The sequence below is a fragment of the Triticum aestivum genome, chromosome 3A (genome assembly GCF_018294505.1).
Source record: "Triticum aestivum cultivar Chinese Spring chromosome 3A, IWGSC CS RefSeq v2.1, whole genome shotgun sequence".
In the NCBI taxonomy this organism is placed as follows: domain Eukaryota; kingdom Viridiplantae; phylum Streptophyta; class Magnoliopsida; order Poales; family Poaceae; genus Triticum; species Triticum aestivum.
In genome coordinates this window covers 436,168,286-436,240,374 of record NC_057800.1, presented here as the reverse complement: position 1 = coordinate 436,240,374, position 72,089 = coordinate 436,168,286, and the positions used below count along the sequence as shown (strand labels likewise).

Genomic DNA, 72,089 nt, shown 5'->3' with positions numbered 1-72,089 from the left:
TTCGCCTTTCCCTCTCAATTTGGAACTGCTGTCGCACGCTCTTCCTCTCCCTCCTCCATTTTCCTTCAGCCCTTCACTCTTTCTTCTGCCATTGTTCGATCGTCTTCTCCATGGAGGGAACAGGCCGGAAACGACCCCGTTATTCTTGCCCCGATCTGAAAGATGATGTGGTGGAGGTACTCATTGATCGGTGCGACGTCATCACCTCGGCTAGCATGGCAGGTTCGTTCAAGCCCATTCTCGACTCAACTAATAACATCATTACAAAGAACCCAAGAGTCAAGGAGCGGTATGATCTCCCCTATCTTCTTCGCCGTGACCCTGATGACTGGCGCCGGCACGACGGAGGCCTCGCCCTGTGCCAGTTGATGCCGCTTGATAATGATACGTATGATGTTAACATGCCATCGCTTGAGGGCACTGGCTTGGGTGGGCGCAAATGGAGATTGGGTTGTTTACATTGGGTCCAACTGTGAGTGGGAACTTGTGAATGTGTACACTTGTGACCGGGTTCCACTTCCAAAAATCTCAGCAGACTGCCCAGAGGTTGAGCACACCGGTATTGTACGCACGTTCAAATACGATCGTGGTGACTGTCTTCTATGGAAGATAGCAATTTGTCGAGTTCCCAACCGCTCTTGGAATTACAACAACTATCAAGTTGTTGCTATCTTCGACAAGCTTGTTGCCGTCCTTCGGGGTTCGACTCGATGGATATTGCTCAAAAATCAGTTTCTGTACACGGATGAGTACTGTGATGCAATTCAATAGGAGGGCCTTGTGTTTGCTGCCACCACTCATGGCACTGTTTTTGCATGGGATCCTCGTAGTTTCGATATGTTTGTCTTCCACCGCAATTATAATTGTTTCATCCACATGCATGCGGGTTAGCAAGTTTCCCTTTACTAATTAACCTTCTTCTTGTGTTTCCAAGGTCCTGTGAACATCCCACCACCTATACTTGAAAATTTTTATAACCAAGGGGGAGATGACGATGGTGATGATCACGAGCATGAGGATGAGCAGCGCCCATATACTCTGTGGCGCCTGGAAACTAATTCCGATGGATCACCTCTTCTTGTGTGTATACAGCCCACTGATGATGTTACTGCTAAGGAAGCAGGTGTAGTCTCCCATGGTTGCACTCTCCGGACCTATTCCAACACCCGTTGCATGGTATTCGGGATGGATACTAGTGTGCTAGCGCCAACTCCTTCTCCCTGGTACAGAATTGATAGTCTTGGAGAAAACTAGCTCTTCCTTGGACAAAACTATTCGATGATGGTGAAAGGCGATCCAACTGCTGTTGACACAACGTTAACAGTACCATTTATGAGAAGCAACTGTGTCTATACCTCGGACATTTGGGTGGTTCCCTACCCTGGTACTGATATAGTAGGTCGATTCAGCCTGGATGATCAGTCTTGCGTTGGTTTCCAGATCGACAATCGATGGCCCGTCCCAGAGAATCACTTGTGGTTCAAAGCAAGCGTTTCCAATGCCGAGGAATGGTTGAGTTGAAGTTCATTTCATTTCTTGTTATTTGTTGTGTGGTGAAAACTTTAGTATTTATAATGTATCCTCGTTGTCGATGTGGGTTGATGACCTGTTGTATGTAATAAAATGATATGCCTGTGATAAACTTACTAAATTTATGAATGGCTTTCGAGTCGCTTCTCTGAGTGAGTGGTGCGATGAGGCAAAAAAATATTTTCTGAATACATTATTGTACGTGCATTGCAATAGGTTATCGGATGAGGCCAATCAACAATAGTAGTACACTATTTGTACTAGCTTCACATGCTTCACGTGTCGGGCGGGTGTCTTTACTGTAGCCATATGTTAATGTGTTCACTGTACGTAACCAGCACCTCGAATCCTCGATACTAGTACTATATAGTAGGAGTAAGTAGTAGGAGTAGTAGGGTGGCATGGGCCAGAACAAGCATTCACGTCCAGGAGTACGGCACACGCCACCACCACGACATCCATCTGACACCATATTATTTCTTGGAGTCCGTGCTAGAGCAATCTCTTCAACCTCGTCGTTTCTCTAACTTCAGCCATCGCGCGGCGGGCGAGGTGGGGGTTTGCCGATAGTCGGTTTCCTTAACTACGGTCCCACTTGTAAGGCCAACTCCAACGCACAACCCCAAACGTACCTCTATTTTGCACGAACTCCAACGATAATTTTGACTAGAAAAGCAAGACCAAAGAAAACAAGAACCACAAGAATACATTTTACTACTCCTGTAAGTTGGATTAATGCCTTCTCGATGCATTCATTGTTGATCTGCGGAGGCTCGATCTTGCGTGCTTCTTTCTTCTTCGAGTGTAAAGAAGTAGACGTTGCTTCCTCGCATCTAGTCTCATGTCTAGCCTCTATTCTAGTAGGAGTATCAACAAGTGCACTAATCTCATATCTAGCCTCTATGCTAGCTAAAAGTGATAGAACATCTACTAAATTGAGCTCTATCAATATATGGATGTACTCTTCTTCCCAATACAAAAACTTGCATCCATTCTACTCCCTCCGTTGCACAATACATGCCTTCTATTTGTCAAAATATATATGTATCTAGACATGTTTTAGTATATAGGGACATCCATTTTTGGACAAATGGAAGTCAAGTATTTTGGAACGGAGGGAGTACACAATAAAAATTTTAAGTTAGCACAACTAGTCTAATCCGAGAGCACAACCGAAGATTTGGTCGGGTTCTTCCTCCTTTTGCCGACACGTGGGACATCCAGCATCCAGGTCGTGTCATGAAAGAAAATAGAGTGGTAGTTGAAGCCACGAGATGTGCATCTTGGGTTAAACTATAAATAGAATCTTACTACTCTTGAGTAACTCCAAAAGTGGCCACCGAAGATCTTTATTGGATTTGTTTTCATCACCAGCACGTCGAGGTGAAAGATGTGCAGGTTCAGTGGGTCCTCTTGCGTTTTCACTGACATGTGGGGCTGCATGTGAGCAAACAAACGATGGGCTCCGCGCATCCGCTGGCTCGCTGAGAAGAGAAATAGAGGAGGGATGATCACGGACTGCAGGAAATTTGTTCTACGTACCTCGATATAGGCTCGATATAGTGGGGTGGCATGGGCCATAACTAGCATTCACGTCTAGCAGTACGACACACGCCACCCACACGAGTCCCATCCGACACCAATTTTCTTGGAGTCTGTGCTATAGCCATCTCTTCTCCCTCCTATTTTCTCAGCCATCGCGCGGTGGGCGAGGTGGGGGTTTGCCGATAGTCGGTTTGCTCAACTGCGGTCCCACTTGTAAGTGAAAATGCAACACCGCACGCATTCCCGCTTGAGCGGTGTGCCGGACCAACCGTGTGGGGGTGCGACGCGAACACGGCAGGCTTTTCCTTTTGAACTCGTAACTTGTAAATTTTGGTTCTGCTCCATGGCGCGACCGATAGATAGAAAATAACGATTTTGCCTAGAGTAATGAGAAGTTTGGTTTTGGTGCTGTTCATGCATGGAGTACATACGAAAATTATGAAGTTGATGCGAAAGGTAAGATAATTACTGTAGTATCATATACTACTACATGGATTTGACGAAAAAATAAAAATACATACGGATCCATCAACGACATCCTCACGCCCTAGTGCGCCGGGTCACCAACCGACGTGTGAGGAGCAGCGGCGTTGGCGGCGAGCTCAACGTGCTTCTGAACAGTGTCGTCCAAGGTTGCCATGCGGTCCAAGAAGGCCAGCATCCTATTGTCCTCCTCTTGCATGTAGTAGTCCTTGTGGACGATTTGCGCGTAGACGTGGGTGATTATGTCGATGGTGTCTTGCTGCGCCAGGCGCTGCATGGCGAGCGCGACCTTGAGGTGGACATTCTCCGGCGTGACGACGGGCAGTCGCAGGGCCACCAGTGCGTCGAAGAGGTTGTCACCATAGTGGCCATTGAGGGTGGCGGGCATCGCAGAGCCTGGGCGCGTCAGCTGGAGGCTTACGTCAAAGTCGTCCGCAAGCTTCTTGACGATAGTGAACTTGTCAAGGAAACCGACGAGCACCTCGTCGAACAAGGAGACGAAGCTGACGTCCAAGCGGCCCCTCGCCCTGGCGGCCTCAAGCAATACTACCTGGAGACGTTCCTCGGTGCCGGGCCGCAGGCCAGCATCGTGGACCATCTGGCACAGCCGGCTGATGCTCGCGCTCATCGCCTCCATGGGTCTAGCTTAGCTTCTAGTCAACTGATCTTGCGATTCGAGTGATCACTCTTGCCCTTGGTTAGTGTGCGTAGGTGCGTAGGATTTCGTACTACTCCTCGGCCCTCTACTGCACCTGCCTTTGGCTGTATGATAGGTGGGCCAGCCACCCCCTGGGCCCACGTGTCATTCACCCAAAGGCAGTTGCCGTAAGTCAATGAAGTTGTGTCCCCCTCCATGCCGGTGCAGTATAGTCATCTCACCAGACCTCTAGTTGGGGCCAAACAAGAGAAGTTTGATGTTTACTAGTTTATTGGTCCCCTTTGCATTTTGCACCAAGTTTTGACCTTTGATTTAACTAATAAAATGTCAATGCATGTAAACAAAAATGTTGTGTAAGTCACCTTACGAAAACCAAATAATCCCAAAATACTTAGGCAAGGTGCATTAACTCCCTCCTTGTTTCTTATTTCGTGACATATCAACGAATGAGAGATGTGGATCATGCATGCTTTCAATGACTTGAGACTACCAAACATGACATGCAATGTTTAGCTCATTGCATGTAATCCTATTAGTACTCTAGTTAGCAAAAAAACATTAAGTTCTCTCGCCGATAGGAATAAAACACCATGTATTTATTTACAGAGGGAGTAGTACATTTTTTGTGACATGCATTACTAGATATTGCTAGTCAAATACTAAAATCCAGATGGACGTGGTAGTACTCCTAAATCCAGAAGGTGGTGCTACTAGTACTAGTAGTAGTACTACCAATGTAGTAGTAGGAGTACTAGCATTGTACTACCCGTTGGTCAAATTATTACGTGCTGCTCCTCACAGTGAAGTGACAAGACCCTGTGCCGGAGATCACACCTGAGTATAGGCGCCGTGTTCGGCATACCATAGTCAGCCTCACCGTCTGCAGTCACTATCATCATGGCTGTAGAGCTAGCCTGCTTACAACTAGCCCTGTTCGACATAATTTCCCGTGCGTAGATGCCCGTGCATTGCACGGAACACCAAGATTGGGGGTGGACGGCTCCGGCAGCGGCCATCGCGCCAGATTTTTCCACGGCCTTCTAGATGTGGTGGGGAGGAGATAAGGCTGATTGTGAGAGACAAGGAGTTGTTTCTAAATAGGGAACAAGTGCGGGCATCTTTTTGCAAAAATGGAGAAGCTTGGTTTGTATGCGTCAGATCTAGATCCGACGGCTATTGGTGAAAGATGGGAGGCACAACATCATCACCAACTCAGGACCTGTTTGATTCGCAGGATTTTGAAAACGCAGGAATAGGACACGGCAATATTACAAGTTTCAAACTGATATTACAAATGTTAGGAGTAATGCTGCACCTATGAAGAGGGAATTACTAGGAAGTTTACGTAAGAACTTTCATTACTTTAGGTGGATGCAGCATTATCGTACAAACTAAAATCCACCGCCCTGACAAGTCACTAATGGGCAAATAAGTTTTCGAGTCTCTGGCCACTTGATGTTTCAAAAACAAATTCAGCTTTTGTGGAGACTTTGTCATTTAGGCTTAGATGCTTGCGGTGATTAGCACGCCATTCATTGTTGCGCCAGAGAACGCCAAACCTCATTACCTTGAGCACACTTGCCTCCAGAACAAAGAACCTGGCCAATTTAATCTCAGATGTGCTGCCTCGATAGTCGATCAAATCAATTTCTATAAGATGGAGATCAAGGCATTCGATGAGATTGTTATAGTGCAGCACATTTTTCACTTTCGGGTCTTTTTTATCTGCAAAAGAAGAGAACATATTAGAGCAGCTGGCTGCATAAGATTGCCGTGTCATCAAGAGGTATCAATATCATTCGCTCATACAATAGGGTTGGCTGGCTAGTGATATTTTTTCACTCTCTCTCTCTCTCTCTCTCTCTCTCTCTCTCTCTCTCTCTTTCTGTTTCCTCTCATTTAACTAGGAGCACTTGAAGAGCTTGGGCATTTGTTGCCTTCCACTATGTGGCCGATGCCATATTTCGCAAAAGTATGCCACATAATACGCATCGATGTCAAATCAAAAGATTTTGGCACTGCTCTCGCGATGTGAGAGAGTTGGCACCGCTGTGCACACAGACCCACATGTATAAACAAATCAATCAAACCAACTACACCGGCCTCTCACTCTCCCAAACAAGTGTTTTTTATTGCCTCAGTCCTCTCTCTCTCTCCCACGCAGTGTTTTTTCATTGCGTGAGTTAATTTGGCACCGGAGCAAAGTAGGTGATCCAGATTGGGGCACCAGGTGAGCAATGGAGGGGCATCGATGCCAAATGCATCACAAGTGAATTTGGCACATGTTTTGGCCTACATAGCCCACTTTTGTACTCCCTCCATCCCAAAATTCTTGTCTTAAATTTGTCTAAATACGGATGTATCTAGTTACATTTTAGTGTTAGATACATCCGTATCTAAACAAATGTAAGACAAGAATTTTGGGACGGAGGGAATACTACCTCGTATTTAGTATAAAATTTTGACCATAGATTTACCTAAGAAAATGCCAATGCATGTCACTAAAAATTATACCATTTGAAATTATGTTCAAATACGAATCCAACAATATACTTCCTCTGTAAACTAATATAAGAGCGTTTAGATCACTAAAGTAGTGATCTAAACGTTCTTATATTAGTTTATAGAGGGAGTAGTTCTTAGTGACATGCATTAACATTTTGTGAGTTAAATCTATGGTCAAATTTTGATACTACAAAATTGGAAGAGTAAACCAGGACGGAGGTAGTACTTGCTCTTAGGGTAACCATAGAGTTACTGGAGTAGTCTAAGTTACTTTCCACTATGACTAGCCTAGGCTACTATAGTAGTACAGCATAAAAACGATGCAGGTGATCACGTGAGAAAAAATACTAAAAACATTTCTTTTGGTGCAGTGCGTAGATGCAGTTTTGAACACTACACATGTCATCGTAATTTGGGAAAATTACGAAAAAATTGAGCTACTTTGTGATTACCGTTTACTTATAGGAAAGAAGTTTCACCTCGATGAGTAGCTTCTCCATGCACAGAAAGCATGTAAGGAATCCAACAACTTGATCCAGATTGGGGCCGATAGATTTTAGTGCTAAGATCTTCACTGTGCGCATGGACTGGGTCAAGCTTGTGGGAATCATTTTCTGGAAGACGGTCGTAAATACATCAAGAAGAAATTAAAAAATGTGAATTTCAAGAAGACGGAGAAAAATATGAGTGATGTACCTGAACGATTACGGATCCAATAAAGAGTTCGGAGAATTTGGCAGACGAGTACACCAACGCTGTCAATTTCAGCGTGTCAATGACCCTGATTTTTGTTGGACCTTCTAGATCCGATACAAGCAATCTCTCAAGGAAAGGCGCATTCTCAATGACCATAACGTGGAACAACTCGAGTGATCTCTTCTCAATTGATGTCTTGTTGCGGGGCCAGCAAGACACATAAATCCATCAGAGATTCGTCGAGGCGATGTGGAGGCTAATGAACCCGTGGATCTGCTCAAGACGAAGGTACTCGAGCACAGTACAGCTGTGGAGCAGGTGCTCCATAGCCTTCTTCGAGATGACAACGTCGAAGAGGTCGAGCTGCTTGAGTTGAGGGAGAAGAAGGGCGGGCGCGGCAATAATCTGGGGAAGATAGCAGGAGTTGAAGCTGGCGCGGCGCAGCGTTGGCGTGAGGCGGAGCGCGAACGGTGGCAGAGAGTGACATTGTCCAGCTTCAAAGCTGAGCTCCTCGAGCTGATCTAGGGCAGGGGATAAGAACCACTCGTCAAACTTGGGTTGGACCTTGCAGTTGGTACTGAACATGCGGATGTCAAGGCGTCTGGCTGGCCCAGGGTGAAATGAAAGGATCTTGGAGACTGCGGCCATGTGTTTGCAATCCCCGTCGCAGAGGCAGCTGTCGACGGTGAGGTTGAGGGGGACGCAGCGCCGGAGGGGGCGCCACTGCCGGGAGAGCAGGGCGGTCCACACGGCAGATTTTGTGGGGAGGAGGCCGATGATGACGAACAGCATGTTGTCGGGGAGGCTGCTGATGAAGTCCAGGCTCGCCGGATGCGGTTTTGGCTCGAGCCGCCTCCGCTCGTTGGCTGCCTCGCCGTCCATCTCAACCGGCTGCAACGCCAGTGTACACGTGTGCTGGTGTGTGTTGTGTGTTGGGTGTGCGCTAGTGCGTCCTTCGCGCGCAAGAAGTTTGTCCTCAATGCGCCCTCAATTTACTAGCGTGCGGGGTGCTACCCCGAGTGGTTTCAACTTTGTTTAATTCACCGCGTGTCAGATGGGCCTCTAGTTTACTTATTTTCACCCACTGCCACATGGGCCAACACACGAAGATACAGAACACGAGCTGACAAGGCAGCATGTGAATTGGTTGACCGGTCAACTAAACAATTTACGAAGCTATACGCTGACACAGTGAGCGTATAATCCGTTGGTATAGAGAGTTCGAGTGAGAGGGGAGGCCCGTGAGAGATAGCAGAGAGAGAGAAAGAGCTACCCCCTCCATTCGATAATGTAGTTCCAACATTTTTTAAGTCAAACTTTTGAAACTTTGACCAAGTTTATAAAGAAATTACTTATATCTACAATACCAAAGATAAATGATAGTATGAAGTAAGTACATGTTGTGATGAATCTAATGATTGTTCCAGATGTAAATGTTTTTCTCCACACATACCTGGTCAAACTTTTCTGAGGTTTGACTTTTCAAAACATCCATATGCTTATGGACGTGACAGAGTCCCTAACTAGAGAGAGAGAGAGAGAGTGAGTGAAAAAAAGTGTGTGTTCATGTGTGAAAGAGACATGGACAGCACACGATAAAAGTAGAGAAAAAGCGTGTGTGTCTTATGCAAACATATCACACATGCATTTTCGACAACGGAGGCAAGGTGAGGAGATAGTGTGTGGTTGTTTGGAACCGAGAGAGCAAGACCCCTAGCACATGGCCAAGAGGGGTCTGACAAACAAGGGAGAGAGGTCGAGAGAGACGTACGGAGAAAATGCAGACATGGGGAGGAGAGAGTGTATGTTTGTCATAGAGAGATCCCCTGGAGATCGTGATGGGACTACATGGGTGGGAGATCGAGTGACAAGGTGTGTGCGCGATAGAAGATGCCCCAAGAGATATCGAGATAGACGTATGGATGGAAGGAGACAATACGTGTGTTCCTGATGGCTAGTAAGAGATAATCATACTTAGGAGGGGAGGAGTGCTTGCGCCTATGACGGAGTGAGGGATTATGGTACTCAGGGGGGTGCGTGTCACATGGAGAGAGAACAAGGGCGGAGAGTGTTGGATTGGTCTATATGTATAGCGCGAGCAAGACATGTGTATGTGTGAACCAGGGAGATATAAGGCCAGTTTGGCTTGCATCCGGAGCATCTTTTGCCTGGCCTGGGGTTATGGCTGGATTTCATGCACGCTTGTTTGGTTGCTACCCTATGAAAAAGAAAGCCCGCCTGGCCTAGGTTCCCTTGCACTTTAATTAGCCTGGCTGAACTCCAAACACTGCAAGTAGCCTGGCCCAGGCGACCGATTTCGAACGCCTGGCCGTGCCTGGTCGTGTGGCCACGAGGCTAACAGCAACGTGGATGGATATTAGCATTAAATAATTGATGCATGGATTGATTGATGGGACGTTGATGCTTTGCCTGGCCCAGGCATGAACCAAACACTTCAGCACCACACAAGCCTGGCCAGGCAGAAATATTTTACATCTCACGTCCACACCAGGCAGTACCGTCCATCAAGGCATGAGGGTCAGGTCACGAACCAAACTGACCAATAAAGTTTGAGAGAGATTGAGGAGCCCCGATAAGGCTGAGTGGTGCGTCAGATCGCTGAGAGGGGGAAAGAGATATTCCATCCGCTCGATAACGCAGTGCATGTAAAAAAATTAGAAGTCAAACTTTGGAAACTTTGATCAGGTTTACGCAGATGTTATTTATATCTACAATACCAAAGATACATCATACAAAACTACATCTCATGGTGAATCTAATGGTATATGTTTGCCGTACTAGATGTAATTCTTTTCCTCCACGTACATGGTCAAACTTTGTGATGTTTGACTTTTCAATAAATCTATATGCTATGGACCGAGGAGAGTGCCTCAGTCGAGACAGATCAAGTGCGTGTGAAGGAGAATGAGTAAGTGTGCAAAAAGAGTATGTGTGTGGAAGAGAAAGTGACAACAAACGATAAATTAGAGAGAGTGTGTGTTTTTCGTTTCTTATGCGAACATATCACGCATGCATCTCCGAGATGGAAAAGAGAGGCAAGGAGATACACGAAGATAGCCAGTGTGTGATTGTTTGCAACGGAGAGAGACACCCCTGTAGCACATGTCCAATAGAGGTCTGGCCAACAAGGAACAAAGGTCAAGGGGGACACATGGATGGCATGGACACATGGGGAGGGAGAGAGGGTGTGTTTGTGATAGAGAGATCCTGTTGAGACCGTGAGGGGACTATATGGGTGGGAGATCGAGGGAGTGTGTGCGCGATAGAAAGATGCCCCGAGAGAAATCGAGATAGACCATGCACATGTTTGTGATGGAGACTAAGATTAGCTTGTCATATACATATAGGGGGACTGCGTGTGCCTACAATTGAGTGAGACACCATCATACTTGGCTAGCTGGGCATGAGATTATGTGTGTGCGCGTGTGAGATAGAGAGAGAACGAGGGGGAGAGATAGAGTTTTAGATGGGCCTATCGAGTGTGAGTGAGATATGCATGTGTATGTGTGACCCAGGTGGATGGAGAGTTTGAGAGAGGGGGGGAAGAGCTCCGAGACGACATAGTGGTGCATGAGAGAGTTACGGGCAAAGAGCCAAGGAATTTGTGTGCGTACGATGAGTGCACCCAAGATATCTAGCTTGTACTAGTTAGAGTATCATACATAGTATGCGAGAGAGACCTATAGATGGTGTATATATGCATGCGAACTAGAAAGACCCCCCACACAGACACACAAAGAGAGAGATAGAGAGATGGAGAGAAAGGGAGAGGGACCAACAAGCTTTTTGTGTCGGATGCGTGTGACAGAATTGAAGATTGTTGGCGAGAGAGAGAGAGAGACAGAGAACGGGAGTCCGGGAGAGGGGGAGGTCGCGTTTTATGCATCAAAGACTGATATAAACCATGTTTCGATATAAACTTGCATTCAAATATTTAAATTGGAGAACATGTTGTCTGCAATCCACACATGAACGGATATATGCGTATATCAAACAAGTTCATTAATTTGACTTTCAACATGTTCATGGAGTACTATAATATTGTACAACATGCTACTCGATTGAGGTGTTCAATTTTGGATTTAGTTCACTATTTTGACCTACTGAACGAGCTATTTCATTGAATCAAGATATTTCATTTTGGGTTTGATTCGCGTTTTTGAGTGGGTCAACTATTTGTCATATGGTAAATCGCTAGCAACGAGCATGTAAAAACACATTACTCCCGAGCATCATCTCTCCATCTAAAAAAGAAGTGGCAAGCTAATATTTCAAAATTTGATCCGAATCGACTTGGTAAGGTAGACATGGATGCTCGTTCTCCCAAAATTTGAATGAACCGTTAAACATCCTCTCTGCTCGGTGGAATTCGCCCGAGCAAATAAATGGGAGACGCGAAATTAACATCCTATGTGGGACACGCATCAATTGGCCCGTTGTACATCGAGGGTAGGTTCGTAACTTCATCCAAGCACGCCTTCTCCTCGGCCGAAATGACATGTGTCGAATAATTCATAAACCATGGTCGGCAAAACACGCTCTCCTCGCCCGAAATCGCTCCCGCCCACTATTTGGGGAGAAGCAAAGTTACTCTACTATCCCCGATCCTCAGTACACAGACCCAAGCCGAGAAGCCTATAGGCAAGGGTAGAACTGTAACTCCCCTTCACATTTCAGACAAATGTGTTCGTAAGACATGGTTCCACTCCCCTCCCAATCCCCCCATTCATACCTCGTGGGCGCCAAATCACCTTCTCCCCGGGAAGCTCCCTTCTCCCGAGCTGCGAAACCTCAGCCCCACCTCCATGGCGCACCCCACCCCACCAATTTCACAGCCACCCTCCTCCTAAGGCCGGAGACGCTGTCCATTTGCCGTCATGCACTGTGCCGTGTGCCTCTTACTCCGTGCTGCTGGTGCTGCCTCGACGACGGCCGCGTGAACCATACCGGAGCCGATTCACCACCGCCGTTGTTCACGGCGTCGGAGCGGCTCCAACTTCGGATCCATCCAGAGTCCTGGCGCTGCTTCCGCGTAGCTGTCGACCGTCGCGACATCGCTCTTTCCCTGTCGCCGGTCGCCACCGCAACTACGCCGGCCTCACCGACTCGGCAGCTGGACCTGCCTACGTCACCATGCCGCCAGATAGGTTGCACCCTCATCTCAAATCACTTTATTTAGGCGTTAGTTGTCTGAATTTTTATTCTGGGCCAATCGATTCCCAATGGGAAGCAGCACCCCTCGAGGCGGCGGAGCTCCTAGGCTGTCGGTTGGCTGGTGTCTAACGTAAGGGTGCAGGGCTGCAAGTTCGCTGCGGAAGCGGCGCTTAGATGGCTATCTTTTAGAGTTGCGTGGGTTGAAGGTACTGCCGCCGCCGGATCTGGATGACGGGGAGTCTTTATGGATTGGCCCGGGGGCGGCGCAACCACGGCAGTGTGGTGGGGCGGGGAGCGGGGTTTTGGCCAGGGCCACGGACGGCGGAGGCAGGCTACTCTGCCGTTGGTCGCTGGCTCTTCGGGGAAGATTCCGAACAGTGTCAGCCGGGAGGCACAAGACGGCCGGCCATCCGGCCTAGATCGAACAGTACCAAAATAAAATAAAATCGTGTGACCCCAATTTAGTCTTCAGTCAACAGACGTGTGACCACTCTCGTACCTTGCTGTTGATCTCTTAGTGTATTTCTTCAGATCAAAGAGATATGTCATTCTTAACATTATGTGTTATCTGCATCTTTAGACACACCGTCTTCCGACTCACCGCAGCTGCTCCAACAAGGGAAGCATACACCAAAAGGGAGCTATAGTCCCCACTCAACAGTTCCCTGCATCGAATGCGCGTGCCCGACATGGACAGCCACAACAACTGCAGGTCCATCGACAAGTCAGCACATGATGCTCACTCCTATGGATGGAAGCTAGATAGGTTGTACCCTCATCTTACTTGTGTGCAACATTTATGGCTTTGTTATTCATCTAAGCATGGAAAATAGATCATCACATTTCACTGTATATTCATGTTGATCTCTTACGGGTCTTGTTCAGGAGTTAATGTTGTTCCATAGTTCAGCTAAGATACTTGTTCTTTAGGTAACGTTGTTCCATAGTTATCATCCATCAGCCAATGCTATCCCACAGGCTGGTGATTATAGTATTATACCACTTCTAGTATTACCTATGTTGTTCTTTAATACTTTTGTGTGCCATCTAGTTAATCTTGAGTACAAACGATACATATTCTGTAGCGTTCATCTGTGTTCTCCCTTTAGTTTATGAGACATGTTGTTGCTAGTTAACCCCAGTCCTACTATTTATGTCGTCTCCTACAGGCACTCATTAAATAAATCTAACTACTAGTTGTCTTCCATGCATGTCAGATATAATTGCACACACTGATATATCCACAAGAACCTCACAGAGCAATGTAAAGGCCAATAAACTCGATGTCAATGATACCCAATATGATGGAACATGTAAAGCCAGTTCTTCAGAAGACTTGCAGAAAGATGGTGAATCCTCTTCACCCCACAAGGTCCTTGCTCTAACTTGGCCTATGATATGGGTACAACATGCATATAATGTCCTGGAGTGTATCTACTCTGTTGCAATGCCATGTGCTTAGCATGCTGATGATGCATGTAAATATGTCATGCCTTCCTGTTTTTCAGTACCTATTCCATTCATGATAACATGTTTTCAAATTCAAGTATTGTCATTCTACTCTATGGAAATGCCATCTGCTTAATTTGGACATCATGCTTCTGAATATCTTATGCATTGTTATTCATCAGTATGTACTTCATCTGTCTACCATACCATGTTTTTTTACATTGAAGTGTTGTTCTAGTGCTTTGTTGCAATGCCATCTTATTTTCCCAATCATACACGTGTATGTTGCCTTAGTTATTTCTGTATGTATTCCGCTAGCATACAGTTTTACATTCAACTAGTGTTTTTTTGTTGTGTTGTCCTGTCGTATCCCTAGCTCTTACAACATACTCCCTCCGTCCAGATTACATGTTGCCGAAATGGATAAAAAAGGATGTATCTAGAACTGAAATATGGCTAGACCCATCCATTTTTTTCTGGATGGAGGGAATACATGTCAATATGTAATGTCTTTCTATTCAGTACCTATTCCATCTCTCTGCTGTCGCATGTTTTATAATTAAAGCACCATTCTTCTATACAAGGCATGCAAGGGGAAGACGACTATGTTAGAATCTGAAGGGTTACAAACAAGGCCTTTGCAAAAGATCCAAACGCCAGGAGATAATAAACCAACTCCAGTTTTTATAGATACTGCTCCAGCACAGAGAAACCCAACTCCTACTGATAATAAGCAGATTCCAGTGGCCAAAGAACTAGTCCGCTCCAGTCCGGCAAAAATATGTCAACTCAATTCTAAGAAGCGTGTGCGTATCCTTGCATCATGAAATTTTATAGCATGCTGATCATATTTTCTACATGTTTCTTACCCATCTCTCTTTTAGAAAATAAGCTTAACAGATATAAGAATTTCTGTAATGGTATCATTTATGAGGAAAGATTCTTGCAGGAATTCTCTGTGCTCCAACGTAGATGTAAGTACCTGTTGTATATCACTATATTTTTACATCAGCATGTATTTTGTTAATCGGCGTGAATCCAATCTTTATCTGATCTAAATTTAGTTGTAGCAAAATGTATGATTAAAGGCCACAATGTTGATTTTTGCAAGGAAAACTGCCTGGTAGTTTTGCATCCTGAGCTGCATGAGTGTACTATCTCATATCAGTGGGTTTGAATACTTTGGTTCTGCAGTGGGTTTTCCAGTGGTTTTTTACTGTGTTGTCCTGTCGTATCCCTAGCTCTTACATCATGCTCCCTCTGTCCAGATTAAATGTTGCAGAAATGGATAAAACTGGATGTATCTAGAACTGAAATACGCCTAGACCCATCCATTTATTTCCGGATGGAGGGAATACATGTCAATATGTCATGCCTTTCTATTCTTCAGTACCTATTCCATCTCTGATGTAGCATGTTTTATAACTGAATCACCATTCTTCTATATAAGGCATGCAAGGGGAAGACGGCTATGTTAGAATCTGAAGGGTTACAAACCAGGTCTTTGCAAAAGATCCAAACGCCAGGATATAATAAACCAACTCCATTTTTCATAGATACTGCTCCAGCACAGAGAAACCCAACTCCCACTGATAATAAGCAGATTCCGGTGGCCAAAGAACTAGTTCGCTCTAGTCCAGCAAAAGAATGTCAACTCCATTCTAAGAAGCGTGTGCGTATCCTCGCATCATGAAATTTTATAGCATTCTGATCATATTTTCTACATGTTTCTTACCCATCTCTCTTTTAGAACATAAGGTTAAACGATACAAGACTTCCTCCATTGGGATCATATTCGAGGAAAATATCTTGCGGGAATTCTCTGTGCTCCAATGCTGATGTAAGTACCTGTTGTATATCACTATATTTTTACATCAGCATGTATTTTGTTAATCGGCGTGAATCTAACCTTTATCTGATCTAAAATTAGTTGTAGCAAAATGTTAAAGGCGCCAATGTTGATTTTTGTAAGGAAAACGGTCTGGTAGTTTTGCATACTGAGCTGCATGAATGTACTATCTCATATCACGCACATTACTGAATTGTAGTGCTCCTCTGGTTGCCCATTCATTCATTGTGTCAATGTTGCTTTCGTATTACCTTACCTGGCTGATGATAGCTGTGCCATATTGTGTTAATTTGGTGTAGGCTAGTTGCCCAAATGTTCGTTGTGTCAATGTTGCTTTCCTATTATCTGACTTGGCCAATGATAGCAATGCTAGTGTGTTAATTTTGTGCAGGCTGCTGAAGATAAGAAGACAAACTCTGAAACAGCAAGGCAACCCCATTGTTTCTTTCTAGTAAATCTAGGCCAGGTAATATGGCAATAACTCATGATTAATCTGTTTGGTTCCCGTCCTAATTTATGTTATGATGTAGTGGTCGAGACACTCTCCACTATCAATAATACAAGCCTGCCAAAATCTCCATCTAAATTTGTTCGGTATCCTCTGTCTCGAATGCAACGGAATAAATGTATGTTTGTGAACCAATTAATGGCTGAAGCAATGATGGTAATGGTGGATGAATCAGAGGTGCAGAGTCGTGCGACACAACAACTGATCAATATTTTCAGAGACAGTGTAGCAAAGCAACAAGAACTTGCTCACATGCTTATGGGCGTCATCTGTGCTGAGGTTGCAGATTGTGACATTGTAGATGGTTAGGTTCTGCTCATTTATTTCACTGGCATCAATCTTTGATTGCCCCGTGGATGTAATTTCCTGTAATATATGCTGGATGTGCAACGTTATTCCCTGTATGCCGTACCTTTGCTTGATCGGTTTTGGTCCTATGCGTAATTGCTCGTTGTAATGGGCTCAGATTATCTAATTTGGCCTAAAGACATGAACGAACTTTAGTGGGCCCATTAAGTTAATGGGCCGTTACTAGACCGAAAGTTAATGGTCGGCCCTCTTACCTCCCGGGTCGTTAACAGGCCGTTACTAAGTTTGGGCTACATATTGCCCAACTATACTATAGGCCTTTAGCAAGCCGAAAGAGATAGCGGGCTTGTACTAGACCATGAAGAGCATGGGCCGCTAAGAGGCCGAAAGTCGGGTCGTATTGTAAACGGCCCAACTGTGTTGTGGGCCTTTAGCAGGCCGAAAGAGAAACCGGGCTGGTATTGGACCATGAAGGGCATGGGCCGTTAAAAGGCCAAAACTAAGGTCCGACTACAAATGGCCCAACTCATTTATGGTCCGTTAACAGGCCGAAAGGAACACAGGGCCGGGAATTGGCCCAACACTTAAATGGGTCGCTAAAAGGCCAAAACTCAGGTTCGACTACAAATGGCCCAACTGATTTATGGGTCGTCAACAGGCTGAAAGTGACACCGGTCCAGAAATTGGCCCAACACTTAAATGGGCCGCTAAAAGGCCGAAACTCAGGTCCGACTACAAATGGCCCATCAGATTTATGGGCCGTCAACAGGCTGAAAGACACACCGGGCCGGAAATTAGCCCAACATTTAAATGGGTCGCTAAAAGGCCGAAAGATGTACATCCTGCAAATTGGCCCATCCATTATATGGGCCGTTAACAGGCCGAAATCTCATCGGGCCAATATTGAGCCCAAATATATAGTGGGCTGTTAACGGGCTCGAACTGACGATGGGATGCAATGGTGTCAAATCTTTAACGGGCCGTTGACGGGTTGAATTGGCACATCTCGTATGGGCCGTGGGCTTAAATGGACCTGACACAAGTAGGCCTTATATGGGCCGGCCTGCTAATTTTTACTGGGTCGGCCTTTTTCACCGGAATGGGCCACTGTTGGGTCGTGCCACGTGTCGACCTATCATAGGCGCCTCCTGTCCAATGAGTGGATGACATCTGTCCCAACGGTGAGGCAACACGTGTTTCCTTCGGCCAATCAAAATTTTACACGTGGAAATTTCCCATTGGTCAGGGCTGTTAACAGGTTATCGGATCCAAATCTGACCCGATAGCTTAACGGCATTCCGTTATGGTGGTTGCCACGTGTCGGTCACCCTTGACAAAAGCACTTCTGTGACACGCGATTTATCGTCATGGAAGTGGACACTTCCGTGATGATAATTTTGGTAATGTCATGGAACACTTCTATGACAGCACAGGTATGACTATCTTGATTCTGTCATAAAATCGTCATGGATGTACATGCATGACAAAAAACGCGACCTACTGTGACAAACACGTATCATCACGGAATTGTATTTTTTTCGTAGTGAAGTACAATCATATATTTCACATAAATTCCAAGCATAGCACTACAAACGATGAATTTGATCCAGTAAAAGTTTCCCTTTTTCAGATATGCGGTGTCATACATAACAAGCATGCTCATCTAAATATTTGCCCTCAACTAAGCTAGTTGGGGTTTCAGCCCGAGCACATAGGGATCGAAGGTGATCCAAGTAAAAAGCTTCAGTAGTGTGATAGATTTTGAGTGGTTCTTCAACCATTGGTTCAGTAGGTACCACTAATTTTTTGTATTTTGCGTTTCCTACCCATAACTAAAGATAGAAAACAAGAGCACAAAATAAAAACTACTTAGTGATAAAGCAAACAAGCACACACGAGAATATTCACCCCACGCGATAACTCCCTGGCAACAGCGCCAGGAAAAGGTCTTGATAGCCCACAAGTATAGGGGATCAATTGTAGCCTCTTTCGATAAGTAAGAGTGTCGAACCCAACGAGTATCTAAAGGTAGAACAAATATTCCCTCAAGTTTTATAGACCACCGATACAACTCTACGCATGCTTGACGTTCGCTTTACCTAGAACAAGTATAAAACTAGAAGTACTTTGTAGGTGTAACGGGATAGATTTGCAAGAATATAAAGAGCACGTAAATAAAAACTAGGGGCTGTTTTAGGTAAAGAAGCAATAAATTTAGTATAGCGAGTGTGGAAAAGTGGTGGTAGGAGTTGCGAAATTGTCCCTAAGCAATTGACTACTTTACTTAACCGATAGCAAGTTTTATGTGGGAGAGGCCACTGCTAGCATGTCATCCCTGACTTGGAATTCTATGCACTTATGATTGGAACTATTAGCAAGCATCCGCAACTACTAACGTTCATTAAGGTAAAACCCAACCATAGCATTAAGATATATTGGTCCCCCTTCAATCCCGTATGCATCAATTTCTATGCTAGGTTGAAGCTTCTGTCACTCTTGCCCTCCAATACATAGTCCTATCAACATACAACTAACCCTATGGTGTGATCCACGCGCGCGCTCATATGATGGGCACCAAAGGACAACAACATAACCACAAGCAAATTAAACCAATCATAGCAATTCACCAATTACCGATAGGACAACGAAAATCTACTCAGACATCATAGGATGGCAACACATCATTGGATAATAATATGAAGCATAAAGCACCATGTTCAAGTAGATGGTATAGTGGGTTGCGGGAGAGTGGACCATTGTAGATAGATGGGGGAAGGTGATGAAGATATTGGTGAAGATGACGAAGGTGTTGGTGTAGATCGTTGTCACACGATGATGGCCACGGCGGTGTTCCGGCGCCACCGGGAGAGAGGGGAGAGGGCCCCCTTTCCTCTTCTTCTTCCTTGACCTTCTTCCTAGATAGGAGAAGGGTTTCCCCTCTGGTCCATGGCCTCCATGGCGGCGGAGGGGCGAGACCCCCTCCAAGATTGGATTTGTCTCTCTGTCTCTCTCTGTTTCTACATTCCGGATTCTAGCCTTTCACCGTTTCTTATATTCCCGGAGATCCGTAACTCCGATTGGGCTGAAATTTTAACACAATTTGTATCCGGATATTGGCTTTCTTTCAGAGAAAGAAGGGCACCAACCGTCTTACGGGGTGGCCACAAGGGTCAGGGGCGTGCCCCCTGCCTTGTGGCCCCCTCGGGCATTGTCTCGCATTGATTCTTCTTCCCAAAAATGACATATATTCCAAAAAAAACTCCGTAAGTTTTTATCCTGTTTGGACTCCGTTTGATATGGATTTTCTGCGAAACAAAAAACATGTAACAAACAGGAACTGGCACTGGGCACTGGATCAATATGTTAGTCCCAAAAATAGTATAAAAAGTTGCCAAAAGTATATGAAAGTTGTGTAATATTGGCATGGAACAGTCAAAAATTATAGATACGAAGGAGACATATCAGTGCTCTCTTTGCGAGCCATTAGTTTCATCGAACCGCACATCTACAGTTTCAACAACCTCGTGGTGATAGGTTTTGAAGACTCTGTAGGTGTGCGAGTCCTTTCTGTAACGAAGCATAAAACCTTCATGTGATTTCGGTGCAAATTTAGAATTGTGATGAGGATCTCTAATCCAACATTTAGCACCGAAGACTTTGAAATAACTCACATTGGTTTCTTGTCAGTGAGGAGTTCATATGAGGTCTTTTTGAAGAATTTGTGAAGATATACCCAGTTGATGATGTGGCACGATGTATCAATTGCCTCAGGCCAGAAGCGAGGAGGCGTCTTGTATTCATCAAGCATAGTGCAAGCCATCTCAACAAGAGTCATGTTCTTGTGCTCCACGACGCCATTCTGCTAAGGAGTATAAGGAGCAGATAACTCGTGAGTAATACCAAGTTCATCAAGATATTCATCAAGACCAGTATTCTTGAACTCGGTCCCATTATCACTTCTGATGTGATTGATCTTCACACCAAAGTTGGTTGAAGCCCTCGAGGAAAATCGTTTGAAGACTTCCTTCACTTCAGTTTTGTAAATGATGATATGCACCCATCTATAACAAGAATAGTCATCAACAATGACAAAGCCATTTAAAGATGCAGCATTAGTGAATGTGGCATAATGAGTAGGGCCAAAGAGATCCATGTGAAGCAATTCAAATGGACGAGTGGTAGTCATGATAGTCTTTGAGGGATGCTTGACCTTGGTCATCTTTCCAGCTTCACAAGCTCCACACGGGTGATCCTTGAGGAATTTGACGCCCTCGATGCCAATGACATGCTTCTCCTTCGCGAGCGTGTGCAAGTTCCTCATGCCAGCATGACCAAGTCATCGATGCCATAGCCAGCCTTCAGAAGCTTTTAGAAGTAGACATGTAGCAGGTTTTGGTCCTGTAGAGAAATCAACAATATAAAAGTCTCCTCTCCTAAAGCCTTCGGAGACTTTGGAATTGTCAGCTTCCATGATCACAACACAACGATACTTGCCAAAGACAACAACCATATCAAGATCACAAAGCATTGAGACAGGCATGAGGTTGAATCCTAAGGACTCGATAAGCATGACTTTGTCCATGTGTCGATCCTTTGAGATCGCAACCTTACCTAGACCCAATACCTTGCTTTTTCCTTTGTCAGCGTATGTGATATGCTTCAGATGCGATGGAGATAAAAGCAGTGTCCATCAATGAGTTCCTGTCACTAGTCATGTGATTTGTACATCCACTATCGAGGACCCACTCAGTGGCTTTGGGTTGATCATCCTGTGGATGAATTAGTGCATCTTACAAACTCATATACTTCAGTGATGAAGAATGTGACATCAAATTCATCAGATCAATTTCATCAAGTAATAGAACAGATATAGCAGTCTGAGGATGAGAGAAATGAAAATTCATTTCTTCATGATTAGCTTGCGTCCTTTCAAGCGAATTCAGGTCTCCAGCAAATTCTTCAGACATTTAAGTTCGTCTGGAGACCCGACCCTGCATAAGAGATTAGTTCTTTTTATTCACCACCCACATCTGGAAGGGTGGTAAAGAGTTCATCATTCTACGAGCTCCATAAGAGAAAGGTGGCAAAGAAGCCAGTTCACTTCGTTTCACAGAAGAGGGGTTAGAGTAGGCATATGAATAAGTAGAGATTCTTCGAGGACTTATGAACATAATGATTTGAAGAATAATGCACATAATCATAGCCCTTAGATCTTCCCTGCGAAACAGAAGTGTTAGCACGATGATGTTCATATGAAGATCTGGATCCATATGAGGAATTTGATCCACGTGAGGAAGTTGGTCCATATGAGGACTTGGATCCAAATGAAGAATTTGGTCCATATGAAGAATTTGATATGGGGTTCCTATTCTTCACAGGTGGTGTCATGATGACATTCACTTGAAGACTTTCAAGGCACCTTTTGGGAACCCAGATTTTCTTCATAGGGGGGTCGTTCCTGCAGTTAGTGCCAACATATCTAGCAAATACTTCACCATTCTGATTTTTGAACAGTTTATAGTTGGAGTCAAATGACTCATCAGAAGAATATGAAGATTCACGTGTAAAGCCTGATAAAGTGGATGGATCTACCGGAGGTCCCTTTGCAGCAACCCATGAGGTTTTGGGATACTGCTCAGGTTTCCAGTAAGTCCCATCAGCATTGAGTTTCCTCTTAAAGGCAATACCGTCTTTCCTAGGATTCCTATTGAGGATCTGGTTTTTAAGCACATCACAAAGAGCCTGATGCCCTTTGAGGCTTTTGTACATGCCTGCCACATACAATTCCTTCAGCCCTGCATTGTCAGTGATGCTAGTAGCATCCTCAGATGAGGAATTTGTGATAGCAGAGACAGTTGAAGAATTTGTAGCAATAGAAGCATTTGAACTTTCAGGTGAAGAATTAGCAGATTCACGTTCAATGCATTTCAAACATGGTGGAATGAATTCTTCCTGAGCGACACTGATCGGTTGAGCAAGCAATGAATAACGTTCCTTCTGAAGATCTTCGTAACTCACCCTTAGCTGCTCAAGATCTTGATTTCTTTGAAGAAATTCATAAGAAAGCTTATCATGATCAGATAAGAGAGTGTTATGATGACTTTGAAGGTTGTCAAACTTAGTCTGGAGTCTCTGAAGATTATCAGTTTGAGTTCGATCCATTTCTTCACCCAACAGGTCATCGCTTTTGTCTAGCATATCTTGAACCTTTTCAAAAGCCTTTTGTTGCTTCATAGCAATCTTAGCAAGTTTAGAGTAGCTAGACTTGAGGTTTTCATCAAATTCATCCTCACTTGATTCAGAGGAGGGGTATTTGAGTACCTTGGCACCTTTTGCCATGAAGCAATAGGTGGGAGCATAGTCATCATCGCCGTCATCAGCTGTGTTGGCGAAGTAATTTTCCTCAGAGTTAAAGATGGACTTGCTGACGAAAGTAGTATCGAGGGCTAGGCTCACCACACCAGAGTATGACTCCTGAGATGCCTCCTCTTCCTCATTTTCCTTAGATTTAGCTTCAGAGTCCATTTCCTTGCCAATGAATGCCCAAGCCTTTTTGGAGCTGCCCTTCTTGTGAGATGAAGACTTTGAAGATTTTGATGATGAGGACTTTGAAGATTTCTTCTTCTTCTTTGAGACGTCAGAACTGTAATCCTTGTATTTCTTCTTCTTTGATTCCTTCTACCATTGAGGACATCAGTGATGTAGTGACCGGGCTTCTTGCATTTGTGGCAAGTTCTTTTCTTGTAGTCACGGGATGAGGAATCTGATCTCATGTCATCACCTCTTGAGGATTTACCAAAGCGACCACGTCTTGAGAACTTCTAGAATTTCCTTACGAGCATTGCTAGCTCCTGGCTCGGTTCTTCAGGATCACCCGGGCTGCTACCAGAATCCTCACCTTCAGATTCAAAGACAGCTTTGGCCTTTAGTGCACGTGATCTGCCATAGCTCGGTCCATAGAGATCTCTCTTCTCAGCAAGTTAAAACTCATGAGTGTTTAGCCTCTCGAGGATATCAGCGGGATCAAGTGACTCGTAGTCTCCACGTTCTTGTATCATCAGTGCCAGAGTGTTAAATGAGGAATCAAGCGATCTCAGCAATTTCTTCACCACCTCATGGTCGGTGATGTCAGTGGCACCAAGTGCTTGAAGCTCATTTGAAATGTCAGTGAGGCGGTCGAAGGTTTGCTGAACATTTTCATTGTCGAGTCTTTTGAAGCGGTTGAAGAGATTGTGAAGAATGTCAACTCGAGAGTCACGCTGTGTTGAGACTCCTTCATTGACCTTGGACAGCCTATCCCAGATAAGCTTAGTTGTCTCCAAAGTACTCACCTTGCCATGCTGCCCTTTGCTCAGATGGCCACATATGATGTTCTTCGCTTGAGAATCGATTTGCTTGAATCTCTTCACACCAGCAGCGTTAATGGCAGGAGTGACGGAGGGAATTCCATTTTCCACAACGTACCAGAGATCGTTGTCAATTGCCTCAAGATGCATTCGCATCTTATTCTTCCAGTAGGGGTAGTCCATCCCATTGAATGTAGGACACCCAGTAGGGACCTTGATCATACCTGCAGTCGACATAACTAAAACACCAGGCGGTTAAACCAAAATCACACAGAACAAGGCAGTGCCTTGCTCTGATACCATTTGAAAGTGTGTTATATCGACTAGAGGGGGTGAATAGGTGATTTTTACAAATTCGTCACTGAGGAATTTCAGGGTGAGGAAATTCCTAAGGAACGAACTACTTAACAGCAGAATAAGTACTCAGATGCAAGCATAACAGAGTAGTAGCACAATCATCATGATGAAATGAAAACAAGCATAGAGTACAAGTAGCGTAAACACAGGATAAGCAGGTTGAAGACAAAGTGACTGAAGAATTAAGATTGAGGAAATTGAGGAAGTCTTTAGTCAAAGTCTTCAAACAGTAACGATCAAGTACTTCTACACAGAAATGAGGAAATGGAAGGGTTGAGGAAATAGAACCAGTAGCTTGGTGAAGACAGTGATTTGGTAGACCAATTCCAACTGCTATGACAGTCGTACGTCTGGTTGGAGCGGCTGGGTATTTAAACCTGAGGACACACAGTCCCGGACACACAGTCCTCACCGTATTCTCCTTGAGCTAAGGTCACACAGACCTCACCCAATCACTCGTGGTAAGTCTTCAGGTGACTCCCAAACCTTCACAGACTCGGTCACTCGACGATCCACAATTTCCTCTTCGATGCTCTAGACCATGACACCTAACCGTCTGGAGGATGCACAGTCTTCAAAGGTAACAAGCATCGGTTCCACACAGGAACAATCTCTTCAGTGATGCTCAATCACTTTGGGTTTGGGTTTTCCTCACTTGATGATTTTTGCTCAAAGTCCTCAAAGGATGGGATGCTCTCAATGACAAGTATCAGTTTCTCGTGGAGCAGCCAACCAGCTAGTGGTTGTAGGGGGGCTATTTATAGCCTAGGGAGCAGCCCGACATGATAAGACATAAATGCCCTTCAATGATATGACCGTTAGGTGGGTAGATATTTTGGGACAGCTGGCGCGTAGCACAGCAATGGTCGGATATTTGATCTATCAAATTCCTCAAGGCTATCATGTTCCTCACTTGTAGGTAATCCGCACTAGCGAATTCCTAACTCCTCAGTCAGAACAAATTCCTCAGAGACTAGAACATCTTCGTCTCTGTCACTGAAGAAATTGACTGAACTGTTTGAGATTTCCGATGGCTTTGCTCGAAAGGATTGGTAGGTGTAGGATTTTGAGATGAGCATCACTTGGAAACTTTGTATTCCTCGCATGAATATCAAGTCTTCAGGATCACACCAAATTCTTCACTTTCAAAGTCTTCAAAAAGCCAAAGTCTTCAGTTGAAGACATTCATTTTTAGGGGTTGACTTTCACTGTAAATATCAAACTCCTCATAGACTTATGGACTTGTGTGCACTCAAAAATGCATTAGTCCCTTAACCTATAAGTCTTCAATACACCAAAATCACTAAGGGGCGCTAGATGCACTTACAGCGCGCCCTGGTGGGTTGTGCCCACCCAGGTACCCCCCCCCCCCCGGTAGTTCTTGGCTCCATAAATTCTCTTTATTTGTATAAAAATTCCTTGCAAAGTTTTGTTCCAATCCGAGAACTTTTATTTCTGGACAAAAACAACACCATGGTAGTTCTGCTGAAAACGCCATCAGTCCGGGTTAGTTTCATTCAAATCATGCAAATTAGAGTCCAAAACAAGCGGAAAAGAGTTAGGAAAAGTAGATACGACGGAGACGTATCACAGAGCATCGACGGGTCGGGGGGAACCCGCGTATTCGCAGGTTGGGGTCGAGATTTTTCCGCGTTGCTCAAAAATATTTACGTGTCGGATGCGTTTGTGGGGTCTGTTCAGGCAGGATTTTCCGTGCCGGCCTGCATTTTGGCGGTTATTTTGCAGGTCGAGGCTTTTTATGGGGTCTGCTAGAGATGGTCTTATACAATGTGAGACAGGCAAGAACCCTTTCTTGGCCTCACTCACGTTGAACCACTTCAACACTTTATCTATGTATGTGCTCTGGCTCAAGCCGAGCAGCCTCCTCGATCTATCTCGATAGATCTTAATGCGTGAAATATACACTGCCTCGCCTAGGTCCCTCATTGAAAACTTGGCATTCAATGATTCCTTGACCGAGTTCAACATCGAAACATCGTTCCCGATCAGCAATATGTCATCCACACACAGGATCAAAAACACTATCGAGCTCCCACTCAACTGCTTGTATAAACAAGCGTCCTCTTTTCTTTTGATGAAACCGAGATCAATTACAACCTCATCAAAATGAATGTTGCAACTCCAAGATGCTTGCCTCAACCCATAAATGGATCTCTTGAGCTTGCATACCTTACTAGCACTAGTCGGATCAACAAAACCCTCGGGTTGAATCATATACACGTCCTCAGTTAAATTTCCATGAAGGAAAGTAGTTTTCGCATCCATCTGCCATATCTCGTAATCGAAATATGCAACTATAGCTAGTATGATCCTTACTGACTTCAGCATCGCTATCGGCGAGCAGGTCTCGTCATAGTCAATTCCTTGAACTTGTCCATAACCTTTTGTGACAAGCCGACCTTTGTGGATCTGAAAATTTTCATCCACATCGATTTTCTTCTTAAAGACCCATTTGCAACCAATGGTTGTTACACCAGGTGGCAGATCAACCAAGTCCCAGACTTGATTCTCATCCATGGACTTTAACTCGGATCTCATGGCCTCTAGCCATGCCTTGGAATCTGGGCTCACCATCACTTCCGCATACGTAGTCGGCTCGTCGCTCTCTAGCAACAAAACATCGCGCACCCTGCGCAATCTTTTTGACCTCTATGGTTCCGGTGTCGCTTCCACTACAGGTTCCCTGACAGACTCCGGTATGATCACATCATCAACCGAGTTGTCCCCAAGTGGTTTTCGAATTTCTTCGAGCTGCACCTGCCTCCCACTGGCTTCCCGCCAGAGAAACTCTTTCTCAAGGAAGACCTTGTTCCGAGCAACAAACACTTTGTTCTCTTCGGGTTGTAGAAGCTATATCCCAAGGATTCCCTCGGATATCCCACGAATATGCACTTATCCGACTTGGGTGTAAGCTTATCCGACATAAGCCGCTTGACAAATGCTTCACAACCCCAAATCTTTATAAAAGACAACTTGGGACTCTTCCCAGTCCACATCTCATGTGGTGTCTTGTCTACAGATTTAGATGGTACTCTGTTGAGTGTAAAAGTTGTAGTTTCTAGAGCATATCCCCAGAATGACAAGGGTAAATCCGATTTTCTCATCATTGACTGAACCATGTCTAACAAGGTACGGTTCCTCCATTCTGACATGTCGTTTCTCTATGGCGTACCCGGAGGTGTGAGCTGAGGTACTATACCTCAGCTTTCTAGATGATCATCAAACTCGTGGCTCATGTACTCACCCCCACGATCAGATCATAGAAACTTATTGTCTTTCCAAGCTGATTCTCAACCTCGTTCTGAAACTCTTTGAACTTTTCAAAAGTTTCCGACTTGTGCTTCATCAAATAGATATATCCATATCTACTCAATTCATCGGTAAAAGTCACGAAGTACTGATAGCCGCCTCTGGCAGTTGTGCTCATTGGACCACACACTGTTGGAAATATGCCCTAGAGGCAATAATAAAATGGTTATTATTATATTTCTTTGTTCATGATAATTGTCTGTTGTTCATGCTATAATTGTGTTATCCGGAAATCGTAATACATGTGTGAATACATAGACCACAACACGTCCCTAGTGAGCCTCTAGTTGACTAGCTCGTTGATCAAAAGATAGTCATGGTTTCCTGACTATGGACATTGGATATCATTGATAACGGGATCACATCACTAGGAGAATGATGTGATGGACAAGACCCAATCCTAAGCATAGCTCAAAGATCGTGTAGTTCGTTTGCTATAGCTTTTCCGAATGTCAAGTATCATTTCCTTAGACCATGAGATTGTGCAACTCCCAGATACCGTAGGAGTGCTTTGGGTGTGCCAAACGTCACAACGTAACTAGGTGACTATAAAGGTACACTACAAGTATCTCCTAAAGTGTCTGTTGGGTTGGCACGAATCGAGACAGGGATTTGTCACTCCGTATGACGGAGAGGTATCTCTGGGCCCACTCGGTAATGCATCATCATAATGAGCTCAATGTGACCAAGTGGTTGATCACGGGATCATGCATTACGGTATGAGTAAAGTGACTTGCCGGTAATGAGATTGAACGAGGTATTAGGATACCGACGATCGAGTCTCGGGCAAGTAACGTACCGATTGACAAAGGGAATTGTATACGGGTTGATTGAATCCTCGACATCGTGGTTCATCCAATGAGATCATCGAGGAGCATGTGGGAGCCAACATGGGTATCCAGATCCCGCTGTTGGTTATTGACCAGAGAGTCATCTCGGTCATGTTTGCGTGTCTCCCGAACCCGTAGGGTCTACACACTTAAGGTTCGGTGATGCTAGGGTTGTTGAGATATTAGTATACGGTAACCCGAAAGTTGTTCGGAGTCCCGGATGAGATCCCGGACGTCATAAGGAGTTCCGGAATGGTCCGGAGGTGAAGATTTATATATAGAAAGTCAAGTTTCGGCCATCGGGAAAGTTTCGGGGGGTAATCGGTATTGTACCGGGACCACCAAAAGGGTCCCGGGGGTCCACCGGGTGGGGCCACCTATCCCGGAGGGCCCCATGGGCTGAAGTGGGAGGGGAACCAGCCCCTAGTGGGCTGGTGCACCCCCCCCCCATGGGCCTCCCATGTGTCTAGGGTTAGAAACCTAGGGCCGGCGCCCCCTAGGGGTCCTATAAATAGTGGGGGAGGGAAGGCAGCCGCACCCTAGCCCCTGGCCTCTCCCTCTCCCTCCCGTGACACTCCTCCATCTCCCTGTGCTTGGCGAAGCCCTGCCGAGATCACCGTTGCTTCCACCACCACGCCGTCGTGCTGCTGGATCTTCATCAACCTCTCCTTCCCCCTTGCTGGATCAAGTTGGAGGAGACGTCTTCCCAACCGTACGTGGGTTGAACGCGGAGGTACCGTCCGTTCGGCGCTAGGTCATCGGTGATTTGGATCACGTCGAGTACAACTCCATCAACCCCGTTCTCTTGAACGCTTCCGCGCGCGATCTACAAGGGTATGTAGATGCACTCCCCTCTCCCTCGTTGCTAGATGACTCCATAGATTGATCTTGGTGATGCATAGAAAATTTTAAAATTCTGCTACGTTCCCCAATAGTGGTATCAGAGCTAGGTCTATGTGTAGTTTCTATGCACGAGTAGAACACAAAGAAGTTGTGGGCGTCGATATTGTCAATTTGCTTGCCGTTACTAGTCTTGTCTTGATTCGGCGGCATCGTGGGATGAAGCGGCCCGGACCGATCTTACACGTACGCTTACGTGAGACTGGTTCCACCGATTGACATGCACTAGTTGCATAAGGTGGCTGGCGGGTGTCTGTCTCTCCCACTTTAATCGGATCGAATTCGATGAAAAGGGTCCTTATGAAGGGTAAATAGAAATTGGCATATCACGTTGTGGTTTTGGCGTAGGTAAGAAACGTTCTTGCTAGAAACCTATAGCAGCCACGTAAAAACTTGCAACAACAATTAGAGGACGTCTAACTTGTTTTTGCAGCATGTGCCGTGTGATGTGATATGGCCAAAAGGATGTGATGAATGATGTATGAGATTGATCATGTTCTTGTAATAGGAATCACGACTTGCATGTCGATGAGTATGACAACCGGTAGGAGCCATAGGAGTTGTCTTTATTTATTTATGACCTGCGTGTCAACATAAACGTCGTGTAATTACTTTTCTTTATTGCTTAAGCGTTAGCCATAGTAGTAGAAGTAATAGATGACGAGACAACTTCAAGAAGACACGATGATGGAGATCATGGTGTCATGCCGGTGACAACGATGATCATGGAGCCCCGAAGATGGAGATCAAAAGGAGCAAATGATATTGGCCATATCATGTCACTATTTGATTGCATGTGATGTTTATCATGTTTTACATCTTATTTGCTTAGAACGACGGTAGCTTAAATAAGATGATCCCTCATAATAATTTCAAGAAAGTGTTCCCCCTAACTGTGCACCGTTATGAAGGTTCGTTGTTTCGAAGCACCACATGATGATCGGGTGTGATAGATTCTAACGTTCGAATACAACGGGTGTAAGCCAGATTTACACACGCAATACACTTAGGTTGACTTGACGAGCCTAGCATGTATAGACATGGCCTCGGAACACGGAAGACCGAAAGGTCGAACATGAGTCGTATAGAAGATATGATCAACATGAAGATGTTCACCAATGTTGACTAGTCCGTCTCACGTGATGATCGGACACGGCCTAGTTGACTCGGATCATGTTTCACTTAGATGACTAGAGGGATGTCTATCTAAGTGGGAGTTCATTGAATAATTTGATTAGATGAACTTAATTATCATGAACTTAGTCTAAAATCTTTACAATATGTCTTGTAGATCAAATGGCCCATGTTGTCCTCAACTTCAATGCGTTCCTAGAGAAAACCAAGCTGAAAGATGATGGCAGCAACTATACGGACTGGGACCGGAACCTGAGGATCATCCTCATAGCTGCCAAGAAAGATTATGTCCTAGAAGCACCGCTAGGTGACGCACCCATCCCAGAGAACCAAGACGTTATGAACACTTGGCAGTCACATGCTGATGATTACTCCCTCGTTCAGTGCGGCATGCTTTACAGCTTAGAACCGGGGCTCCAAAAGCGTTTTGAGAGACACAGAGCATATGAGATGTTCGAAGAGCTGAAAATGGTTTTCCAAGCTCATGCCCGGGTCGAGAGATATGAAGTCTCCGACAAGTTCTTCAGCTGTAAGATGGAGGAAAATAGTTCTGTCAGTGAGCACATACTCAAAATGTCTGGGTTGCATAACCGCTTGACTTAGCTGGGAGTTAATCTCCTGGATGACGCGGTCATTGACAGAATCCTTCAGTCGCTTCCACCGAGCTACAAGAGCTTTGTGATGAACTTCAATATGCAGGGGATGGAAAAGACCATTCCTGGGGTATATTCAATGCTGAAATCAGCAGAGGTGGAAATCAAAAAGGAACATCAAGTGTTGATGGTGAATAAAACCACTAAGTTCAAGAAAGGCAAGGGTAAGAAGAACTTCAAGAAGGACGGCAAGGGAGTTGCCGCGCCCGGTAAGCAAGCTGCCGGGAAGAAGCCAAAGAATGGACCCAAGCCTGAGACTGAGTGTTTTTATTGCAAGGGAAGTGGTCACTGGAAGCATAACTGCCCCAAATACTTAGCGGACAAGAAGGCTGGCAACACTAAAGGTATATGTGATATACATGTAATTGATGTGTACCTTACCAGTACTCGTAGTAGCTCCTGGTTATTTGATACCGGTGCGGTTGCTCACATTTGTAACTCAAAGCAGGAGCTGCGGAATAAGCAGAGACTAGCGAAGGATGAGGTGACGATGCGCGTCGGGAATGGTTCCAAGGTCGATGTGATCTCCGTCGGCACGCTACCTCTACATTTACCTACAGGATTAGTTTTAAACCACAATAATTGTTATTTAGTGCCAGCTTTGAGCATGAACATTGTATCAGGATCTCGTTTAATTCGAGATGGCTACGCATTTAAATCCGAGAATAATGGTTGTTCTATTTATATGAGAGATATGTTTTATGGTCATGCTCCGTTGGTGAATGGTTTATTCTTAATGAATCTCGAGCGTAGTGTTACACATATTCATAGTGTGAATACAAAAAGATGTAAGGTTGCTAATGATAGTCCCACATACTTGTGGCACTGCCGCCTTGGTCACATAGGTGTCAAACGCATGAAGAAGCTCCATGGAGATGGACTTTTGGAGTCTCTTGATTACGAATCATTTGACATGTGCGAACCATGCCTCATGGGTGAAATGACCAAGACTCCGTTCTCAGGAACAATGGAGCGAGCAACCAACTTATTGGAAATCATACATACTGATGTGTGCGGTCCAATGAGTGTTGAGGCTCGCGGTGGCTATCGTTATGTTCTCACCCTCACTGATGACTTGAGTAGATATGGGTGTGTCTACTTAATGAAACACAAGTCTGAGACCTTTGAAAAGTTCAAGGAATTTCAAAGCGAGGTTGAGAATCAACGTGACAGGAAAATCAAGTTCTTGCGATCAGATCGTGGGGGAGAATACTTGAGTCACGAATTTGGCACACACTTAAGAAAATGTGGAATAGTTTCACAACTCACGCCGCCTGGAACACCTCAGCGTAATGGTGTGTCCAAATGTCGTTATCGCACTCTATTGGATATGGTGCGATCTATGATGTCTCTTACCGATCTACCGCTGTCATTTTGGGGCTATGCTTTAGAGACTGCCGCATTCACTTTAAATAGGGCTCCGTCGAAATCCGTTGAGACGACACCGTATGAATTATGGTTTGGGAAGAAACCTGAGTTGTTGTTTCTAAAAGTTTGGGATGCGATGCTTATGTCAAGAAACTTCAACCTGAAAAGCTCGAACCCAAATCGGAAAAATGCGTCTTCATAGGATACCCTAAAGAAACTATTGGGTATACCTTCTACCTCAGATCCGAAGGCAAGATCTTTGTTGCCAAGAATGGGTCCTTTCTAGAGAAAGAGTTTCTCTCGAAAGAAATAAGTGGGAGGAAAGTAGAACTTGATAAAGTATTACCTCTTGAACCGGTAAGTGGCGCAGCTCAAGAAAATGTTCCTGAGGTGCCTGCACCGACTAGAGAGGAAGTTAATGATGATGATCATGAAACTTCAGATCAAGTTGCTACTGAACTTCGTAGGTCCACGAGGACACGTTCCGCACCAGAGTGGTACGGCAACCCTATCTTGGAAATCATGTTGTTAGACAACGGTGAACCTTCGAACTATGAAGAAGCGATGGCGGGCCCGGGTTCCGACAAATGGCTGGAAGACATGAAATCTGAGATAGGATCCATGTATGAAAACAAAGTATGGACTTTGACTGACTTGCCCGTTGATCGGCAAGCCATAGAAAATAAATGGATCTTTAAGAAGAAGACAGACGCGGATGGTAACGTAACCATCTATAAAGCTCGGCTTGTCGCTAAGGGTTATTGACAAGTTCAAGGGGTTGACTACGATGAGACTTTCTCACCCGTAGCGAAGCTGAAGTCCATCTGAATCATGTTAGCAATTGCCGCATTCTATGATTATGAGATATGGCAAATGGACGTCAAAACGGCATTCCTTAATGGTTTCCTTAAGGAAGAATTGTATATGATGCAGTCGGAAGGTTTTGTTGATCCTAAGAATGCTGACAAGGTGTGCAAGCTCCAACGCTTGATTTATGGGCTGGTGCAAGCATCTCGGAGTTGGAACATTCGTTTTGATGAGATGATCAAAGCGTTTGGGTTTACGCAGACTTATGGAGAAGCCTGCATTTACAAGAAAGTGAGTGGGAGCTCTGTAGCATTTCTCATATTATATGTGGATGACATACTGTTGATGGGAAATGATATAGAATTCTTGGAAAGCATAAAGGCCTACTTGAACAAGTGTTTTTCAATGAAGGATCTTGGAGAAGCTGCTTATATATTAGGCATCAAGATCTATAGAGATAGATCGAGACGCCTCATTAGTCTTTCACAGAGTATGTACCTTGATAAGATATTGAAGAAGTTCAAAATGGATCAGTCAAAGAAGGGGTTCTTGCCTGTATTGCAAGGTACGAGATTGAGCACGGCTCAATGCCCGACCACGGCAGAAGATAGAGAAAAGATGAGTGTCGTCCCCTATGCCTCGGCCATAGGGTCTATCATGTATGCTATGCTGTGTACCAGACCCGATGTAAACCTTGCCGTAAGTTTGGTAGGAAGGTACCAAAGTAATCCCGGCATGGAACACTGGACAGCGGTCAAGAATATCCTGAAGTACCTGAAAAGGACTAAGGATATGTTTCTCGTTTATGGAGGTGACGAAGAGCTCGTCGTAAAGGGTTACGTCGATGCTAGCTTCGACACAGATCTGGATGACTCTAAGTCACAAACCGGATACATGTATATTTTGAATGGTGGGGCAGTAAGCTGGTGCAGTTGCAAGCAAAGCGTTGTGGCGGGATCTACATGTGAAGCGGAGTACATGGCAGCCTCGGAGGCAGCACAAGAGGCAATCTGGGTGAAGGAGTTCATTACCGACCTAGGAGTCATACCCAATGCGTCGAGCCCGATGACTCTCTTCTGTGACAACACTGGAGCTATTGCCCTTGCCAAGGAGCCCAGGTTTCACAGGAAGACCAGGCATATCAAGCGTCGCTTCAACTCCATTCGTGAAAGTGTTAAAAATGGAGACATAGAGATTTGTAAAGTACATACGGACCTGAATGTGGCAGATCCGTTGACAAACCTCTCCCTAGAGCAAAACATGATCAACACCAGAACTGCATGGGTGTTCGATTCATCACAATGTAACTACACTATTGACTCTAGTGCAAGTGGGAGACTGTTGGAAATATGCCCTAGAGGCAATAATAAAATGGTTATTATTATATTTCTTTGTTCATGATAATTGTCTGTTGTTCATGCTATAATTGTGTTATCCGGAAATCGTAATACATGTGTGAATACATAGACCACAACACGTCCCTAGTGAGCCTCTAGTTGACTAGCTCGTTGATCAAAAGATAGTCATGGTTTCCTGACTATGGACATTGGATGTCATTGATAACGGGATCACATCATTAGGAGAATGATGTGATGGACAAGACTCAATCCTAAGCATAGCTCAAAGATCGTGTGGTTCGTTTGCTGTAGCTTTTCCGAATGCCAAGTATCATTTCCTTAGACCATGAGATTGTGCAACTCCCGGATACCGTAGGAGTGCTTTGGGTGTGCCAAACGTCACAACGTAACTGGGTGACTATAAAGGTACACTACAATTACCTCCGAAAGTGTCTGTTGGGTTGGCATGAATCGAGACTGGGATTTGTCACTCCGTATGACAGAGAGGTATCTCTGGGCCCACTCGGTAATGCATCATCATAATGAGCTCAATGTGACCAAGTGGTTGATCACGGGATCATGCATTACGGTACGAGTAAAGTGACTTGCCGGTAACGAGATTGAACGAGGTATTGGGATACCGACGATCGAGTCTCGGGCAAGTAACGTACCGATTAACAAAGGGAATTGTATACGGATTGCTTGAATCCTCAACATCGTGGTTCATCCGATGAGATCATCGAGGAGCATGTGGGAGCCAACATGGGTATCCAGATCCCGCTGTTGGTTATTGACCAGAGAGTCGTCTCGGTCATGTCTGCATGTCTCCTGAACCCGTAGGGTCTACACACTTAAGGTTCGGTGACGCTAGGGTTGTTGAGATATTAGTATATGGTAACCCGAAAGTTGTTCGAAGTCCCGGATGAGATCCTGGACGTCATTAGGAGTTCCGGAATGGTCCAGAGGTGAAGATTCATATATAGGAAGTCAAGTTTCGGCCATCGGGAAAGTTTCGGGGGGTAATCGGTATTGTACCGGGACCACCGGAAGGGTCCCGGGGGTCCACCGGGTGGTGTCACCTATCCCAGAGGGCCCCATGGGCTGAAGTGGGAGGGGAACCAGCCCCTAGTGGGCTGGTGCGCCCCCCCCCCTGGGCCTCCCTGCGCCTAGGGTTAGAAACCCTAGGGGTGGGGGCGCCCCACTTGCCTTGGGGGGCAAGCCACCCCCTTGGCCACCGCCCCCCTTGGAGATGGCATCTCCTAGGGCCGGCGCCCCCCCTAGGGATCCTATAATTAGTGGGGGGGAGGGAGGGCAGCCGCACCCTAGCCCCTGGCCTCTCCCTCTCCCTCTCGTGGCACTCCTCCATCTTCATGTGCTTGGCAAAGCACTGCCGAGATCACCGTTGCTTCCACCACCACGCCGTCGTGCTGCTGGATCTTCATCAACCTCTCCTTCCCCCTTGCTGGATCAAGTTGGAGGAGACGTCTTCCCAACCGTACGTGTGTTGAACGCGGAGGTGTCGTCCGTTCGGCGCTAGGTCATCGGTGATTTGGATCACGTCGAGTACGACTCCATCAACCCCGTTCTCCTGAACGCTTTGGCGCGCGATCTACAAGGGTATGTAGATGCACTCCCCTCTCCCTCATTGCTAGATGACTCCATAGATTGATCTTGGTGATGCGTAGAAAATTTTAAAACTCTGCTACGTTCCCCAACACACACATCACTATATATAAGTTCCAACAGCTTGGACGCCCTCACGCAACTCTATGCGAAAGGCGACTTAGTCATCTTGCCGAGCAAGCATGATTCGCATGTCTCAAATGACCCGAAGTTGGACGAAGTTAGGAGCCCATCATCATGGAGCTTCTTCATGCATTTCAGAATAATGTGTCCAAGCCAGCAATGCCAGAAGTATGTCGGATTTATCTCATTAGGCTTATGCCTCTTGACATTCACATTATAGACCGGTTTCGTTTCTAGATCCAATATAAATAGCCCATCAACAATCGGTGCATAGTTGTCAAACATACCATTCAAATAAAATGAACAACCATTGTCCTTTAAATTGAATTCATAATCTTGAATCATCAAGCATGAAGCAGAAATAATGTTCCGACTAAGTGGAGGAATGTAATAATAATTATTCAATTCCAAAATAAATCCAGAAGGAAGCTGGAGCGGCATCGTGCCGACCTCCAACGCAGCAACTCTTACTTTGTTGCCGACCCTGGTGTCAATCTCCCCTTGTGCCACACATGTAGTTCTTACCAGCCCCTGCATCGAGTTGCAAATATGAACAACCGATCCGGTATCAAATACCCAAGAGCTACTAGGTATGTCAGCAAGGTAAATGTCTATAACATATGTAACAAGTGTACCTTTTCCTGAAGCAGCATTTACGGCCTTCTTTCCATGCTCAGCAAGCCACTTGTACATTTCCTCTTCCAGTGACCAGTTACCTTGCAATGATAGCAAATGATCTTCGAGTCCGGTCCTGACTTCGGTGCAGCGGCGGAGGTTACCATCTCCGTGCCCTTTGCCTTAGCCTTCTTCTTGGACCAACTCTTCTTGAACTTAGCCGAGTTCTGCACCAGCAATACTTGATGCGTGCCTTTTTTAATATCTTGCTCAGCCACCTTAAGCATCCCATGCAATTCAGTGAGCTTCTTATCCATGCCATCCATATGATAGTTCGAGATGAACGTCCCATAGTGAAGGAAATATGCCCTAGAGGCAATAATAAAGTTATTATTTATTTCCTCATATCATGATAAATTGTTTATTATTCATGCTAGAATTGTATTAACCGGAAACTTAGTACATGTGTGAATACATAGACAAACAGAGTGTCACTAGTATGCCTCTACTTGACTAGCTCATTAATCAAAGATGGTTAAGTTTCCTAACCATAGACATGAGTTGTCATTTGATTAACCGGATCACATCATTAGGAGAATGATGTGATTGACTTGACCCATTCCGTTAGCTTAGCACTTGATCGTTTAGTTTACTGCTATTGCTTTCTTCATAACTCATACATGTTCCTATGACTAAGAGGTTATGCACTCCCGATTACCGGAGGAACACTTTGTGTGCTACCAAACGTCACAACGTAACTGGGTGATTATAAAGGTGCTCTACAGGTGTCTCTGATGGTACTTGTTGAGTTGGCATAGATCAAGATTAGGATTTGTCACTCCAATTGTCGGAGAGGTATCTCTGGGCCCACTCGGTAATGCACATCACTATAAGCCTTGCAAGCATTGTAACTAATGAGTTAGTTGCGAGATGATGTATAATGGAACGAGTAAAGAGACTTGCTGGTAACGAGATTGAACTTGGTATTGAGATACCGATGATCGAATCTCGGGCAAGTAACATACCGATGACAAAGCGAACAACGTATGTTGTTATGCGGTTTGACCGTTAAAGATCTTCGTAGAATATGTGGGAGCCAATATGAACATCCAGGTTCCGCTATTGGTTATTTACCGGAGACGTGTCTCGGTCATGTCTACATAGTTCTCGAACCCGTAGGGTCCGCACGCTTAAAGTTCGGTGATGATCGGTATTATGAGTTTTTGTGTTTTGATGTACCGAAGGTAGTTCGGAGTCCCGGATATGATCACAGACATGACGAGGAGTCTCGAAATGGTTGATACGTAAATATCGATATAATGGACGACTATATTCGGACACCGGAAGTGTTCCGGGTGGTTTCGGAGAAAACCGGAGTGTCGGAGGGTTACCAGAACCCCCCCCCCCCGGGAGAAATAATGTGCCTTATGGGCCTTAGTGGAGAGAGAGAGGGCTGGCCTAGGGCTGGCCACGCGCCCCTCCCCCTCTGGTCCGAATTGGACTAGGAGAGGGGGGCGGCGCCCCCCTTTCCTTCTCCCTCTCCCCCTTCCTTTCCCCCTCCTAGTAGGAGTAGGAAATAGGGCAATCCTACTCCTACTAGGAGGAGGATTCCTCCTCTTAGCGCGCCTATAGGGGTCGGCCAGCCTCCCCCCTTGCTCCTTTATATACGGGGGCAGGGGCACCTCTAGACACACAAGTTGATCTATTGATCTCTCCCAGCCGTGTGCGGTGCCCCCTCCACCATAATCCACCTCGACCATATCGTAGCCGTGCTTAGGCGAAGCCCTGCGTTGGTAGCATCATCATCACCGTCATCACGCTGTCGTGCTGACGGAACTCTCCCGTGAAGCTCTGCTGGATCAGAGTTCGTGGGACGTCATCGAGTTGAACGTGTGCTGAATTCGGAGGTGCTGTGCGTTCGGTACCTGGATAGGTCGGATCGTGAAGACGTATGACTACATCAACCGCGTTATGCTAACGCTTCCGCTTTCGGTCTATGAGGGTACGTGGACACACTCTCCCCTCTCGTTGCTATGCATCACCATGATCCTGTGTGTGCGTAGGAATTTTTTTGAAATTACTACGTTCCCCAACAGTGGTATCAAAGCCCGGTTTATGCGTAGATGTTATATGCACAAGTAGAACACAAGTGAGTTGTGGACGATACAAGTCATACTGCTTACCAGCATGTCACACTTTGGTTCGGCGGTATTGTTGGATGAAGCGTCCTGGACCGACATTACACGTACGCTTGCGCGAGACTGGTTCTACCGACGTGCTTTGCACACAGGTGGCTGGCGGGTGTCAGTTTATCCAACTTTAGCTGAATCGAGTGTGGCTACGCTCGGTCCTTGAGAAGGTTAAAACAACACTAACTTGACAAACTATCGTTGTGGTTTTGATGCGTAGGTAAGAACAGTTCTTGCTCAGCCCGTAGCAGCCACGTAAAACTTGCAACAACAAAGTAGAGGACGTCTAACTTGTTTTTGCAGGGCATGTTGTGATGTGATATGGTCAAGACATGATGCTATATTTTATTGTATGAGATGATCATGTTTTGTAACTGAGTTGTCGGCAACTGGCAGGAGCCATATGGTTGTTGCTTTATTGAATGCAATGCAATCGCCCTGTAATGGCTTCACTTTATCACTAAGTGGTAGCGATAGTCGTAGAAGCAATATTTGGTGAGACGATAGCGATGCTACGATGGAGATCAAGGTGTCGTGCCGGTGACGATGGTGATCATGACGGTGCTTCAAAGATGGAGATCACAAGCATAAGATGATGATGGCCATATCATATCACTTATATTGATTGCATGTGATGTTTATCTTTTATGCATCTTATTTTGTTTAGAACGACGGTAGCATTATAAGATGATCTCTCACTAAAATTTCAAGGTACAAGTGTTCTCCCTGAGTATGCACCATTGCGAAAGTTCGTCGTGCCGAGACACCACGTGATGATCGGGTGTGATAAGCTCTACGTTCACATACAATGGGTGCAAGCCAGTTTTGCACATGCAGAATACTCGGGTTAAACTTGACGAGCCTAGCATATGCAGATATGGCCTCGGAACACTAGAGACCGAAAGGTCGAGCGTGAATCATATAGAAGATATGATCAACATAGTGATGTTCACCATTGAAAACTACTCCATCTCACGTGATGATCGGACATGGTTTAGTTGATATGGATCACGTGATCACTTAGATGATTAGAGGGATGTCTATCTAAGTGGGAGTTCCTTAATAATTTGATTAACTGAACATTAATTTATCATGAACTTAGTACCTGATAGTATTTTGCATGTCTATGTTGTTGTAGATAGATGGCCCGTGTTGTTGTTCCGTTGAATTTTAATGTGTTCCTTGAGAAAGCAAAGTTGAAAGATGATGGTAGCAATTACACGGACTGGGTCCGTAACTTCAGGATTATCCTCATTGCTGCACAGAAGAATTACGTCCTGGAAGCACCGCTAGGTGCCAAACCTGCTGCAGGAGCAATACCAGATGTTATGAACGTCTGGCGGAGCAAAGCTGATGACTACTCAATAGTTCAGTGTGCCATGCTTTACGGCTTAGAACCGGGACTTCAACGACGTTTTGAACGTCATGGAGCATATAGATGTTACAGGAGTTGAAGTTAATATTTCAAGCAAATGCCAGGATTGAGAGATATGAAGTCTCCAATAAGTTCTATAGCTGCAAGATGGAGGAGAATAGTTCTGTCAGTGAGCATATACTCAGAATGTCTGGGTATAACAATCACTTGATTCAACTGGGAGTTAATCTTCCGGATGATAGTGTTATTGACGGAATTCTTCAATCACTGCCACCAAGCTACAAGAGCTTCGTGATGAACTATAACATGCAAGGGATGGATAAGACGATTCTCGAGCTCTTCGCAATGCTAAAGGCTGCGGAGGTAGAAATCAAGAAGGAGCATCAAGTGTTGATGGTCAACAAGACCACCAGTTTCAAGAAAAAGGGCAAAGGGAAGAATAAGGGGAACTTCAAGAAGAACGGCAAACAAGTTGTTGTTCAGGAGAAGAAACCCAAGTCTGGACCTAAGCCTGAGACTGAATGCTTCTACTGCAAACAGACTGGTCACTGGAAGCGGAACTGCCCCAAGTATTTGGCGGATAAGAAGGATGGCAAGGTGAACAAAGGTATATGTGATATACATGTTATTGATGTGTACCTTACTAATTCTCGCAGTAGTACCTGGGTATTTGATACTGGTACTGTTGCCAATATTTGCAACTCGAAACAGGGACTACGGATTAAGCGAAGATTAGCAAAGGACAACGTGATGATGCGCGTGGGAAATGGTTCCAAAGTCGATGTGATCGCGGTCGGCACACTACCTCTACATCTACCTTCGTGATTAGTTTTAGACCTAAATAATTGTTATTTGGTGCCAGCGTTGAGCATGAACGTTATATCTAGATCTTGTTTAATGCGAGATGGTTATTCATTTAAATCAGAGAATAATGGTTGTTCTATTTATATGAGTGATATCTTTTATGGTCATGCACCCTTAAAGAGTGGTCTATTCTTTTTGAATCTCGATAGTGAAGATACACATATTCATAGTATGGAAGCTAAAAGATGCAGAGTTGATAATGATACTGCAACTTATTTGTGGCACTGCCGTTTGGGTCATATTGGTGTAAAGCGCATGAAGAAACTCCATTCTGATGGACTTTTGGAATCACTTGATTATGAATCACATGGTACTTGCGAACCATGCCTCATGGGCAAGATGACTAAAACACTGTTCCCTGGAAGAATGGAGCGAGAAACAGATTTGTTGGAAATCATACATACTGATGTATGTGGTCCGATGAATGTTGAGGCTCGTGGCGGATATCGTTATTTTCTCACCTTCACAGATGATTTGAGCAGATATGGGTATATCTACTTGATGAAACATAAGTCTGAAACATTTGAAAAGTTCAAAGAATTTCAGAGTGAAGTGGAAAATCATCGTAACAAGAAAATAAAGTTTCTACGATCTGATCGTGGAGGAGAATATCTGAGTTACACGTTTAGTCTTCATTTGAAACAATGCAGAATAGTTTCGCAACTCACGCCACCCGGAACACCACAGCGTAATGGTGTGTCTGAACATCATAATCGTACTTTACTAGATATGGTGTGATCTATGATGTCTCTTACTGATTTACCGCTATCATTTTGGGGTTATGCTTTAGAGACGGCTGCATTCACGTTAAATAGGGCACCATCTAAATCCATTGAGACGACTCCTTATGAACTGTGGTTTGGCAAGAAACCAAAGTTGCTGTTTCTTAAAGTTTGGGGATGCGACGCTTATGTGAAAAAGCTTCAACACGATAAGCTCGAACCCAAATCGGAGAAATGTGTCTTCATAGGATACCCAAAAGAAACAGTTGGGTACACCTTCTATCACAGATCCGAAGGCAAGACTTTTGTTGCTAAGAATGGATCCTTTCTAGAGAAGGAGTTTCTCTCAAAGAAGTGAGTGGGAGGAAAGTAGAACTTGATGAGGTAACTGTACCTGCTCCCTTATTGGGAATTAGTTCATCACAGAAACCGGTTCCTGTGACACCTACACCAATTAGTGAGGAAGCTAATGATGATGATCATGAAACTTCAGATCAAATTACTACCGGACCTCGTAGGTCAACTAGATCCGCACCAGAGTGGTACGGTAATCCTGTTCTGGAGGTCATGTTACTAGACCATGACGAACCTATGAACTATGAGGAAGCAATGATGAGCCCAGATTCCGCAAAATGGCTAGAAGCCATGAAATCTGAGGTGGGATCCATGTATGAGAACAAAGTGTGGACTTTGGTTGACTTGCCTGATGATGAGGAAGCCATCAAGAATAAATGGATCTTCAATAAGAAGACAGACGCTTATGGTAATGTTACTGTCTACAAAGCTCGACTTGTTGCGAAAGGTTTTCGACAAGTTCAAGGAGTTGACTACGATGAGACCTTCTCACCCATAGTGATGCTTAAGTCCATCAGAATCACGTTAGCTATTGCCGCATTTTATGATTATGAAATTTGGCAAATGGATGTAAAGACTGCATTCCTAAATGGATTTCTGGAAGAAGAGTTGTATATGATGCAACCTGAAGGTTTTATTGATCCAAAGGGTGCTAACAAAGTATGTAAGCTCCAGCGATCCATTTATGGACTGGTGCAAGCCTCTCGGAGTTGGAATAAACGTTTTGATAGTGTGATCAAAGCATATGGTTTTATACAGACTTTTGGAGAAGCCTGTATTTACAAGAAAGTGAGTGGGAGCTCTGTAGCATTTCTAATATTATATGTGGATGACATATTGTTGATTGGAAATGATATAGAATTTCTGGATAGCATAAAAGGATATTTGAATAAGAGTTTTTGAATGAAAGACCTCGGTGAAGCTGCTTACATATTGGGCATCAAGATCTATAGAGATGGATCAAGATGCTTAATTGGACTTTCACGAAGCACATACCTTGACAAAGTTTTGAAGAAGTTCAAAATGGATCAGGCAAAGAAAGGGTTCTTGCCTGTGTTACAAGGTGTGAAGTTGAGTAAGACTCAATGCCCGACCACTGCAGAAGATAGAGAGAAAATGAAAGATGTTCCCTATGCTTCAGCCATAGGCTCTATCATGTATGCAATGTTGTGTACCAGACCTGATGTGTGCATTGCTATCAGTTTAGCAGGGAGGTACCAAAGTAATCTAGGAGTGGATCACTGGACAGCGGTCAAGAACATCCTGAAATACCTGAAAAGGACTAAGGATATGTTTCTCGTTTATGGAGGTGACAAAGAGCTCATCGTAAATGGTTACGTTGATGCAAGCTTTGACACTGATCCGGACGATTCTAAATCGCAAACCGGATACGTGTTTATATTGAACGGTGGAGCTGTCAGTTGGAGCAGTTCTAAACAAAGCGTCGTGGCGGGATCTACGTGTGAAGCGGAGTACATTGCTGCTTCGGAAGCAGCAAATGAAGGAGTCTGGATGAAGGAGTTGATATCCGATCTAGGTGTCATACCTAGTGCATCGGGTCCAATGAAAATCTTTTGTGACAATACTGGTGCAATTGCCTTGGCAAAGGAATCCAGATTTCACAAGAGAACCAAGCACATCAAGAGACGCTTCAATTCCATCCGCGATCAAGTCCAGGTGGGAGACATAGAGATTTGCAAGATACATACGGATCTGAATGTTGTAGACCCGTTGACTAAGCCTCTCTCACGAGCAAAACATGATCAGCACCAAGGCTCCATGGGTGTTAGAATCATTACTGTGTAATCTAGATTATTGACTCTAGTGCAAGTGGGAGACTGAAGGAAATATGCCCTAGAGGCAATAATAAAGTTATTATTTATTTCCTCATATCATGATAAATTGTTTATTATTCATGCTAGAATTGTATTAACCGGAAACTTATTACATGTGTGAATACATAGACAAACAGAGTGTCACTAGTATGCCTCTACTTGACTAGCTCATTAATCAAAGATGGTTAAGTTTCCTAAACATAGACATGAGTTGTCATTTGATTAACGGGATCACATCATAGGAGAATGATGTGATTGACTTGACCCATTCCATTAGCTTAGCACTTGATCATTTAGTTTACTGCTATTGCTTTCTTCATGACTCATACATGTTCCTATGACTATGAGGTTATGCAACTCCCGATTACCGGAGGAACACTTTATGTGCTACCATACGTCACAATGTAAATGGGTGATTATAAAGGTGCTCTACAGGTGTCTCCGATGGTACTTGTTGAGTTGTCATAGATCAAGATTAGGATTTGTCACTCCGATTGTCGGAGAGGTATCTCTGGGCCCATTCGGTAATGCACATCACTATAAGCCTTGCAAGCATTGTAACTAATGAGTTAGTTGCTAGATGATGTATTACAGAATGAGTAAAGAGACTTGTCGGTAACGAGATTGAACTAGGTATTGAGATACCGACGATCGAATCTCGGGCAAGTAACATACTGATGACAAAGGGAACAATGTATGTTGCTATGCGGTTTGACCGATAAAGATCTTCGTAGAATATGTGGGAGCCAATATGAACATCCAGGTTCCACTATTGGTTATTGACCGGAGACGTGTCTTGGTCATGTCTACATAGTTCTCGAACCCGTAGGGTCCGCACGCTTAAAGTTCGGTGACGATCAGTATTATGAGTTTTTGTGTTTTGATGTACCGAAGGTAGTTTGGAGTCCTAGATATGATCACGGACATGACGAGGAGTCTAGAAATGGTCGAGACATAAAGATCGATATATTGGACGACTATATTCGGACACCGGAAGTGTTCCGGGTGGTTTCGGAGAAAACCGGAGTGCTGGAGGGTTACCGACCCCCCCCCCTCCCCGGGAGAAATAATGGGCCTTATGGGCCTTAGTGGAGAGAGAGGGCTGGCCTAGGGCAGACCGCGTGCCCCTCCCCCTCTGATCCAAATTGGACTAGGAGAGGGGGCGGCGCCCCCCTTTCCTTCTCCCTCTCCCCCTTCCTTTCCCCCTCCTAGTAGGAGTAGGAAAGAGGGGAATCCTACTCCTACTAGGAGGAGGATTCCTCCTCCTGGCGCGCCTACAGGGGCCGGCCGGCCTCCCCCCTTGCTCCTTTATATACGGGGGCAGGGGGCACCTCTAGACACACAAGTTGACCTGTTGATCTCTCCCAGCCGTGTGCGGTGCCTCCCTCCACCATAATCCACCTCGATCATATCGTAGCGGTGCTTAGGCGAAGCCCTACGTCGATAGCATCATCGTCGCCGTCATCACGCCATCGTGATGACGGAACTCTCCCATGAAGCTCTGCTGGATCGGAGTTCGTGGGACGTCATCGAGCTGAACATGTGCTGAACTCGGAGGTGTCGTGCATTCGGTACTTGGATCGGTCGGATCATGAAGACATACGACTACATCAACCGTGTTGTGCTAACGCTTCCGCTTTCCGTCTACGAGGGTACGTGGACACACTCTCCCCTCTCGTTGCTATGCATCACCATGATCCTATGTGTGCGTAGGAAAAAATTTGAAATTACTATGTTCCCCAACACATAGCTAGCTAGAAGAGAACCCAGAACTGCATCTATAGCCAGCTCATCCAAGAGCGGGAAGCCTAACTGATCCAACGCCTGCACATACCCGATCATCTTGATCACATGTGGGCTCAGTGGATCACCTTCCTCCAGCTTGCAATCCATCAAGGATCACCAGACGTTGAACCTTTCGGTCGTAGCCTACACCCGAAACATGCTCTTGAGACTCTCAATCATATCGAAAGCCCCTACATATTCGAAATGCTACTGCAAATCAGGCTCCATACAAGCCATCATGAGGCAGCTGATCTTGTTTGATTCATCAACGAGTTTCTGGTAGGTATTCCTGGTTGTGTCATTAGCATTATCAGCAGGTTCCTCTAGAAGTGGATCCTCTAGAACATGTTCCTTTTTATCATTCTTGAGAACAATTCTCAGATTTCTATACCATATGGTAAAGTTTGTTCCATTCAGTTTATCCTTTTCCAGAATTGATTTCAATGCAAAGTTGGGTTGAGCAGGTGGTGCCATTGATCTACAACATAAAAATATGCAATCACTAAGCAATGTGTTTATGTAGAGTAATTCAAGCCTTAAACAGAAATACTCCCACTGGAGTCGGCATCCCTCCACAAACTCTCAGTGATTCAGGATCCAACTAGCGCATGCGACTAGTGAGCTTTAGCATCACTACTAGCCAACATACCTATTCGGTAAGCAACTCCTTGCTAATCGTATCTCTATATGACTCATGTCGGTCAAGTATGTATCTTATACCCCGGCTCCCAACCTTCTTTGCCACAAGGCCCAAAACCATTTTGATAGCCTTGTCAAGTTAACCGGATGCGGTGAATGTCCGTGTCCAACACAAACCCTTCGGTTCAAGGACACCTAGTAGCACCCCAATTTTATGAGCCCACTACTAGACGTACTTGACGTGCGAAGGTGCAACATTGGGGATGGCAATTCGTTTGATATTAATGATGGATCATTCTACCATTTTAACATGCATAGAAAACAAGAAGCATAACAATCACAAATAAACATATATTGTGAAATAGTATGGCTCCTTCATGGATGTTCTTCTAGATTGGCTCCGACTTCGATGACCATCTAGGAACTCCATCTTGTTCATCACGCCGGGACGCCAAGCCACCAATTTGATCTCTATTATCCAACTACAATAACTAGTAATGAATTTTACAGAGAATCACAAGTCGACACGCAGGTCGTTATACATTATAATGACAGCACTTTGGCTCCTACCGGCTGACAAACATGACACGCAGGCCATGTATAATTTACACACATGCATCACATACACATGAGCCATACTATTCACATCAAACCTACAAAACAAATTTATGCATAGAATCGCATTCTACCGGTTTTGTGTGATCGTGTACGAAATACAAGGTGCTACGCACACGGCGGTCCCGCTCCGATCACGCTGAATTTTCTGATCTGACTGATCTTATCGATCATCGTGAATCCGATTCGGATTTACGTTTCACTGTTAACCCCGATGGCGGATACCGACCGGTAGGGGTAGGTTGTGTCACGACCTCATTGATCTTTATTGATAGAAAACATCGCATCATCGATCCCCATGTGCAGGTGATCTCATCAACCATGCACACAGTCGATCTCATAAACGACAACAAATCTCATCTGCCGCCTCCACATATCTAATATGTATACAATCTGAATCCAAATCCTCTAGCAGTGGCTCTGATACCACTGTTGGGTTCTACGTGGGGTGCGTCGACTGCAATTTAAAATTTTCCTACACTCAGAACAACCAAGAACATGCTACGGGAGATGGATCACAGACCGTTACCACTAGACGCGTAGTGTCGTGCAGCGGAAGAAGAGTTTGGGCAGCGCGTCCACGTGGATCGTCTCCTCCTTGTCCGATCTCCCTCAAACAGCTGGTCGTCAGATCCCACGTACAAGTTCGTCAGAGCGGCGCAAGTGCGCCGCCTCTAACGGTATCCACGCGTGCAGGAGGAACACCGTGCGGCGGACTACTAGGTTCGTTCACATAGTCGGTGGCGAGTGGAGGTGGCTATTTGCAACACATGCAAAACCTAGTGACAGCGTTGAAGCGATCAACCAAATGAGTGTGTCGCACCCTCACTATATATAGGCATCCATCGCGGGCTCAACACTTGGGCCTCGCACGGATCCTAAAGCCCAAAGTATGTTCAGCCTGGATCCGAGTCCGAGTAGGATCCCATCCGACTCGTGGAGTCATGTCCAACCTCACAGGTTCCTTCCCTTAAGCGCGCAACCCCTTAGGTTCTTGTTCACTTGGTCGCAAGTCAGATCACATCCGGCTCGTGTAGTCGGTAGCGGCCTCTAGCTAGGCATGCCGACTCCAAGTGTCCGATGAAGATGGTTAGGCGAACCTGTACAACATGTCACACTTCTATTCCCTTTGCCACACGATATATGTTGTCGGGCACAAGGCGAGTTTGTCATCCTTGTGCTAGCCCGACCTCTTTCTCGTTCCAGTGATGTCGACCACAAAATGGATTATCTCATAATCTTTGTCGAGTGGCCATGCTTATCTTGGTCGGATCACACGAGGGGCCCAGAGTATATCTCTCCTGGTCGGAGAGGCAAATCCCATCTTGCTCGACCATGTCTCACGGCATGGGTCTGGACAAGCCTGAAATCTACCTTTCTAACTACCCAGTCATGGAGTAGCATTTGGTCGGCCTAAAGCAGGTTTGTCGCCATCTCGAGTACATGCACCAGCTCAGGTATTAGGACATAGAATGTATGTTGTACTAGAGACTCATAGATGTCATATCGCTGCATCTCATTGTTGGGTCTGTCCGACTCGGATCCGACCATGTAGAATCCGACCAAATCCTTCCGAGCCCATATTATCCGGTTAGCATCTAATGCTCCATGGCTAGTGAGACCGAGCCATCCACTGTGTCATATACTAGTCTAGTTGGTTGCGCGTCCACACTACCCTTTCGACTAGCGACCTTTTAGGACAGTCATCATACAATGCATAGTCCCATAAAAAGTCATGTACTTGCTGATACACATCATTGATAATGTCCAAGGACTATCTTTATTCATAAACATATAGGAATTGCCTCTAGGGCATATCTCCGACACTCAGGGCCAAACACTGCCACCATGGCCTTGAAGAAACTATACATTGATAGGAGACATGTGGACTCGCTCATACGCACGTACTCATCAACAAGATCACCTGGAATTCCATATGCAAGCATGCGAATAGTAGCGGTGCATTTCTGGTAAGAGGAGAAGCCAAGCTTGTCAAGGGCATCCTCTTTACATTCAAAGTATGGGTCATATCCTACCACTCTCTCCCGAATACGATTGAACACATGTCTCCTCATACGGAAGTGGCGACGGAATTGGTGTGGTTTGAAGAGTGTGGTATTCTCAAAGTAATCGGCATAGAGTAGGGTGTGGCCGCTCTCCCTATTGTGGTTCAAGGCGAGAGCATGACCCGGGATTGATCCCCTGAACCGAGGCCACTTCCCAGAAATGTGGTCATTGACGACCAATGCAGCCACCACAAGGTCTTCATCATCTGAGGACGAATCATCCGATGAACAAATAAAGTTGTGAAAGAAATACTCATCCCCACTATGCATTGTCCCTTGTGAGCAAAGCATTGAACACCTTGCAGTCATGGTGTAGACGTGGTCGGTAAGAGCACGTCGAGCCCGCCTCATAGGCAGCAGGCAAGGTGGAAGTTGGCAAGCGGCACCCTGCAGCTATGTAGTGCCTACGGGAAGGTGTTGGGGTCGATGGACATCATCCGCGCGCATATCTTCTCTTCCATCGGCTGCAACAACAAAGAGCCGCGAACGCCAGCAAGAAAGTCCTCCGAAACGCGGGCGTGGAGCCAGCTATGGCATGTCTTGGTCGTGGTCCGAGTGGCCTGGCAGGAAAGCGAGGAAGGCAGCCGGGAATATGGGCGTCCACGAGTCGCGGCAACGCCGGGGGCGAGACGCAGTGAGGGGCAGGGGAAGAGAAAAAAGGGCGTCTATGCCACATAGGGGTGGGCCAGGGAAGGGCAAGGGCACGCATCCCGCCCGTCCGCATGCGTCTGTTTCGACGCAAATGCGGCCCAAATTTGGCATGGGAATGGGTCGAAAGCGAACGAAAAAACGGATGTTTGTCCGTTTGTTCCCACGCGTTGGGCCACGTTTTTTGTCTGTTTACCCCAAACATCGGCCAGGCCATTTGGGGTCTTGCGTTGGAGTTCGCTTGAGGTGCACCCACGCGCGGCACCTACCAGCTCTGAGATGCACCATGTGATGGCTATAGCACCGCCACGCGCTTTCGAGGGTCCACTGAAAAGCCCCACGAAGAGTGTTCGCTGGAAAGCCCAACAGAGGGAATGATCGTGGACTAGTCGCTCATAGTATCACTCACTTTATCTTTTTTAGTAGTATTTTTTAAGTAGAACTCACTAGTGGAGCTCATATACAACACACTTTGTGGCAAAAGGACACTCGTTCGTGCAGGATATGCATCGACTGGGCCGGCCCATGGCAGATGCCTGCGGGTGCGTGCACCAAGCAGACGCGATGGGAAGCCCCCGCAAATACTATAGCGCAACAGGAAAAATAACGAAAAAACGGCGCGCTCTAGAGGAATGGAACTCGAGACCTCTGGTAATGAAGTGATGCCAATAGCCATGCCACCTTTTAGAAAATTTCAACCAAGGCTCTATATCTATCTATGCTTCATTCTTCTGAAGGTGGTAAAAAAGATCAAACTGATTATTGATAAAAATAGGGTTTGAAGCTTAACCCAAGAACAAATTGGATCAATTTTTGATAAATCGAATTCAGTTAAGATAGGGAAATTCATATAGCAATTTCTGAGCCGTATGAGGTAGGAAACTCTCAAGTACGGTTCTAAGGGAAGGAACTTCGGTTCTTTCAATACAATGAAAAAATTCAAAAGGGTTTCTATTTAGTGATGAAATTAAAATGGATAAATAGAAAAGGCCATTTGGATTTTTTTTTTAATGTCTAGAATGAAAGTATTTATGCTCTTATTAATAAGATTTACTAACCTTATGATTTTGGAGAAGATGGGTGGAAGTTGTAAGTCCTATTGTAAGAATACTCCACTTTTCATAATTTTCATAATAAAACATGAGGATTCTATTATGAAAATTATGAAAAGTTCATTGATAGGAAAAAAATACTTAGCACACAGTATACCATACAAAACCATTTTTTCTTGTATATATAAGAGGGGTTTGTTCTAATTGTAAGTGACTGATTTGCAACATTGATATACAAGAACTAACAATAGTGCCAAACCTCAACACTTTTTAATTTTATTCGAAGTAATGTTTCAAAGTTTGAACATTTTTTTAACAATGAGAACAAATTTGAAATTGGTATTTTAAAAAAGAACATTTTTGAAATTCTTAAAATTTTCGAATCCCAGACGTTTTTTTCCAATGGTGAACAATTTTTCGGACATGAGAACATTTATTTAACAACGTGAACAAAATTTCAAATTTCTTTTTCTATAAACGTGAGCAAATTTCAAAAAATTGGCCATTTCTTGAAATTTTGAACAATTTCAAAATTCCAAACAGATTTGGGAACCCCCTGAACAATTTTGAGACCTGAACATTTTTTGAAATTCTGGAACGTTTTCTAACCTGTGAACAAATTTTGAAAAACAGGAAAAATTTGGAATTCAAGAAAATTTGAAACCACGAACATTTTTGGAAAACTCTGAACATATTTTGAATTTGTGAATAAATTTCAGAAAAAGGGAACTTTTTTTAACCCTGACCCTTTTTCAAAACGTATTTTTTTTCTAAATTTGTGAACAAAATTGAAAAAATGAACATTTTTTAATTCAGAATTCAAAATTTTCTAAAATAAAAAATAGAAAAGGAAACAGAAAAAAAAGATAAAACTTGAAAAGGAAGAAAGAAGAAAAGAAACAGAAACAGAAATAAAAAAGGAAAATCTGAAAAGCCAAAAAACCAGTAAGAACCGCCTTGGGAACCAAACCGGGATCCTGTGACTCGGTAAATCGATCAGAAGTGGGCCGGCCCATGTAGTTCGCTCGCACCTGTTCCCTGTGCGTTTCAATGAAAGTTTGTCGCAGTTAGCGTCAAATAGAATATTCGGTGTCCACAATGCCCAGGTCCTGGCTACTTGGAAAGTTTGGCCCAATTCAAAGATAAACCTAGCCCAAAGCATTTGAGGACCCATGAGAGGTCTCCCAGAGAGATACTACTGTAGTTGCTAACCAAACACGAGAAGGACTGGCCCAGGAAGCAGCCAATATTAACCGGAAACAACGCACCAGATCAAACGACAGATCAACACATCCCCAAAGGCCACGTCTCTAGGGTTTTCGTCCAGCGAATCGAAGAATCAAGAGGAGTCGCCATGGCGTCGCGGCCGTCGCTGAAGCCGAAGCCGAAGGGCAAGGGTGGGAAGAGGGGCTCGTCCGCGGCCGAGGACGAGCAGTCCACGGCGGCGGTGGCGGTGCAGCTCGCCAAGGAGTGGAGCACGTGGACGATGAAGACGGCGAAGGTGGTGGCGCACTGGGGCTTCATCCCGCTCATCATCGTCGTCGGCATGACTAAGGGAGACGAGCCCAAACCTAGCTTGTTCCAGCTTCTGTCCCCCGTCTGATCCCATCCCCGGCGAGCCCTAGACTGGATCGATCCAGCTCCTTTTAGTTACTACTAGTAGATGTTTTTGCTGTTTATTGAATCCTGGTGGTTGAGTTCTTGATCCCTGGGTGGTGATCTTCTATCTGATCTGTGTCGAATAATGTTATGTCGGTGGATCGATCCTGGATTGGATCGGATCTTGTTAGATACCTGAGATGCTACGGATCTGCTATTAATATATTGTGCTATGTTGAACTTTCAGTGTTAGTTGTCTGAATTGTATTTCTCTGCCTGATGCGTGTGTATGTTTTAATTGAACTAATTGCTTTGATTGATTAGAAGTAAGCAGTACTACTCATTATTGCTTGTTGCGTAATTTTGGTACTCTTGGTGCCTGACTGCTCATTCATTCAGTCTACAATGCTAGCAGAAGCTTTGCTGCCTCAGCAGCCTAGATGGATTTATGGAACACCAGAATGCACGCCAGTTCATTGAGGCCATGGCTAATTAGTTAGTTGTGTTGTTGTTGAGTCACAGTTTATACCTGATATAAGGTTGTTCTGAAGAAACTGCAATGTTCTGAAGAAGCTGTCATCCCAATATTAAGGCACTTCCAAATAGTAAGCCGTGTTAAACGATTGCCACATAGAAATTTTGTGACGAGGACTAGATAGACAACGTTTTGCCAGTTGATTATGGTACGATTTGTCTACATCACTGTCTGTAAAGATTAATTGTTTGACCTATTGTTATGATCTTAAGAAGTTGACGTTCAACTTTAACTTGCTGTGATCACCACACTTCTGTTTGTGTACATGTACTTCGAATGCCAACTTATACAAGTCGAATATACTCTTGCTTTATTGCACCCTGCAAACAAATTACAGGTATCCATCTATTCTCACCACATCAACGGAATCATGTACAGTCCAGTAACAAGGTTACACACCATCTAAACCACCATAACCCTGAACAAATTAGCCGCTTCACAAGATGACTGAATGAAATGTATAGTAATGTACAGTGCTAGTGACTTCACCCACCAAAAGAAATCCCCCCCAAAAAAAACTCTGGTGTCTTTTCCCTGCGGAATCTAATGGTCTGATGGTACTTGCATGACACTGGGAGGCGAACGGCAAATTTCACCTGCTCCAAGCTTCTGATAAAAAGATGTACCGGAAGGCTTTGCTTGGAGTTTAAAGTAGTGGATTGCAGAGATATTGTGCAGAGCCAGAAAAGCTGGAGGCAGGTGCATCATCAAGACGGAAAATGCTCACGATCAAGAATGGCCAAATTGGGACAATACTGATTGAAACAAGGTAGAAAATGCCTCAGCAGTAGTCCCATCCTCGGCCTTGATTTTGAGCTGGGCCTTCGCTGATGCGGTGTTCACAATGCATTCTACAAGGTAGAAAGCAGCAGCCCCAGCTTTCTGACCATAAAAGTAGAACTTGTAGTTTGGAGGCTGACCGCCTGAAGCAATGCATTGAATGTAGTTGCTTTGCATATGACGAATGAGCGATTGGGGATTCATCAAAGAAGCTGCTCCTTGTGGACTTAAAGAGCATTCCTACAACAGAACAAACCATATGAGAGAAGTATTTGTTAATTACAATTTCAAACTTATCAATGTGATGATGAATTTCAAGGGCGGACCTATACAGGAAAACGACAAACAGAAGCAGATCATCACACAGAATCCTCTTGTGCAATACTACCAAAGTAAAATCATAATAATCTCAAACCAAGTGAAACGATTAAGAGGAACATAGAACATCACTATATCAGAACTGCTAATTTCAAACACAGCTGAGATGAGCTTCATGGACAAATTAGACAGCGGCAGCACATAGGATTTCACGCGATCACTTTGCTAAAATCATAAGAAACTTGACCAGGCAATGAGAAAAAGACACAAGACTATGCTGCCCTGCCCATAATCATAAAATGTAGCAGGGACAAAAACTTAAAAGCAACACACCTGAGAAAAGGATAATGCTAGTTGGCCCCATTTCTTCTGGAAAGTCGCAGGATCTAGCACAGGCTTTGAGTTGAGGGCCAGTGCAGGAGGTGGTGGAGGTGCTGGGGCATCAGGAACACCAAGTCCAAGAAGATCATCGAGACTGAAGTTTGTTTGTGTTGAATATGTCGAACTACCAGGATTTATTAGTGCAGTTTCAGCTGGTGTTTGCGAACTTAGCAAGTCGGAAGGAGCATTGTATGTAGAGGTGTAAGAACCATTGCTGCTTCTTATACCGTTGTCCTCTTTATCTGAAGTACTTAGCAGAAGATCATTATCGTTTTCTTGGTATCTTTGGGCAGAAATGACGGTTTCTGGAGCCTCTGCCCCAACAGTTAAGTTCGCAAGATCTTCTGAGTACTCGAATGTTCCACGATGTTCCTTGTCGGTAAACATGTAAGAGGGCTGCAATCCATCAAGATGTCAATACTTCTCATGTAAATTTTCCAAAATAAAAATGCGGATGATTATATTCGAATAGCTGATTTGCTACAAATTATGCTCCAACCTTATCTAACAGTAGTCAATGACAACAATTGCACATCATGCTGGTATTAAGTTCCCATCTTAGCCATAATAAAACTAGTGGATTTCTAATCACAGAAAGATGTGAACAAGCACATCTCTTGCAACTCAACAAAGACAAGATCGACACGTGACATGGCATGGACTCTTTTGCAATGCATTAACTCAACTTGCCTGAAGCAGGGATTCAGAAACTAGTTACTAAGGTTCCTAACTAGCTTCATAGTTGAAGACTGCTACCCAGCAAAGCCTTTGCTTATAGGACAGTGCTTAATCTAATCGCTGATGCATGAATTTGTAATATTAACCGAGTTCCACGTGGTTCTTTTATGAACTGAACCACTTGCTTTAAAAGGTTGAAGCATGTGGGACCACACTGGCTTTGCTTGGCACTGCAAGTGATTATAGCCGATGATCAACCAAAACCCATGAGCTAACTGTTAGTTTATTAGTACTGCCTCCGTAAAGAAATATAAGAGCATTTAGATCACTAAAGTAGTGATCTAAACACTCTTATATTTCTTTACAGAGGGAGTAATTACCAAATTACTGCTTTCAAATGCCTCCACTGAGAGCTAATGAATATTGGTAGAAGGAAATGAATTTCTGTTGCCCCGACTGCATTATTTGCCACTCAAGCTTTGCTATGCCAAAACATAATCTTCAGCACCTTCATCAGTCATCATTGACAACAAAGGCAGTCCGTAAACAATGTTGTCAGATGCACTAAATGTTGCAACATACAACATGCACAAAATTTGACATGTGCTGGGAATGGTAACAACAAAATTTTGATAGAGGTATCGATGAATGGAGTTATCAGTGTTCGAAATTTTAATGACGATTACACGTCAGATGTCAAATTAAGTACCTTCTGATATACAACTGATAGGCTGTTAAATTCATCAAATATCCGATCTTTGATTTCACTGCTCTGTGTGTCTGCAAATACAGAGACAGCTTGCTTGGGAGGGTTTACTACACGTTCAGCTACAGCCGGATCATACTGTAAAAGCCTGTAGTAGAAAAGTGCTCGGTCATGAACATCCTGCAATGAGGTGGCAGTTAAGCTAGCGAAACAACATTTTTACCATTTGTTATGATATGAATAATCCAACAACTATCATTAAAAAAAATCCAACCTGGTGTGTATCAGCTAGGCCAGCAGCTAATGTAGCCCCTAACGCCTTCTGTGTCTCTGGTGGTCTCTTAAAGAAACATTTCATCACCGCAGTCAGAAGATGCAAACGAACCTGAAAATAAGACATCACTGGAAGAATGATGTGAAGTTAAACATTAAGTACCTACTGGCTAGGGTTGTGACAGTGGACCATGGCATATAACAGTCTGAAAATGGAACAGAGTTATATGGTGACGGGAAATACACAGGAGCACCTGGGTGCTCCAACCCCCTATACAAAGTAAATTCAAAAAATACCAGGAAAATTCAAAAAAAAACTGAAATCTTGGGATCTCAAACTTGGGTGCCCAATCTACGTCCATATGAAGTTTCGTAGAAAAATACCAGGAAATGTATCCGTGACGAAGAAAATACAGTTTGAACTAAAATCCATCCAAACAGTTTTTTCTGTACATAGGATTTTTTTTTGCCACGGATACTTTTCCTGGTATTCACAAAATTTCACACGAAAGTGGATTAGGCACCCAGGTTTCATATCCCAAAACCACAGATTTGTTTTGAAATTTCCTGGTATCTTTTTGAACTTAATGTTCATATAGGGGTGTGGAGCACCCAGGTGCTACAAATCCTCTTCCGATTCCAAATAAACTACTTGGTTCAAGATATCAACTAAAAGACGGCAAGAGAAATGTCTCGTGTTAACACGCTAGGATGTGAGTTTCACTCATGAACCACACTATTCATTACAGTAAAACTTGATGGGACATTCAACTTTACAGCCTTTATAAACCAAGATTGCAATCATTACCATTTCCAGTTCTAACTGATCTAATGCTTTAGCCTTTATCTTAAACATGTACACTACCAGCAAACCATTAGATACTACAGGACACAACATCATGAGCCCATATGATCAAAGCAGATATACTTTTAACATACATATAGGACAAGGACAATAGCAACTCGTATTCTGCCGTCGAAAATTACTTTAGCCAGTCATGTAAATTTCTTACAGAACTTTAAGAAAGAAAATTGCATACTGAAACCCACTGACACATCTTAATTTGGCAGGAAATACGAACAACACAAAACAAGAAAAGTGTTATTAGTACCTCGGGAGACTGCTCCTCATCCCAGTTATCAACAAGATTTTCAAGAACATATGGAGCATCATGCATATCTTGAGAATATTCACCCAACATCCATATGAGAGCTGCTTTCCCTTTTGGCTCTTGAATATTCTGGCTACTAATATTTCCAACAACAGCTATACAGTCATGGCTCCATTGAGGGTATTTCCTCAAAAGATCTTTCACCAAGACCTGCATTTTAATTTTTATTCAGGCACAAAAGGATGCACAGTTGAATGTAATCCTACAAGATTTTACCCACAGTAAGGATCAATAGCTAGCATTATAGAACTTACAAGAGTCTCAGCAGTCACATAATCCTTGTCCATTTCAAGAAATTGTAGAAGCCTGTCAACGATAGCATTCACATCATATTGCTGCAGAGCTATTTTTCCAACTGCTCTGATAGACTCTCTTGCAATTGGTACATCAACATTTCCAGCGTATTCACACAGCTCGGTTACTAGCAGGAAGAAAAAAATATGGCATGAGCATTTTAGGGGGAGGGGGAACAACTGGACTAACAAATATATCAAATATTTTGCAAGATATATGACACCATCAGATATCTGGTATACCAATTTCATAGGTGTTGCTCTCATTTGCAATAGCAGTCAACATCTCAAGTTTCAGCTTCTTCACATACGAAGGATCACTAAACTGGCAGTAGAAACTTTTGTAGTCGGAAGAAAATAACATGGGAGCACGCATCACCAAAAGATGCAGATGACATAGCACTGAATATGATTGTTCTGGACTCCCAGCACCTACCAGAGTAAGCAAAGGTGCCTTTATGCGTTCATAAACCTAAAATGGAGGGTGCAAACAGGATTTAGAAGATACTCAATCAAGATCTCATTTCACTTAAGAAGTCTATAATAGTGGCATAAAAAGGAAAATCCAGTATATTGGTGTACGCATATCTAACTATAAGCATGAGACAAATAGCTGAAGTGCCCTCTGAATGAAGAAATTTGAAGACCACATGAATTCCCAGAGAATAGATATATGTATGTTTACTGGTTATGTGAAGTGGTATTCAGTGTATTTGATTGCATATAAATAGGATAAAAATTAAGACTTCCACAAATTTAGTATAAGGAGAATAATTGTGCTGCAAGAGTAAGACTGCATATCCAGGAACATAATGTGTGAAACACTGTACACCTGCTGGTGAACATCGGTCATTGACATCGTCAAGTGGAGAAACACTTTGATTGTTGCCAAAACAACAGCTCCATTTGCATGCTGAAGTCTATCCTCAAGCAGGTTCATTATGTCAAATATTTCATTATTATCAGATGGTAGGAACTTTGACGCCAACTCAAGAACATGGCACTGTGCCCACTCGCTGAATTCTTTGATTCTGCAATTCAAAATAAAAGAATTTGAGTAAATGCACATAGGAAGTATTGCTAACAAAATCTTCAAAGGTGGAAACTCACTTGTTTAGCAAGTAAAACACCACTGGCTTGCTATATAGTGTCTCAATCTCCCTCCCTGCTGCCTCTGAATTGGCAGCTTCTAGGGTCCATATCTCAAGCAGTGAATGCAAGCAATTGGCAACCACCTGGAGATTTCGGCAATGTAATCAGGTTACCACAAAAATGGCATTTACAAGAGATAAACAACTAAAAACTAGTCAGCTGAACCAAGGCCCAGTTAAATCAACTTGTCCAATGAAACATGTCAGGTTAAGTAAGAATTTCCTTCCTCAAGACAGGACCTCTTAACAGGCAGGCCGACCTTCCAACCCTTTCTAGAATACCACAGACTAGAATATTACAATGGGTCCTATTTGGATGCAAAATATTTTCAAAACCACAGTTTTCAATTTTGTGTGCATTCAACACCACAGTTTGTGAATACTAACTTTCAACAGTATTCCTAAGACCAAAGACGTGTGGTAATTCCAGTAGTTAGCAGAGTATTTTGTTTTTAAACTTACAGGCTTGAAGCCATATAACTAGTTGATGTAAGAGCATCTCTAGCAGACCCCGATAGTGATATTTGGGGGGAAATTTTCTGGTTTGAGAGAATAAGGCCTATCTAGCAGATCCCTCAAACCAATAATCCCCCAAAAATATTAGGGCTGCTTTGGTTTGTAGGAATTTTGTAGGAATCCCATAGGATAGGATTTCTATAGGGAAAATTCCGTTAGAGCCCTTTGGTTTGTAGGAATATAATCCTATTCCTGTGGAGGAATTCTTCCTATCCTCCACATTTCATAGGAAAATAAACATTAGCCTAGACTCAATGGAAAAAAATCCTATGATGTGAACCAAAGGGCACCTTCTTTTCTATTCCTATTCATAGGATTTCAGATACATGTCATCTCATTTTCTATGACTTTCCTATTCCTATGACTTTCCTATCCTATGAACCAAAGGAGGCCTAACTTTGCATCTCTTAAAACGCAGCCTTCCATCCTGTTTTTGCTCTGGAGATGCAGCTTCTCAGTAAATTTAGGCGGCTGCCCGACCTTCCTCTCAGCGCCGCCCCGCCTCGCCCCGCCTCTTGCCACCGCCGTCGACCCCCAGGCAACGGAACCGTTCGATGGCACAAGCCCGCAGCCCTGTCACCTTCTCCGGCGCCTTCTCCTCACTCGCCGGCGCCAGAATCAGCATTTTCGCCGCCGACGGGGCTGCCGTCATGTAGCTCCACCCGGTCGACGCCGAGGCCCGTTTTTGCCGGAAATCGAACCGGCCAACCTTGGAGATGGCGTAGCAAGCTCAAGCACAAGCCCTAGCTGGCTGACGGCACAAGAACCGGCAAAGTAGCCCACTACTGCCGCTGCACCTACATCCTGGCTGCATTCGTTGCCTCCATGCCCAGGAATAACCTCTGCGGACTGCTAGGCACCGTTGTCAGTGTCCTCCGCCACCGTTCGTCCCTAGCCATAGTTCTGTCGCCGGCCACCATCTCTCCGACCCCGTCTGCCCACAAGGTGTCTGTCCAATTGCCTCTACAACAACAACAATAACAAATCCTTTAATCCCAAACAAGTTGGGGTATAGGCTAGAACTGAAACCCATAATATCACGAAACGAACTCATGGTTCTGGCGCATGGATAGCTAACTTTCACGCACCCTTGTGCATGGCTAGTTCTTTGATGATATTCCAGTCCTTCAGATCTCTCTTTACAGACACCTCCCATTGCAAGTTTGGCCTACCCCGACCTCTCTTGACATTCTCAGCACGCTTTAACCATCCGCTATGCATTGGAGCTTTTAGAGGCCTGCGTTGAATATGCCCAAACCATCTCAGACGATGTTGGACAAACTTCTCTTCAATCGGTGCTACCCCAACTCGATCCCGTATATCCTCATTCCAGACCCGATCCTTCCTTATGTGGCCACACATCCATCTCAACATGTGCATCTCTGCTACACCTAACACCTAACTGTTGAACATGTCGCCATTTAGTCAGCCAACACTCAGCGCCATACAACATTACAGATCGAATCGTCATCCTATAGAACCTGCCTTTTAGCTTTTGTGGCGCCCTCTTGTCACAGAGAATGCCAAAAGCTTGGCGCCACTTCATCCATCCGGCTTTGATTCGATGGCTCACATCTTCATCGACATCACCATCCCCCTGCAACATTGACCTCAAATATCGAAAGGTGTCCTAAGGTACCACCTGCCCATCAAGGCTAACCTCCTCCTCGTGTCTAATAGTACCAAAACCAAATGTTTTCTTTTCTGTTTTTTATCGAAGAAAGGTCTCAAGTGGATCATGTAACTCTCCAATGTGTAGACGAGAAGATTGTGGGAGATGATCTTCGATGATTCATCGTTGGAGGAAGATGATGAATTCGAGTTGGTGGTTGTCGTTGGTCGCTATGGAGAAGTATTTTAGGAGACGGGTCGTGGTTCTCAAATTGGTTGAAGGATGTTTCTTCGAAATAGGATCATGGGTCATGATGGTCTAGTGAGGGATTACTTCGCGTCGAGTGCAGTATATCCCCCTTACTATTTTCATCGCCAACTCCGGATGCACCGGGATCTCTTCAAGTACATTGCAAAAGTTGTGGACAAACTGAGAAGGAATGCAGCGGGAACATCAGGTGCAAGTCCATTGTCGAAGATTACAACAGCAGTGTGAGTCCTTGATTATGGATGCCCGGCTGATTCTATCAATGACCATGTTCTGCGTGAAACGATTCTACAAAGCTGTGATCAAGATCTATTGACCGGAGTACTTGAGGGCTCCCACTAATGAAGATACCAAGAGGCTCATGGCAGAAAATGAAGAGAGATGTTGGCCAGGGATCTTGGATTCATTGACTGTATGCATTGGACATGTAAAAATTGTCATGTGGCATGGTAAGGTCACTACAGAGAGCATTGACATGATCCAACAATCATTCTTGAGGCAGTTGCGTCACATGATCTCTGGATTTGGCACGCATACTTCGGGATGCCTAGCTGGCTGGCTCTCACAACAATCTGAATGTCCTATAGCAATCTCCTCTTTTTTCAAGGCTTGTTGCCGGTGACGATCCATCTTGCAACTATGTTGTCAATGGCCATGAGTACAACGTGGGATACTACCTTGTCGATGGTATCTATCCTCCCTGGCCACATTTGTGAAGACAGTCCACCATCCTAAAGGCAACAAGATATCTCACTTTGCAACGCGCCAAGAATTTGCTAGAAAGGATGTTGAGAGAGTTTTTGGTGTGCTTCAAAGACGCTTTGCGATTGTCCATGGCCCTGCTGAGTATTGGAAGCCTCAGACCCTGTGGCAGATCATGAGAGCATGTGTTCTCTTGCACGACATGATCATCGAGGATGAGAGAGAGGGCCCAGAGGACTTTCGGTATCTCTACAATGGTGTCGAGGTGGAGCAACATAACACAAAACAGGATCGGAGCATTCTTCCAAGCACACCAAAGGGTCGAGAACCAAGAAGCTCACAACCAGCTTCAAGAAGATCTTATTGAGCATCATTGGCGACTTCATAGCACTTGATTCTTGTGCTTTTATCATGTTTATTTGGATTATTGGTTCATTTGGACAGTATGTTGTGTTTGAATTTGAATAGTTAAGTTTGAGAGCATTAAATTTGATATGTATTTGACTTGTGTGTACTTGAATTCTCAAGTTTTGAATTAATATGTGGTGATAAGTATGAAAACGGTTGGATGAATTGGTAAAAGAAATATTTTGAGGGATCAAGTTTTAGGGGATCTGCTAGATGAAGAAAGGTTTAATCCCCTAAAAATTAGCTTTTTCTGGGTTAGGGGATACGTTTTGCGATTATAGGATAGGGGGTCTACTAGAGATGCTCAAAGATTGGCACTAGAAGTCATTTCCATTTGACTCAGTATGTTTATATGTACATACAAGGGCCATGGTATCAATCTTTCATAGTTGCCAATACGCACATAAACTAGCCGAAGGGACTGGCGCAAATAATGGAAAGCAATAGCTAACTGCAGTACAATCAATAAAAATAGAGGCCGGTAGATGGAAACAGGTGGGGTATTGTAGAACAATCGATAAAAATAGAGGCCGGTCGATGGATACAGATGGTATTGTAGAAGACGATGATGTAGGCATGCATGCTCAAGCATGCCTTACAGACACGAGACATGGTGCCAAGCAAGAAATATTTGAACTGGGTATGAGTGAAAGTGAGCCTTTTCTCGGTTTTTAGAAGAAGTCTGGGCTGGAGTTTAGATGCTCCAAAAAGAAAAGTACAATGTCGGGAATACTCCCTCCATTTCAATGAATAAGGCGCACACACCAAGATTAAACTTTGCCCATAAATTAGACCAACCAAATGTGGGTTATATGTAACAAAAATTATACCATTGTATTCGTATCTGAAGAAGTTTTCAATTGTATGATTTTTAAGTCATAAAAATATATTATTGGTCTAATTTATGGTCAATGTGGATTTTGAAATGCGTGCGCGCCTTATTCATTGGAATGGAGGGAGTACTTATGGTTATAAGGCATACTTGAGTGGTGACTGGTGAGTCCTCGGTAGTTTATGGTGGATGACAAAGTCGTCAGAATCGCGACTCAAGTCTTAGAATCTTACGACTTTTGGATAAGGAATCTATCTCCTCTTTCTTATCCTTAAATCAAAATCTTCAATCATATTTTTGCAGATATACAGATTGATTTTAGTTAGAAACCAAGAACGTCTGTTCCCCAAAATTGTACTTGTATCTAATAAATATATCTCAATCAAACTCCAGATCACAATATCTAATCCAGAACCAGATCGACGCAGATTCAGTGTCAGATCAGCTGGATATAATAAAATATGTTGGAACTAAAAACACTAGGGTGTATATGTAAAGCTACCTATAAGACTATAATTCTATAATTTCGTAACTAATGGGATTGTGAATTTGCAAGAAGCTACCACAGCTGGTTCTGTATGTAATTATACTTTCTATCACAAAGTCCTTAGGAGAAATTGACAAGTTGGTATAATAACCAATTACTTCTAAATATCTATATTGAAGTTGATAGCATGGTTATATCCGCTGGTTGGAATTTCCTTTGTGGTGGACATCCGATGCGAAGTACTTACATTTACTTGATGCATTACATCACAGTACATATTTAAACCGGCAAGGCATAATTAGCCACAAACTATTACTATATGATCAAACAAGCAAGATATAAACCAAACCGTTTTTCAGTGAGAGCATAATCATAACTTGCAGCTTAACTCAGTTCCATGTAACAAAATTCAATTTCTGTTGAGATTAACTTCCAGTTCCAGGTTTAGTGAAGACAATGCATGCTGCGATTTTTTAGGCAGCATAGATATCTCATCATTGCAAGCATGTAGAATAACAGGGTCGCCAGAAAACAAAATAACGATCTCATCAAAACAGTTCGTAGCATGAAAGCTCACCTGGGCATCAGGGTCCGAGAGCATAAGTGCCTTGAGCGCAGCAGGCAGGTCAGCGTCGAGGCAGGTGGTAGCAGATATGTGATACAGCTTTGCAGCACCAACAGCAGCGACCATCCGAACGTAGGCACTAGGGTCCTTCAGCCCTGTGGTGAGCGGCGTAACAAGGTACTCGACAAGATTTGGAACGCGGAGGGAGCAGAGGCTGCGGAGCGCAAGGCCGCGGATGGTGGGGTCCTGGTCGCGGCAGTCGCGCTGGAGGAAGTTGATGGTGAGGAGGGCGAGGTCCGGGTGGGCGCGCGCATGGACACCGACGTAGAGGTAGCACATCTTCTTGAGCACAACGTCGGAGGTGGCGGAGCAGAGCACCATCTCCCCGAACGCCGCCGACACGTCGATACCTGCGGTCATGCAAGAGATCACCCGCTTGAAGACATCCCGGCGCTGATCATCAGCGTCTGGCGCACGGCTCCCCGCCAGCTGCCGCAGCTGCTGCTTCAGATCCGACACCTCGCTCTTGCTGCACGCTCTCAAATTGCCCCGATTGATTAGTTAAGATTAGGGAGGCCAGCAATTTTGGGAGCCAGAGAAGGAAGTGGTGTACCCGGATGGTTGGGACGGGGAGGCGGACTTCGCCGGCGAAGGCGCCGTGGGAGCCATGGCGGAGGGCTTGGATCTGGGCGCGCGTGGGGAAGACGACTGCAAAGTGGTGGTTTTGTCCGGTGGGCACTTGGATCTGGCCAGGAGGGGTACGAGACACTGATAAGTGGGCCACAATGTAAAATACGTCTTGCCACCTGTGCTTACGGATTCAAGGAAACAGTTGGATTGTTTTCCTAGAGTGCTTATGCTTCTCTGCCATCTAAAAGAAACATAGTGTTCCGTTTCCCCTCTTACGTTTCCCGCTTCGTCAAGCCTCTCGTACGACCCCTTCACCCCTCGATTTTCTTTCCCCCGTCTCGGTTTTCTCCCTCTGGCCTGCTCCTCACGCCGGCGTCCCGCGCCACCGCTACCGACCTCCAGCCATCGTCGAGTAACCTCTCCCGCGCGCCCTATCTGTCTTCTTCTCCCTTCTCCCTTCTCCCTTCCTTTTCTCTCTCTCACAAATCTTGTCTCTCTCTGTTTCAGAAACAACAACACCATGGATCCCGATGTGGAGCACCATGGATCCCGATGTGGAGCTCCACTGTGGCCCGATCTGACCTGGGAGCGACTAGATCCGTGTGTCTCCGCCTCACTCCGCGCGCCTCCATGGTCCGCCGTCTTCCCGAGCGTCGGTGCCGCGCTCAGCCGCCGCCGTCCCGTGCCATGGTCGCCTCCCTCCAGAACGATGTGCCATGGCCGCCTCCCTGCCTCTCCCGCAAGTGGGACTCTGCACCCCTGGCCTAGCATATTAATGGAGGGCGCTGCCGACGTCGGTTCATGCCTCGGTGCTCCTCACGTGCGGAATTTGCCAGCTATTCTATTCCTATCATGATCTTCTCTGTTTTGATGTAGATTAACTCCCAGCACCCGTACATGAGCCCCAAGGCACCACGCGATTCCGGCAGCTCCATTGGGAAAGCACCAAGGTAAAAAACCACCGCAGGTTTCCTCCTCTCTGCTCTAAAGATATGTATTTTCTTGGCTGCAGGGGCAGCTGCACCAAGCAAAGTGGCCTATGCCCTGCAATGCTAGGAAAAGCAAAGTCATAGTCTCCGTATGGAGCAAATATGAGTTCGGTTGCTCTTGCGTATAACTGCTGCATTTATGCTTTGATAGCTATTTCTCTAAATGTATTCAAAGCATGGGATTCATTTGCGTTTGTTTGCTTTTTTTCAGGACAATTTCGCTTCAATTTAATGTGAGCTCAATCCTCAAAGGTCTGCGCATGGGTAATGGTTGAAAAGTTCATCTAATTAGAGAAAACTGAATGTGTCTATCAGTTCTTTAATAATACATATTATAGTATGTAACTTTCTGAAACTAATATTTAATATATTTCTGTATCAGATCCAAACTCCAAGTATTCGTGCATATAGGGAACAGTTATGGTACAAATAGACTTGATTGTACTGATAATTTTCAGCTTGCACATGGATCCCTTATAGTATGCAATCAAGCTTGATGATAAAATCTTGGAGAGACACTAGGTGCCAGGTAAGGTGACCCAAGACTATTGCTTTCAGTTATTCAATGGTGTTCATATTGCATATTGCTATCAGATATGCCATTGCCTGCAGCGGCAAGCTTGAATGCCATGTTTGCATGTTTATTTGATTCAAGTGTATAGATAGGGGGTAAACTAAACCATGCTAATTCGCTACCAGGTTGGAGATTTGGGATCGGATGCGCCAATAACAAGGGACCAAGGTTGTGACGCCCCCGATTCAATCGTACACTAATCATGCACGCAAATGTGTACGATCAAGATCAGGGACTCACGGGAAGATATCACAACACAACTCTAAAACTTAAATAAGTCATACAAGCATCATAATACAAGCCAGGGGCCTCGAGGGCTCGAATACAAGTGCTCGATCATAGATGAGTCAGCAGAAGCAACAATATCTGAGTACAGACATAAGTTAAACAAGTTTGCCTTAAGAAGGCTAGCACAAACTGGGATACAGATCGAAAGAGGCGCAGGCCTCCTGCCTGGGATCCTCCTAACTACTCCTGGTCGTCGTCAGCGGCCTGCACGTAGTAGTAGGCACCTCCAGGGTAGTAGGGATCATCGCCGACGGTGACGTCTGGCTCCAGGGCTCCAGCATCTGGTTGCGACAACCAGGTAGAAGGGAAAGGGGAAAAGAGGGAGAAAAGCAACCGTGAGTACTCATCCAAAGTACTCGCAAGCAAGGAACTACACTACATATGCATGGGTATATGTGTAAGGAGGCCATATCGGTGGACTGAACTACAGAATGCCAGAATAAGAGGGGGATAGCTAGTCCTATCGAAGACTACGCTTCTGGCAGCCTCCGTCTCGCAGCATGTAGAAGAGAGTAGATTGAAGTCCTCCAAGTAGCATCTCCAAGTAGCATCTCCAAGTATCATCTCCAAGTAGCATCTCCAAGTAGCATCTCCAAGTATCATCTCCAAGTAGCATCTCCAAGTAGCATCTCCAAGTAGCATCGCATAGCATAATCCTACCCGGCGATCCTCCCCTCGTCGCCCTGTGGAAAAGCGATCACCGGGTTGTCTGTGGAACTTGGAAGGGTGTGTTTTATTAAGTATTCGGTTCTAGCTGTCATAAGGTCAAGGTACAACTCCAAGTCGTCCTGTTACCGAAGATCACGGCTATTCGAATAGATTAACTTCCCTGCAGGGGTGCACCAACTTACCCAGCACGCTTGATCCTATTTGGCCGGACACACTTTCCTGGGTCATGCCCGGCCGCGGAAGATCAACACGTCGCAGCCCCACCTAGGCAAAACAGAGAGGCCAGCACGCCGGTCTAAACCTAAGCGCACAGGGGTCTGGGCCCATCGCCCATAGCACACCTGCACGTTGCGAGGGCGGCCGAAAGCAGACCTAGCCTAGTGGCGTTCCAGTCCAATTCGGCGCGCGCCGCTCCGTCGCTGACGTCTGAAGTGCTTCGGCTGATACCACGACGTCGGGATACCCATAACTACTCCGGCGTAGATGGTTAGTGCGTATAAGCTCGTAGCCAACTCAGATCAAATACCAAGATCTCGTTAAGCGTGTTAAGTATCCGCGAACGCCGAATAGGGCCAGGCCCACCTGTCTCCTAGGTGGTCTCAACCTGCTCTATCGCTCCGCCACAAAGATCCACTCGCGGGTGCTCCACCAGCCGACCCGACTTTAGTCTCCACATGTATCATGTATAAATTATATAGTATATACCCGTGATCACCTCCCAAGTGATCACGGCCCGATAGTATAGCACATCAGACGGATAAGAATGTAGGGCCACAGATGGAAATACTAGCATCCTATACTAAGCATATAGGATTGCGGGTAAGGTATCAATGACTGTAGCAACAATGACAGGCTATGCATCAGAATAGGATTAACGGAAAGCAGTAACATGCTACACTACTCTAATGCAAGCAGTATAGAGGAGAATAGGCGATATCTGGTGATCAAAGGGGGGGCTTGCCTGGTTGCTCCGGCAAGAGAGAGGGGTCGTCAACTCCGTAGTCGAACTGGGCAGCAGCAGCGTCGGTCTCGTAGTCTACCGGAGAGAAGAGGGGGAAGAAACAGTAAATACGCAGCAAGCAAGTGCATAACAGGACAACAAGCAGAGCTAGACGTGTTCTAACGCGGTATGAGGTGATACCGGTGAAGGGGGAAAACATCCGGGAAAGTATCCCCGGTGTTCCGTGTTTTCGGGCAGAGGAGCCGGAGGGGGAAAGTTGCGAGTTCGATAGGTTAGGGGGGTGTGGCGGACGAACGGACTGCGTATCCGAATTCGTCCCGTCGTTCTGAGCAACTTTCATGTTGAAAATATTTTAATCCGAGTTACGGATTAAAAGATATGATTTTCTAAAGATTTTATTAATTTCTGGAATTTAATTAATTAATTAATTAATTCGAAAAAATGGATTTATGACGTCAGCATGATGTCATGCTGACGTCAGCAGTCAATAGAGTTGACCTGTTCAACCTGACATGTGGGTCCAGGGGGGACCCACCTGTCATCCTCTAATTAGGTTAATTAGGGTTTAGGTTAATCTAATTACAGTTTAATTAAACTTAACTAGTTAATTAAATTAATTAAACCGGATTAATTAACTTAATTAATTCATTAGTTAATTGATTAATTAATAATTAATTTTATTAAATCATTTTTTTATTTTTTATTCCTTTTCCTTTTTTTTCAAAAACGTTATGGGGCACGGGCCCCGTTTGTCATAGGCCCCTAGGGGCCATATTGGGTTCGGGTGCTACGGGCGCCGCAGGTGCGGGCGCGAGGCGCTGCGGGGCGCCCGACCCAGGAGAGGGCCGAGCGGGCGCAGAGGGGGGCGTCGGCGCCGGGCGCGTGGTCGACGGCGTAGCACGGGCGGCCGCCGGAATGGGACGTCGGCAGAAGGGCAGCAGCGGGCACGGCCGACGAGAGGAAGGACAAGGTCGCGGGCGGGAACGGCCGTGGCCGTGGTGGCCGCGAGCAAAGGCGGGGCGCGGGCGCGCGGACGGGCGCGGTTGCCGCGCGGTGAGCGCGAACGCTCATCGGGGATGTGCAGGGGAGGGCGCTGAGGGGGGCTGGCGAGGGCACGGGGCGACCGGCGTGGTGCGTCGCCGTGAGGCCAGTCGGGGACGCGGCCGGGCGAGGGAGAGAGAGGAGGGGCGCGGGGGTGCTCACTGCGGGGAGTAGGGTCCGGGCAGCGGGCTCGACGGAGTTCGGGGAAGTCCGACGAGGGAGATCCGGCGAGGACGACGAGGCGACGGCGATGTAGCTCCGGGCGGGGTCCCACGGCGGCGGTGCGGGTTCCAGGCAGCGTCCGCGAGGTGGTCTGGCGAGGAGGGGACGAGGAGGAGGATGGTGAGGCGGCAGTCCGGTGGGGAGGCGGCGCCGGCGAGGGGGCGCGCCGGCTAGGTTGTGCTCCGGGTGGCGTCGGGGGCCTCCTCCCTCGATCCCGATCCAATCGGGGAGAGGGGGAGAGATATTTTGCGGGGGGGGGGGGGGCGGGGGAGTGTCGGTGGGTGCGTGGGGGAGTGGGGGGAGGTTATGGATAAGGGAGAGGAGTGGGGGCCGACCTGGGCCGGCCTGGTTGGCCCGATGGCCAGCTGGGCCGCGGTCCAGCAGGGGGGGGGGGGCTTCTCCTTTTTTTTTGTATTATGTTTTTATTTCTTTTCTTTAATTTATTTTCTTTAACTGTTTTAATTCAATTTAGGGCATTTAAGTATTTGATAAATTTGTGTTTTCTTTACTATAATTACCTCTGTGATATTCGGCACAACCCGAACATTTTTGTTTTGATGTTTGAAAACTGTTGATGTTTGACAATATTTAAATTTTGAATTTGAAAAGTTTTGAACCGACGCGAGATTAAACAGTGACGGAGGTGACGTGGCATATTTATCAGAGGTTACTGTAGCTTAATTATCCGGGCGTCACAAAGGTGCTGAACTAATGGGTAATGGCACGGACAGAATGATTCTTCAGGTACCAACATAGTCGTCAACTAGAGAATTAAGTTAACTGTTTGATTTACTTGAAGCTCCAAATTGTAGTTATTTTATTCATTCACTAATTTGGTATAATCCTAATCTAGAAGAATTATCACTGTATGATATGAGATCTGGACGTTTAGCAATGATAAAACTCTGACATTGGATGGTTCTTTTCGGAAGTACAATTGTAAGATCTATGATTCTAGCTTCGACCTTTAACTGGACAGTACTAATTGGACATATAATTGATAAATTATGCACAAGATATTATGTTGTCTTTTGTTCTCCAATCAGATTCATCTAGCACTTTGTTGACTTTCTAATTGTTCTACCCTCTACCTCTGAAACAAATTTGGTGATTTCTGCTATGATAGTTTACAGAATAGTTTGGCCCTCGAGACACTTCCACTGTATGCATGTGTGTTCCTTTTTTTCAGAGATATGCGTCTATTGATTATTATTGGAATTGGTTCAACAAACTGTGTATATGTGACAAATTTACTAATATACTGACGCAGCCTAATAATAATATGACTAATCCATATAGTGGATATGCGCCAATACTCAAATTTGAAAAATGAAGGATTCAAGTCGTGAGTATGTCCATCAATCATAAAAATGTATAGTTTGACTTAGTCGTAGGTTCTGTAGTAGTCTTGCCTTGGCGCTGCTGCCTCTCCTCTCTGCTCCTTGCTGCTTGCGGCTGTCCCATCTCTCCTAGCGCTGCTGCTCCACTTCTTCTGAAGCTCTTCTCAACCCCGTTGCTTAAGTTATTCTCTGAACTCCAACCTGTTGCTGCTTCTCTCTCTTAATTTTTTCTGTAATTATGTGAACCATTGTTGTGCGATTATATGATTTGCGGTATTTGCTTGAGTGAACCTGTAAGGTTTGTACCTTATGCAAAGTGCTAGCACCCACATATTATCCAAAATTTTCTTCTAAATGTCATGAGGCATGAGCCACAAATTTTCTCAAGAATGACCCTTGCTATATATAAGGCATGCATGCAATTTTAATAATACTCTTTTGGTTCTCATTTATTTGTTGCCATAGAGCATCGTATAATATAGAAGAGTCAATCAAACAAAGCTCTTTCAATATCAGACAAAATATTGGTTGCCTGATTTATTTATAAGAAAATTCTTCTATGTATTTAGTTACATGATTTTAATTTGATCGTCTTCTTCCATCTTATTTTTGCTGACCATGATATTTCCTTAGGTTCACCTTGACCTTCACTGCCCGTATAAGAGCTTAAGTAAATTGATGTTGTATCATCAGAATCTGTAGCCTTGCTCAGTTTTTTTGTCTATACATACACTTCAATTCCTTGCTCGCACTGAAATCCCTCTTTGTCACAGGATGAATCAGAAACTGAAGATGATGGTACAATGGACACAGCTCATTGCTGCAC

General features: G+C 44.8%; 2 protein-coding genes and 1 long non-coding RNA gene across 3 annotated transcripts; 2 read left to right on the top strand and 1 right to left on the bottom strand.

Annotated features, from left to right (window-relative positions):
• The first annotated feature begins 52,536 nt into the window (after positions 1–52,536).
• Positions 52,537–53,119, top strand: LOC123061539 (mitochondrial import receptor subunit TOM7-1). The gene has a single exon (XM_044484673.1). The coding sequence runs from the start codon at positions 52,629–52,631 to the stop codon at positions 52,875–52,877; it is 249 nt and encodes an 82-aa protein (XP_044340608.1). The 5' UTR covers positions 52,537–52,628; the 3' UTR covers positions 52,878–53,119.
• A 576-nt stretch (positions 53,120–53,695) lies between these two features.
• On the bottom strand, positions 53,696–65,367 carry LOC123061538 (beta-adaptin-like protein A). Its single transcript, XM_044484672.1, has 11 exons — positions 65,163–65,367; positions 64,562–65,078; positions 59,120–59,244; positions 58,842–59,040; positions 58,253–58,481; positions 57,971–58,137; positions 57,657–57,866; positions 56,546–56,656; positions 56,275–56,451; positions 54,840–55,283; positions 53,696–54,428 (listed from the first exon to the last, which is right to left on the bottom strand). The coding sequence occupies exons 1-11, from the start codon at positions 65,216–65,218 to the stop codon at positions 54,138–54,140; spliced, it is 2,526 nt and encodes an 841-aa protein (XP_044340607.1). The 5' UTR covers positions 65,219–65,367; the 3' UTR covers positions 53,696–54,137.
• Positions 65,368–66,585: 1,218 nt separating this feature from the next.
• Positions 66,586–70,638, top strand: LOC123058382 (uncharacterized). Its single transcript, XR_006427185.1, has 3 exons — positions 66,586–66,697; positions 66,868–66,910; positions 70,624–70,638. It is a non-coding gene; the product is annotated as an uncharacterized lncRNA (long non-coding RNA).
• The last annotated feature ends 1,451 nt before the right edge of the window (positions 70,639–72,089 follow it).

Excerpts from the sequence above, each read along its gene's own strand:
- LOC123061538 (XM_044484672.1), bottom strand. The coding sequence starts at position 65,218 with ATGGCTCCCACGGCGCCTTCGCCGGCGAAGTCCGCCTCCCCGTCCCAA. Across the intron at positions 65,079-65,162 it reads TCCCCGTCCCAACCATCCGG|CAAGAGCGAGGTGTCGGATC; the intron begins GTACACCACTTC and ends GAGAGCGTGCAG. Across the intron at positions 56,657-57,656 it reads ATGAGGAGCAGTCTCCCGAG|GTTCGTTTGCATCTTCTGAC; the intron begins GTACTAATAACA and ends TCTTATTTTCAG.
- LOC123061539 (XM_044484673.1), top strand. The coding sequence starts at position 52,629 with ATGGCGTCGCGGCCGTCGCTGAAGCCGAAGCCGAAGGGCAAGGGTGGG.